This window comes from Sylvia atricapilla, chromosome 7, assembly GCF_009819655.1.
Source record: "Sylvia atricapilla isolate bSylAtr1 chromosome 7, bSylAtr1.pri, whole genome shotgun sequence".
Lineage (NCBI taxonomy): Eukaryota > Metazoa > Chordata > Aves > Passeriformes > Sylviidae > Sylvia > Sylvia atricapilla.
Genome location: NC_089146.1, coordinates 17,572,056 through 17,644,144, shown reverse-complemented (window position 1 = coordinate 17,644,144; position 72,089 = coordinate 17,572,056). Strand labels below are relative to the sequence as shown.

General features: G+C 39.1%; 1 long non-coding RNA gene across 1 annotated transcript; it reads right to left on the bottom strand.

Moving 5' to 3' along the window:
- Positions 1-40,261: 40,261 nt before the first annotated feature.
- LOC136363842 (uncharacterized) lies at positions 40,262-67,640 on the bottom strand. The gene is made up of 11 exons (XR_010744065.1): positions 67,426-67,640; positions 63,323-63,405; positions 61,551-61,755; positions 48,498-48,745; positions 48,266-48,388; positions 44,392-44,494; positions 43,512-43,647; positions 43,255-43,390; positions 41,743-41,894; positions 41,073-41,266; positions 40,262-40,439 (listed from the first exon to the last, which is right to left on the bottom strand). It is a non-coding gene; the product is annotated as an uncharacterized lncRNA (long non-coding RNA).
- Positions 67,641-72,089: the final 4,449 nt, after the last annotated feature.

Genomic DNA, 72,089 nt, shown 5'->3' with positions numbered 1-72,089 from the left:
AAATGATAGAGGGTTTTTTTTTCCCCAGTAAAAACACATAAGGTAGCTAAATCGTCAAGTGTAAAGAATATTTTGGCTCTTGCCACTGGGGTGAGTCATTTAGTTTTTAAAAAGGGGAAACAGTCAGAAAAACAAGAGTGTAGGTTCTGGGTTTTCACTCTAATTGCATTAAGTAATTATATGATATAGTAATTCATATACACACACATGGAAGCACCCACCTACGCATATGTACAGAGAGAAAATGATAAAGGGCCAAATTGCTAACTTGCTTTCTGATATCCCACAGAAAATTGTACATGCAATCAGGCTACCATTCTGCTGGCTTGCTTGCACTAATGGCTATTTGAGTGCCCATGTTTTGTTACTCTGAATTAAAGATTGAAAGGAAGGTAATTTTAGGTGGCAAAAAAGGAGGTCTCTTAAAAAAACCTAGCTCTTGTGAATTAGATTTTCTGTACCTACTTTTGGAGTGGTATGCATTAACTACAGCTCTGCATGGATTTACCACAATTGTCTGTGTAAATTGCTAGCAATGCCTAAGAAGCTACTTGGTTGCCCAGTTATGTGACTGAACGTGTATTACATGTTAGTGCAGCAGGTACATTGCTGTTTGAGATTGCTAGATATTATGAAAATTAGGCCTTCTATGATTAAGAACATTACATGTTGCTATTCAGCACTTTGTTGGTGCTGAGAGACATATTATTACCAAAAATTGACAAAAATGTGTGATGGAAAAGGACCTATGTCCTTTTCTCCTCGCTTCACTGCACTCATCAGATGCATGGTAAGACCAGGACTGAGGTGTTGCTGATGCTGCACCTTTACCTGCAGTTAATGGCCATCACCTAATGACAGTCAAATGCCACATCCTGATGGCCTTGAAGATGTTGATCATTTAACACAATCTGAACCATGTGCTGTTTCCAGCAGGGATGTATACAAAGTAGTGTTTGTTTTTGGCATCAGAAGGTCTCTTGAGGCATCCAACAGCTGCCTCCCTTCCTACACCTATGCATTGCCTAAAACACAAGTGAGCATATACCATAACTAGAAACCAGGTCTGTTTGCAGTTATAACAGAAGAGAGAAATTTCTACAATGGCAGAAGAGAAGAATGTACCAACCTTCTTGCCATGTCTGCACTGAAATGGGACTCAGACCATAATAACAGGCCTTGCATTTTGCTTCCTAGTATGCAGAGAGAGGATTTCAGTGTCCTGAGCAGTTTCATTATATTTTTTTCCACACAAAACAATTTGATATATATAACAAAAACATATATGAGTTACATGTTTGGAGTAGGCAGCTTGTGAAAGCACAGTTTTTAAATAAATAAAATGAGAAATAAGCTCCCCAAGTGTCACTTACATCTGCCTGTTACTGGCATTTACACTGGTGCTGCTTAAAGCCATACTTCCTCTTAGTAAAGCACAGCATACATATCTTCTGACCTAAGCAAAGTTCTTGAAGAGAATGCCTTATCTCATGTATGAGCATATCCAGTCTTTCATATTCTGGAAAACAAATCAATTTATGTGAGTATCATTCTACTGGTGTTTGAGTAAAATATCTGATCTTCCTTTCTTCTAAAAGATTTTTTCTTTATGTCATCTAGCGCTGCCTTCATCCTCAAGAGATACCACGTTGCATGAGGCAAGTATCTCTTGTATCCACAATTGCATAAATGTAAAGGAAATCATAAACTTTGTGTATCTTAACTTTATGCGGTGAAAGCATTTCTGTGCCTTCATCCCACAGTATGAAGGATATGGAGGATTTACCCTGTGAAATGGAGAGGACCTGTGCACATCCATGCTATTAGGAAGAAAAGAAATTTCTGCCTTATAGTTTGGAAAGAATGTCTCTTTTTGCAACCTGACAAAGGATTACACAATGGTATTAATATATTGTAACATTCCAGCAAGATCTTTTTTCTCTGTGGTGCAAAATAATGCATATAATGCATATATTTATGTCTCATGTATACTAGAGATCCCTCATTGCAAATTTCATATTGAATCCCTGTGAAAAAACAGGTAAGAAAATATTTAATTCAATTGAAATTGGTGTCTACAGGAGGAAAAAAAAAAACCCAAACATAAACCCATAGGCACAGGCAAAAACTATCTTGTGAAAAATTTGAAGCTTGCTCTATGTTTTGCCTGACCTTGTCTTCCACAGCTTAGGAGACTCTTTTCCTAGTCACTCCTTAGTGACTGAGTATTTGAATTGCAGCTCTAATAGCATATGGAGCATGTTGTCTGCAGTTATTACAAAAGCAATCTCCACATTGGGGTGCAGGCCATAACGTATGGCACTTTGGGGAGGTAGCATTTTATCCATATTTTTATGGTAGCCTTCATAACCCAGGTTTGAAGAGACTGGAAACCCTGAAGCAAGCACCGACTTCCTATCAAACTGTCAAAAAAATAATAAAAACCTTGTCACTAAGACACTCCTGGCAATCCTCACTAGAGAGAATAAGGAACCTGCTTAGGCATAAATGAAATAGTTCTATTATGGAGTCATTGTTGGGAACAAGACTTTTATATCACTATTATATCCGTGGAAATTAATCTAATTTGTTACCCATTTTAATTAGCCCCTTTATGTCACACTCAAGTACCAATGCTTGCAAGAAAAAAAGAGGAATTTTTTAATAATCAGATTATCCTTCTGAAAGAAAACAACAGAAAGATCATTTTAATTTAAAAACAAAGAGTCAGGAATATTTTTAAAAGAAAAATGTTATTTCTTCGAAATTATGAAGTGCTGCTCTCTGGTGTAACATTATTATTCTGTGTAGCAACTTATTAAATGAAGCAATTTATGGTAGCATCTCCGAAAAATGCCATCCTATATTGAAATGAAAGCAAGTAATAGCATAAGGACTGTAAAATAAAAAGGCAGAACATCTTCTTTTAGACCATTACAAAAATACATGTATTGTCCATTTGAAAATCAATACAGTACCATAAAATAAAATGGAGCTGTGGTATCATCATCATAATTTCTATTTCAAATGGTTTGCTGAGAGCCAAATTGTGTCTTTTATGGAAAAAGAATGACAAATGGTTTAATTCAATATCACACGCATGTGTATATATGAACTGAAATTCTGCTACAACTCAAAGCTGTTAGGCAAATATTTTAGTATCACCACAAGTTTAAAAACAACAGACATGTGGGAGTGCATCCATTTATTTACACTTGTACTGACTTAAAATTCAAAATGCTATTTGAAGCTTTTAAAGTACTGCTGTGGGATGTTAAATTACTGCTGAATTCTTACTGTTCTGAGATACCTTTCAACCTGCCAAGATGCATGATGATGATAATAATAATAATAACAGCAGTAGTGTGGGGATCTTTAAAATAATGCGGGGCTTATTTCTGTAAGATAAATACCATTTTCACTAACCCCTGTTTTATGATTCAGCATTTCTAATACAATAAAGTGAAATAATGAAAGTAAAACAACAACAGGTTTGTGTGGGTTGGGAAAGGGAAAACGAGCACGTGCATTGTCAGAATTTCTGCAGAAATTGTAGGGGGAAAAAAAAAAAGCTCATGTAAGTGGCGCTTCCCTCTCTCTTCCCCACGGGGAAAATTCCTCCTCTTGTTTTTAGTGTTCGCTACATTTCCTTCTTTTATTCCTTTTTCTGATCTCGTCCTTTTGTTCCCCTTGCCTCCTCGGATGCTCTCCTTCCTCCCGCAGCGGGAGCTCCCGGCAGCGGGGCCGGAGCGCGGGGCGCCGCAGGTGAGCGGGCGGCGGGGGCGGCGGGGGGAGCCCTCGGCTGGGGCCGCGTGTGCGCACGGCCTGTTGCACTCCTGCCTCGCTCCTCGCCCTGCCTCCCTCCCGGAGACGGCGTGGGTATGAAGCCCCCGCCTGTGGCGCTGGGAGCTTTCTACACCTGCCTTGCTCGGGGCTGCGGGGGAGTGAGATTGGCAAACGTGTTCGCAGGTGAGGATGGGGGCTATGAACCAGTCTCGGCCGCGCTTGGCTTGCATGGGCTGGGAAGGGGCTCGTTTGCTACCTGCTCCCATCACCATCTGACAAATGCCGGGTTCGCTGAGGAGCCCTCCGCCCGCCCGGCACGGCCACTGGCACAGACAGATAATCACCAAATGCCCCACAGATGGGGCAGAGGACTTTTCCGCCTCTCTCTTGGTGAAACAGTTTGTCGCACGCGGACCCTTGGTCATTATCGCCGCTCGGCCGCAGCAGTGCGGGCACGGCACTACAAGAAACTACAAGAAATCTTTGCATTGCTATGGGATCAGAGGTCACCGCTGCAGGGGACCAGAGCTGGTTTATTAAACAACCAAGTCTGTGTAAGGTGTAATTCCTCAGCAAGAGCAGCGTGCTTGTGGCCATTTAAACGAGTTAACAGTGCGTGGCCGTTCAAGCCCGTGTGTGCTTTTGCCCAGGCACAAACCCCGGCTCGACGGGCGGGCGCTCGGGGCTGCCGTCGGCCGAGTCGCCTCAGCCCCACGGGTCTGTGATCTCTGGCTCCCGCCCATGTCACGTCCACGTCCACCGCGCGGAAACCGCGGAAGAAAGTGCAGGATGCGCCTCGGTTTTGCTGACACCGCTCCAGCGCTGGCTCCCGCACTGGTAATGACCGGGCTCACACAGGCGCCCGGCGGGAAGCTCCGCGTCGGGGGGCGGGCCGCAGACTCTTCCCGCCGGCGCCCGGGTGTCGGCAGCGGGCGCTGGGAGTGCGGCCCTGCGGTGGGGAGTCCCGTACGGCCCCACTCCAGCGTTAACACCAGCGTCTGCGAGAGGGAAACCTCCCCTGGAGGCTGGGGCCGCCGTCCCGGCTCCGCAGCGCTGCCCGGGGTCAAACCCGCTCCCCGCGGCGCTCCCCCGCCGCGGCCGGGCCCGGCCGGGCCCCCCGAGCCCGCCCGCGCCTCGGCTCGGCCCGCGGGGCGGCGGCCGGCAGGGGGCGCTCTGGCTCCGGGAACGCGCTGCCGCCGCTCCGGCCCGGCGCAGGCCGCCCCCGGCGGGGCGCGGGTAGGGGCAGGGGCACGGCCCGGGGCAGGGGCACGGGCGGCTGCCCCGGTGCCTGGCTGCCACCGCGGGGCAGCGAACTGGCGACGCTCCCGGCGGCAGAGCCGCTGGCCTGCGGGGACGGCCCGGCGCCCCGAGCGCTCCGGGGCGGGCGCGGGGAAGGCGGCGCTGCGCGGGCGGAGGGGCCGGGCCCGGCCGGGGGCCCCGGCGGAGCCACCGCCGCCGGCAGAAGTTGGTGACACGCGCGTTGTGGCCGTGGCTGCAGCCGCGGGTTTCTTTGTGCGTCTGTCAGCACTTTGGGTGACATTCCCTCCGCCGCGCGGGTGGCTGGCGATTTTCCTTTTTTTTTTTTTTTTTTTTTTTTTAATTGCTGGAAGAGGTTCTAAAGGAGAGAAAAAGAAGAAAAGCCTTTGTAATTTTCACAGAGGTTTTTTAGAATATAGTGCCGAAAAAGCAATTTTTTTTTAATTGGTGAGTTTTTTACCATTCAGGTGGATGCTCTTTTCTTTATTACAGATTTATGATTTACAGATTTCTTTTATTTCTTTGACCATATCTTTGATCATAGCTTATAACTACTACCTGTACACACCTGTGTTTGTAAATATGTTTCAAGAGTCAGTAAGAAAAAAATGTTTTCATTAAAAGCCTTCCAAAACAAAAATTAGAAAGGACAGAGGAAAATATGATAACCTAGCAGCCATGCCACGCTTTCCTCTAATGTGTGATCCAAATGTTTTGGACCCAGCCTTTAGGAATATAAATTGACATAGAGAACCTCACTGATTCACCTCAGCTGAAGACCTAATTCTAGTGCACTGCATGCTCAGAGTATGTAAAATATATTCCAGAGACACAAAACCACATGGTTGTGCATCTCAAGATAAACCAAACTAAGCTAGATGAAACCAAAATAAATTCTTGTTCTGTGCTACAGTAATTAATTACCTGTAGTGACTGCAAATTCTTCATTTCCCGTGCACACAGACAGGTATTTAGCTAGAAACTGTATGTGATGCTTTAAAATCGAAAGAAGTAGTTTCTTGTTGGTTTTTTTTTTGTTGTTGTTGTTGTTGGTTTTTTGGTGTTTTTTTTTTTTTTTTTGTGATAGGTGTGCAGTCACTCTAGGATATGTGAACAAATCTTTAAGAAATGAAATTTAGTCTGCTTTACTATTGCATGTTCTGTAAAGGCTTTTAGTGACTGCACTGTTTCAAGTGGCTTTAAAAGGAGAAGTTTAATTACTCACATTTTTAAAGTTTTATTTCTGTGATGTTGTGCTTGCCTGGTCAAATTTATCTAGTGCAGCGTGGTGATCAGGCAGTATTACAGGTAGTGGCTTATCAGTTATTTTAATGGGAGGTTTCCTAAATCCACTCTGGAATGAGATGTGCTTTGGGGGAAGGAGCAGGTTCCCCACACTCAAAACCAATCACCCCGCTGACCTCCTTCCCTGGTTTTCTTCAGTAATTTCTCTAATGTGTCCAACCACTTTACTACAAAATAAATATTCAGAGATAAGGAGGGAGAAGGGGGAGAAGGGATGAAAAAATAGGCCTCCCAGTGAGCTATTGATTTGAAATTTGAAACATTTTATTGATACAAGAAAAACCCAGACATAAGGAAGCAGTTTGATACTGCACAATATTTGAAAAAAATTGTGTGCATCTGTTTAGCACAATACACTGCATAATGACAGCAATCTTCCCTGTTTGTATCTATTCATCTGATTATACAGCGTAACAATTCTTTTTGCTACACATTTATTTACTAAAGGATTTTTTTTAATGGATAATAAATTAGTAAATCAGATATCATGTGCTTGGGAAAATATGTTAGTTGACTCCCTACATGCGAGATAGTTGCAATTCATATTTTATGTGATATTCAGCGAAACTCACGTATACAGATGAAGTTATGTGCTTCCCTTGTGGCAAAGACAAAGGAAGTTTTAAATCACTATTTAGTACTCTTTCATCTAGGCACATGTTATTTTGAAACGCTTCAGTTTTTAGCACCGCAGTGCAGCACTGATGTAATGAAGAGCTTTGACTTACTTGAAGTATAACCCAGTGGCCTTCTTTTGATGCCTTTTCCATAGCTATTTCTGCTGCAGCTTCCTGTCCTTGACCCAGCGATACATTGTGAAGTTCTCCTGAGTCAATGGTAAATTCAAACTTGTTCCCTAAACAGAACAATATACTGTACTACTTAGAGCCAAATAATGAAGTGTTCAAACAAGCATGTGTTCTACACACTCCTAAAATGGCACCACATCACACGAGTCACCAAAGGAAAAACAGCCCTCAAAAATATAGTTTCAATAAATCAGCTGGGCTAGGATATTGTGCTGCTTTCTGGCTAGGTATTCTGTATTAGCGAAATGCTCCTGTCTCTGAAAAGCATCCCAGAGTGAAACAATTGATTCCTGCTGATGGCTTCCCTACATATTGTCTATATGAATATTTCAAGGCACACTGAAGTGGATATGTTGGAAATTTATCTAAAGAAAAAAAAAGAAATTTAGTTAATGTCTCACTGAAGGTGACATTACACACAGGCAATGAAAGGGCTTAGCAGAAGTCAAATCTGTTGCACAAGTATACTTGTGCAAGGTTGATGACTTGTGCAAATACAGAAAAGCAAGCAGCTCCCACCTCTGAATTCAGAAAGCAGCGAGTGCTCTCCAGGCAGGTGCCTGAGCCAAGCACTGAAACTTTGCTCAGACACTGAGTGTTGGAGGTGTAATGCTGTCGGTGTGTTAATGTGTGACGGCACTTGGCAGTCATGGAAAGGCCTGGTTTATTTCTCTGCTTGTGGTAGAATTTCTAGGACTAGTGGTATTGCTAACTAACTTGTAGAAAGTTCTTTATTTCCTGGTAAGTGTTGTATTTCCTCATGATTGTTAGTAATGGCATCTAGTCCAGATTGATCTAATAGTTCAGAATTGATAAGGGGACAAGTCCAGGAGATAAACACTACTGGGAAACAGCACTGCCTTCTTTGGAAGTTTTTGTGAACACTGGACACATTTAATTCCAAGTTACATTTAAGCTAAGTTCCCATAAATTAGGAATTGCAGTTGACAGAACCTCGTGAAAAACAACAATTGAGGTGTAAGACCTGTCTGTGGGACATAATATTTTATCATGACTTCTATTTGGTAGTGGTCCAAATGCAACACACCTAAGAGTCACTCACAGTAGAAAAACCTGTCCTTCAAGGGGCTGAGACTGGTAATGCAAACTGACAGCACAAGTCACCCTGGACATTCTGCTGCCTCACATAAATATTAGGTTGAGGAGAGAACTTTTCACTTTTCCTGCCTTTAGATGTTTCTGGATGTTTCAAATCCACTTCTTTTGCTTGTTCTATCCAGGATCCTTCAGTATCTCTCTTCAGGTAATGTAATTTATTTAGCATTGTCCACAACTGAAAAAATACTACGTAGAGCCAGTACATTTGAGCACAAGCATGTAGATTTTTAAAATCAATGTAGCTGGAGCTTTTAATTTAAAAAAAATAAAAATTGAAACATATAAAAATGTAGGGTCATTATTGTAGACACACTGTACCCTGATTTCTGTTCACAGTTAAAAAGAAAATCAAGTAAATGTTGAAACAGTGATCTATGTAAGTTCAGAATGTTCACAAAGCATGAATTTGTTTTTCGGTAACTGAAAGCTTTAGAACAGAACAGCTGTGAAAGTAATAGAAATTATTTGTGATATTTATCAATGTTTATTTTTTCAAAAGCTTTGGGGTTTATTTGTGGCAAATTTCCTCGTTTAAAACACTTTAAATTCTTTTAAAAGTCTGCAGTACAGCTTCTGGATATTGTAAGCTTAAATCATACACATATAGAAACATTCCTTAGAGTATATGAACATGTTCATGGATGATGATTAAGTGTGCCAGTTTGTAAGACCAGCTAAGCCTTCACCAAAGTATGGACAGAATTCTTAAACATAAATCTTTTCTAAAATTTCTGCCTTAACAAATTTAATGTGGACTTTTGTGTGTAAGCCTTTTAGTATGTTAACAAAGCCAGAAACACTGAATTGTTCTGAGAAACAATATTAATACAGCATTCCAAGGTCAGCTGAACTCAAATTTCTCTAGAAGAGAAACAGTTTTTATTAAAAAATTGCCAGATCAAAGTTATATGGTGAAATGCTTGAAATTTTTAAAGTCTATAAGAACCAGACCTAAATTTTCCACTGTTGTGAGAAACAACAGGAGAGCTCTACACCATTAGTTATTGTGCTGTACAGGGATGTGCTCGGTTCTGTTACTTCTTATTTAATCCAGAGGTGCATTCAGCTATGTGTTAGCGAGCACTGAGCCATTAGAGCAGCAAAAGATAGGACAGAAATAAACTGTTGGCTGCAATTTCCCCTTTGAAAAAGAACAGGAATTTTGAGAGGGGAGAGAAGGAGATTCCTTGGCCTCGGTGGAGTTTATTATTCTCTGGAAACAGGTAAACCAACCCTGGCTCAGAAAGATACTTTAGAATAGGAAATGTTTTGCCTTTGAAATGTACCAGATTACATGTCATTTCAAATAGTGTTCATGGCAAAGATACCCCTGGGACCACCTTACAAGAGCTTTATTTCTTGCCTGCAAATTAGTCAATTCAAAACACTTCTCCTCTCATCTCTGCCTTCAGCTCTTAATACCACACACGCCATTCGTAAAATAGTGGAGAAGAATGAAAAGACCCTGAATACAATGGTACAATTAAAAAAATAAAACAAAAGACTGTAAAAGCAAGAACAAGATGGGTTTCAGCAGACAAGGGGAAGAATGAAATTTTGGTGCATTTTTGGAGGCATTTCAATAAATCCTTTTTCTTCCGTTTCAGCAGGGGCTCATTGAAACAGCTACGTTTTCCAAGTGCAGGCAGCCAGCCAATAGCATCTAAATTATTTTTAAGAAAGCACTTATAGCACTAAGCGCTCACTACTACTAAATCCATCTTAGAGGAGAAGGGTGGAGTAAGAAGAAAGGTCAACAAATGTATCAAGTTCTTTGTGTAATGCCTCACTGACATTTTCCAACTCTCTCAGCTGGCTTTTATTTTTTTATTTTTTATTTCTCAGAATCCTGGTAAAATGCAGTAAAGGATTTAAGGTTATAATCTGTCTCTCTCTAACTTCTGACATCTCTTTATAACAAGAAAGAGTCACAGCCAACTGTAACAGGAGGGCAACACAATGAATCCTGGTAAGACAGGGAAGGGGGGAGGTTCAACTTTGCTGCCCCTTTGCCCCTGTTTCTTCCTCACAGAACAGAAGTGCCATCTGTTACTAGTCCTAACATGCGTGCATTTGATTTCCATTCAGTAATAACTATCACAGGAAAAAGATTATCAAGTGATCTAAAGCACTATCAGCATTAGCAGATCTTCTCATTCAGTGTTTTGTTTGCACCTCCAAAGATCTAGCAGATGAAATGGATATGGGCAAGTGTCTTAATTGCCTAGAATTATTTTGTTTCTGGTAGAGAACCATATGGTCAAGGTGTGGATTATGACCAGACTGAGGATATTTAGGTGCTTAGGTCAGAAATAGATTTAGGAAAATCAAACAAGAGGACTGATGTTTATATTCTCCAATTCGAATTCATTACAGTCTTTATTCCTTGGTGTTGTAATACATCATTGTAATAATGGAAAATCAAATCACAGCATGTTGTGTGAGGGTAGACAGTACTAAAGTATAAGCCTATTTTAAACAATCTGTGAAAATGTTTCTAAGGCTTCAGTCAAATTTGTCACATGCACAAGTAAAAATCCCAACACCACCAAACACCTTTCAGCTCAGCAAATTCAGTTTAAGATTGTTCTAGTTTTGACAAGGATAGATTTTCTGGGTTATTTTTCATCATAGCAGCTGGTTCTGGATTTGTGCAGGAAACAGTGTTGATAATTCAGAGATGTTTTAATTATTGCTGAGCAGTGCTCACACAGAGTCAAGGCCTTTTCTGCTCCTCACACCGTTCCACCAGTGATGAGGCTGAGAGTGCACAAAAAGTTGAGAGGACAGCAGCTGGGGCAGTTGACCCCAAGCGACCAAAGGGATATTCCCTGCCATATGGCATCATGCTCTCTGTATAAACTAGAGATGGAAGTTGGCCGGGGACTGCAGCTCAAGGACTGACTGGGCATTGGTTTGGTGGTGGTAAGTAATTATTTTTCATTGGCATCACTTTTTCTTGTGTATCATTTCTCTCTTTTTTGGTATTATTATGGATCTCTCAGCTATGCCTGGTTTTGCCTGATGTCTTATTATTGAAAGAAATGGGGTGCAGCAGCAGATGTCTGTGAAGGAAGGATGCCTGCCGTGTGCTGTTTGCAAAGCAGGGTAACAATTAAACAATTGGTGCAGTGGGATTTCTCTGTCAGAGCCCTTCAGGTGTTTTGGTGCTCTTTCCTCTTGCTGTCTATACCCAATTGTTTCAGCAGTCTTTCATTTCTTCAACTTCATATCTTTGCCCCCTTTGCTCTTGCTGCCTTGTTACTTAAAACACTTCTGTGACCAGAAATTGGCCACCCTGTCAGATGCCAGCTTTCTTCCCAAAGGCTGGGGAATGACCTCAAATATGGCAGATGCATGGCCAGTGCTGTTATAATGTAAACAAACTTATAAAATTGTTCAAGAGGAAAAAGCTAAGAAAATTACTAGCAAGTAGCTTGTGCTTTAGACTAGCTTAATTTGTTCAAGTCAAATCTGAAGCTGATCTGTCTGGCAAACCTACTGATGCCTACATTGTCAAAATACATGAGACAACATTTCATTTCTCCAAATTTCCATTAATTTCATTGCCTTCTTTTCTTTTTTTACCTCCTACACGAGAATGACATTTTTGAAGTGTACTTTTAAGAGCATAATTTGATCAAATGATCCAAGGGAACTCCCTATAGATATCCATGATTTAATGCTAGATTTGCTCTAAAGGTTAGCATGCTTGACAATGAAATTGGTTTAACTACGGTTAATTTTAAAATAATTGATAGAATGTGTTTTTTCTGACTGTATCTTGCTTACACAGCTCAATGAGAAGTGTATCAAACAAAGGCAGGGCCCTGCCATGTGTGGTGGTGGGCATTCTCAGCATCCCAACCTCGACCAGAGCAGCCTTTGTCACCTTGCTGAAGTCAGTCGCTGCACATGTCCTCATGTGAGATGCTTGTGGCTGACTTCCAGATAACCTTGAGGATACTGGGCAAGAATTCGCTAGCTGGCTGATTTATATTTCAGTACAGTAGATATTCTGTGCTCTGAAAACAAATAGGGTCAGCATCTGAATCTGAATTTGTCTTCCTTTTCTCTTCTCCATTTGAAATTTTATTTTCCAGCATAGAACACATGCAGTAGAAGCCAAAGAAATCTCTTTTATCAGATTAATATTTTCATCCTAGTCCTGGTTCACATCCATGTAGGCACTGGGTTCCTCTGCTCTGTACCCGTTTGTCACTCTTTTCAAAGGGAAGAAGGAAACTCTTGGTATGGGTGCAGAACTTAGAAGAGATCTGTGCCGGATAAGAGCGAGAACGCAGCTGCACAAGACTCAGCATACTTCTCACAGACAAAATGCGGTGAAGGAAAAGATGACACTTTAGGCTAAATGAGAGATCATTATACAACACTTTCCATTCTGCTCATTCTGGGGAGGAATATATACATGTGACAGCAGCACTCAGGACGTGAAGAGCTACTTTGAAAGTTGATGTGTTTCGCAGTGTTTGAGATGAAGATGGAAAGTAGAGAGTGAGAATCTTGTCTGTCCCTGCAGAGGTGCACCCCAGACACAATAATGTTTGTGAAGCTCTCTTGCTTTTCTGTCCTTAGCAAGAAAGCAGCCTGGACTGGTTCAGCACAAATGCAGTTTGTAAGGAAGCATTTCAAATTGATGTTCTTCCCTGAGGAGGGAGTTTTCCAGGGGCCTGGCAGAGCCAGCTGGGCAGCATCAACAGCTCAAGCTACAGCAAGGAGACTCAAGCAGAACTACACAAACCTGTCCATATTCCCTTGTACTGTGCTGAATTGGGAAGGCGTGCAAGGGAGACCTGAAAACCTTAAGGCAAAGGATTGCTCTGTGGGCTGCTTGGCCCCACACACAGGTGTATGTACACAGAGTGGTAAATGGGAGCTTGTGCAGGGTTCGTGCTGTACTGGGAGAGTGAACTGGGCTGTGAAAGTAAGCTTTACCCTTTCAAACAGCCCAAGGTAAATGACAGCTGAGGGAGTTACACAGGCAGTCAGATTCTTTACACTCAGCCTCGTGTTCTTAGAGGGTTTTGCTCACTGCACTGCCTTGTGAAATACAGCAGTAAAAGCCTGTAACCAGAGGGAAAGTGGTAAGCCAGTGGTAGCACTAGATTAAAACAGCAGCATGCAAACTCACTGACCTCTTCCTGAGTGGTAACCTCGAGTGAGAGCTAATTCGTTGGATTGATTTTATTCAGCTTGTCCATGAGAAAACAGAGCACAGCAGCATTGACTGCAACTGGCCAAAAGTGCTTCTGAACTTCAGTGATCTTTATAGTGCTTGTTTCAGCTTCCATGTTCTTAGAGATGTTATGATGTGCTATTACACTTAAAGGTCTTTTGTTTGGCAAAAGGCAAAAGAATATAAATTACTCTAAGAATTTATTATTAGTTCAATTAATGTTTTAAACAGTCTAATAGTCAAAATCACTTAATGAGTATAGGAAGACCTCATTAAAAATAGTCAAAATTGCTACACTAAAGATGCTCTCCTCTCTGGTGTTGTGCTTACTCCCACAGTTCTCCTTTGGGTCTTAAGATTGAAATTCCACAAAAGGAATGGGGGAGTGTTCTGATGAGTTAACACTAGGATTTGTGTGTTACTCATGGGAGAGGGATGTTTTTCTTCTCAGCCTAGTGTCTGCTTGGTTTTAGTTTTATATGTTTTCTTACCAGTATCATTTAACTATGATGAAATGGCTGATTTGTGTAAAATGTGTCTGTGCAGCTGACTCTAGAACTGTAGGCAGTTCAGTTCACAATGAATAACCATTTGTTATTACCCTAAACTAGAGTTAAACTAAAACAAATCTAGTCAAGAGTGCGTCACAGCTGGACAATTGCTATCACAGCTAAACCAAGTTAAAATCTATCTAGGCCCAGAAAAACCCAGAGAATTGCTGAGTCCCTACACTGTCACCTCAATACAAACCCTGTTGGTTTTTATTAATAATGACAAAATCATGTTTATTGGGCTATAAAGTCACTTTGAATAGTCTGTGAAATGTAGAGCAAGGATTTTCAAACCCTGCTATGACTGCAGAGTCATGACTGAGCAGCAGATCTTGGAAATATTCACACTTTCCTAACTTCTCTTGAATTACAATAATTCAAAGTCAGATTGACTTGTATTTCTTCATTGCCATCAGGAGGCCAGCTAACAAAAGTATTTGATTTTCATTGCTGATATAATTTGCCCAATCAGCAGGAATACTGTGACTCTTAAATTGAGAGCTATAGTTTGTAGCGCTAAGTTAAAAATTTTTGTAGCTGCGGGAGACCATAGTGTAAACTGATAAAGGTATAGGATAATTAATAAACATGCTTGAATCTAAGATACAGACACATGGACAGGCACTAGCAGGCAGGTTTTACACAAGGTAGTTCACAACCATTTATGAAGTTCAGTCTCTACGCAAACACAACTAGATCTCATATAAATGATATGAGATTGATTAGAAACAGAATGAGAGACGTCATAGTCACACCTGTTTAACTTTTGAGCTAGGTAATCATCTGAAGACTGGAAAGTAGTATCTTCACATCTCTATTAAATATTTCAGTGCTATTTGTCAGCATTCTTCTCAAATGACTCACTGAATATTCCATTTTCTTTGGCAGACTGTGTTCATAGATGCACATCTTTAATAACAGAAGCACTTGTTACACATTTCCAAAATTATCTGATCAGCTTCCTACAAACAAGAACTTTTCCATCAACTTGAAACATGACTATATATTTTACCTATATGCAGTTTTCACCATGTAAAAAATTCAAGATGCTTTAAAATACCTCCTGTACAATAGTACATAAATGGTCCATTTATTTCTAAAATGTGATTTTTCAATGGCAAAAAAAAATTATATATATACCCCGTTGATCCCTCTTTACTTTTGTTTTAAAAGCACTCATAAGTTCAACTGTACTTGTAAGTATATATATATATATATATAAGTATATATATATATGTACATACAACTATATATATACACATAAGTATGTATATATATATATATATATACACACAACTGTACTTGTAAGTATATATATATAAATGTTACAAGTGTAGATATTAATATCTAGGTGATCTGTTAAATCTGTTAAATGTGATTACCCTACAGAAGAGGGAGAAGAGGGCATACAGACCTTGTCATCCAGGGATCTTGTGCCAATGTTTCGCTACCTTCATGGTAAATGATTTTTTCTAATCTCTGGTCAAACTTTCTCTTGGTCATATTTCTGCAGGTGGCCTCTTTCCTGTCCTTGTGCACATCTTAGAAAAACCTGTCTCTGTCTTCTTTGTAGCCTCTTGTGAAGTATTTCCAGACAGCAGTAGATCCCCCTGCCCTCTTTGCCTTTTCAAGGCTGAAGAACCATGGTGCCCTCAGCCTCTCCTCACAGGCTTTCTGCTATAGCTTCCACTGCAGTAGGTTAATGTCTTTTTTGTATTGTAGGAAATGCAGTGATTAAATTTAAATTTTTCATTTATTACATCTATTTTTTGTTCATACACTTACTGACAGTGTAACACCCTTAACATCTTGTATAGCTGTACCTTCTTTTTTGAGTTTTGTCTTGTTTGGTTTAATTGAATGTGCTTCTACCTCAGCTTCCAGTTTTGTTCTCTGAAGTCCAAATTTATCCTTGCACTGCCAGTTTTCCAATTACCTCCCTTGCCACTAACCAGACAACCTGTGTTTCAACATCTGCCAGAATCTGGAACCCAAGGGTATGGTTCCCTCTGAAGAGCTGGTTAACACACTGCCCACAAACCAACAAAGTTTAGGACAGAGAATACCTAGAGGAGAGGATCCAGGATTTTAGAATGACAAGAGTAGGAAAGCTTCTCTGAATTGGACTCTGTAAAATTTCTGACAGCACTTGGCTCTGCTGTGCTGCTGTATGAAGTGCTTCTGAGTTTCATCTTCAAGTCACTGAGAACAGAAGATACTCAGGACTTAGCAGAAATTATTCTCCCTTTTGAAGGATCAAGCTCTTGAAGAACCCCCCACTGTTAGGAATATGACCTCTTCAGGTACTTAAAATTACTTAATTAGCATTATAAACATTAGAAAGAGCAAGATCATTCTAGCAAAGGTAATAGAGCTGTAATTGCAGGTGTTACAGAATTTAGTACAAAAGATTTGTACTAAATATTTGTTTTAAAGTGTTTTAAAATGCTATATAAAGAAGGAAGCAAGCAAGCTATCCAGGTAGTGGGGTTTTTCCTCTCCGTGTTTTTTGTGAACTAAGATTAGAGGGAACACAGAGCAAGCGTCTTCCTATTAAATTTGCCCATGACAGATAGTGCAGCTGCATGTAGTGTGGAAGAACATCTGTAGAATCATGACACATGCAGAATTCCCCCACACTGAGAGCGTGACACTATACTGAAAAAATTCAGTTGTGGAAGCAATATAAATACATTTTATATAATTTTTCTCCACCTTCTCCTCCCCCTTATCTTTTAAATTATGTTAACTACAGGATTCTGTCAGTTCTTCCCAGCATCAGTAAAAAAGTACAAAAGTGACTAAGCATTTCAGAATTATGCTCTTCTTTCATTAGCAGCTAGGATGCAAACATTTGTTATCTGAAGAAACAAAAGAAGGAAAGAATAACCAGTGTCAGAAATGCACTAGACAGACACCAGAGCTTACTCCAAATGGAACTTGACATGGTTTGCAGATGCAATTTAACTCTTGAGAAATCAAAGGATGATTTTCTGTGTCAGCACGTCGTGTGATTTTTCAGCTCAAACTGAGCAGTTGCATTGCTGCCAGTCTTTACTTCACCCATGTAAATAACAGCACAAAGTATTGTGATATGTGATATCACAAAGTGCGATGGAAAAATATGTCTAAAATCTATAGATTTCCAAAGTAAGGGGAATCTTGTCTGGGATTTTGTGAGTCCTCATAGTTTATCATTCAAATGCAGCTACAGTAGACCTTGGTAGATGACCCTTTAAGCTCCACATGATCGTAAAGGACTCTGCCTTTTTCAAAATCCTTGAAGGCTTTTCCCAAAAATTATTTTAACAAAATATTGCTTCCTTCTTCTAAATATCCTATCGTTTGCTCTCTGAAATAGTTTCTCTGCATTCTTTAGATTTTAGAAGTAAGAAATTTTATCATTTCAGTGCAAATACTGATTTTTGTAATGTCTGAAGTTGTCTAAATTTAGACTACATGATGATAATACCATGACAGGGCAAACAGATACATGTTGTGAACACCTGGATCATCATCAACTTGTTTCTTTGAAACATCTTGCTTCCAATCACTAGGGCGGCTCAGGACTGTGTGAAGCTCCAAGATAATTTCCAAATTTTTTATGCAGACTGCACGGCAAGCATGAAGCTACAAGAGCTACCCATCTTGGTCATAATTTTCAGCTCCTTGCCCATTAAATTCCTGCAACCCAACTGCAAAAGCACTACCCTTATGACATATTCCCATGAGGATTGTATTGATAGGATACATTTTTTGTTTACTTGCTGATCTCTTCGGTCAAGTCCTTTGAACTCTTGCTTCACGCATCACCTGAAAAAACTTTGTTTTCCTATTTCAGAGAAACATACTGTCCATGAATGAGAAGGTTTTTAAAGCACCCTGATGACTGGAAAGATGAAAATACAACTGATATCCCCTGATGACATTTGCTTACTTGTAAGGGTATATTTATCTCTTAATTAAATTAGATATGGTTCCTCATTTAATAATACAATGACTTTCAACGTCCACTTCCTGGTATGTGTGTCCAGTAACTGCTTGCACAAGATACACAGGCATGTGCGTCAGCGTGGCAGAAGGGAACAGCACACATCCTGTGGAGCTGGAAAATGCCTTCATTAACTTTTCAGTACCCACAACTTTCACATGGAGGGGTGCACATCCGGTGGGCAGATGTAACTGCAGTCAGCTGTGGCCACTCCAGGCTGGAAATGAGTGTCTGAGCATCCTGCTCACTAATCCTTCCGCTGCAGTGCCTCTGTTCTGGCTGGTCTCTTGGGTAGGTGCTACAACAGCTCCTTGTAGTCCTGGGCTCCAGTTAATAATATGGAAGTGGCACAATTGTTAACAAGTTAGCACCAAAAGAAGTTGTGGAAAATGTACCAGGAAAAGCTTCATTTATATGGTATGTAAAATGGAGCACTAGAATTGCCCTCTTGCAGACTTGAGTCTAAATAAATTAAAGAGTTTTGTGGTAATTTAAAAAGTTTTATTTTATTTTCCTCATGATGGCGGTGCAGTGATTCTTGGAGGGAAAACACATACACATGGCTATATTTACCATGGGAAAGTGAATTGAAAATAAAAGTTATGAAATAAATACACTTAGTTTGGTTTAGACCCAAAGGAGCCAAATTCAACATCAAAATGATTAATACTATAGCTGATGTAATTATTTTGGTTGTTTTTCTTTGCTTGTATTTTTGCTGCTGTGTCTTGTTTACAGCTTCTCAGCCAGAAGAATATCCTGAAGCAAATACTGTCAGAAGCCAGAAAAAGTATCCATAATTCATCCTAAAGCATTGTCAACTTAATTTTAAAGTAATTTTTCTGCTTTTTGAGTTCGAGTTGAAGTGGTAAGTTTGCAAATCAAGCCATATGAAATAAAGAAAAGACATACCTCTGTTTAAAATATTCTGTTTTCCTATTTCATTGTAAGCATTTATTAATTAAATTTTATTAATTAAATTTTATTAATTAAATTTTATTAATTAAAACTTCAGTTACTAGGAAGAGATGAAAGAATCAAAATTATGAACTGTATTCTGTACAACTGTACACATCCAGAGCCATCTCCTGGGCTACAGAGAAGTTTGTCAAGACTTCTTATAATAGCAGAAATGTATTTAGATTGTGTATTCCTCTGAGCACTTTGAGGAGCTCAGAGGAACTCACAAACTATCCCATGTTTGTGAGTTAGGCTGGGCCTGTCAAGGCCTGTAAAAGGCACACTGTGCTGTGAGGTCTCCTGCATTTGCAAATGCTGGTGTGGGGTCCTGTGCAGGTGTGCAGACACTGGTGAAATGTCCTCAATTTCCAAATGTTTCCAAACTGGCCTCACACATCTCGAGTAACAGTGAAGCTGATACAAGTTCTTTAGCTATAAGAGACACACTAGAGAGCAGGTGTGGAAGCCTTCTGTGGAGAACCACTGGTGAAAAAAATCTGGTGAAACCTGTGTTCCTGAATGCAGGAACAGCAGCCTGGCAGCAAAGTGTGAGCATGGCCTTGTTTGTGCTCTTCTGCACACTGGGGGAACTGTGCAGAATTCCTTGTCCCAGGACTCAGTTTATTGCACAGAAGTAGCGGAGCCCCAGAGTGTGTTCTGGCTCAGAACTGCCACCAGCAGCTACTGAATAGCAGCCACGTTCTGAATCTCAACACACCATGAAAATCCTCCTTTAATCAAATACTCCCAGGGGAGCAAGAAATTCAAGATGCACTTCCAGCCTGGGCTGGTGCACACCACTAGGCCAATACTTGGCATAAAGAGCTTTCTGCTTGTCGGTGCAGTGTGGGGGTCGGGGGACACTCGTAGCAAGCAAAACCAACAGGCAGCACATGAGGTAACATGACAACACAAGGGCAGCAAGAAAGAAGAGGCAAAGGTACAGGACTGAGTGGGGCACTGTGGTGGCTGGATTAGAAAGCATTTTACTTCTCAGCTTGAACTGTTTAATTAAGGAATTTCATAGTAATTTTGACTAAGCTTAATGAATAACAAATTCAGTGCTCTGGCACACTGAATTCTTTCTTGCAGTCTAAATAAGCTGCAGAGCTCAGAGCTGGAGGAATTCAGTGCCTTAACAGCAATTTCTCTCCAGCCTGCACTGTGGGTAAGTGCTGTCCTGTGACAACCTTTTTTGGGTCCAGTGATTCAGAGAACTTAGACAAGGCTGGGGTTCAGGATCCCTATGTTCAGGCACAATCCTGAGTAGCAGAGGCTGTGAGGAAATATTTTCTGACATTTGCTAGGGGAGGGAAGGGAGTACTCAACTCTGGGAGAGATAGTAGGTGCAGCTAAACTAGAAGGAGGGGAAGGGCTCAGGAATATAATGAGGAGGTGGGGGAAATGACACTGGAATAAAAGGGTGAGTATATGAGATACACACTCATCCTGGCCTTCCTCTGTTCAAAGCACTCCCTCCAAGGGTGGGTATAAGACTTGAATAGAGGGGATGGATGTCAAAATATTTCCATAAGGAATATAGTGCAATAAATCAGAGGAAAAGGGCAGAATAGAGGCAAGGAGCAAACGGTAGGAGAATTATTTTAGTTCTAAGTGAATGATTATGTCTCCTGAGTGATTACACATCAGGATGGTGGTGTGTTGAGGAAGATTGTTCAGCTAGATAGGAAGGAGTGCTCAAATTGCAGTCATTGAACTGTAGTTCATGCAAGGGTGCAAATAAGATAAGAAAAATAGACAAGTAAAAATCCAGCTAGAGTCAACATGTCTTGGGCACTGAAACCCTTTGAGTGAAATCCTTGAGTGAGATAATGTGACTATCATACCGGTGTAGACAGAGCTTTCAGAGGAAGCTACTTTGAATACTTGTAGAACATAATCAGAGAGAAAGCTGAAGAAGAAAATAACAGACTATTAAAAATACTTTGAACACATCTTGCATGTACTGGATTAAGTACAAGATCAATAATTTCAACCAAGTTTCTGCCAGAATAGGACCACCAGCAAGAAGTACCTTCAGTATGACACACACCTCTAGAGTCATCCCAGTATGGGGCTGGTGAAAGACAAGAGATGCAGTGCCAGCCAGCATAGAGTATCCCATTCATTATACTGCAATGAATGGAAAGTAGGAAGGGCTTGAGCAGAGTTGTTATAGTTGCTGGGGCATTAGCACCTTGGGCAGTATCAGGCATTCAGAAGAAAGAGATTTGCCATGTTTCCTTCATAGCTCTGCATCAGTTTTACTCTCACTGGCACTTGTCCCTTTTTGATTCAAATAGATAATTTTATATGTTGAAACAGATGTGACTTTTATCCAGTTTTCCCCAGTGCTGAGGTTTGATCTTAGGCCAATGATGACTGTAAACATAAGACCAGGGACTTTTTATGTGGCCATATTATTGCCAGACACTGCTGTCACTTTTCTATTTAGCAAATGTTGTAGCATCTATCCACTCAGTGACTCGATCAAGACCTTTTGTTCCTGGAATAGGGACCTAGAATAATAATGGTTAAGTTTTAAATTTCTACTTACAGAAGCTAATATGTCTCAGAATTTACTCACTTGTTTTTATTTTGTAAAGTAAGCAGCATCACTGGGAAAAATCTGTTTGTCCTCACTTCACCCAGAATTCAAGGGATAAAAAAAGATGAGGTTTCCTGCACTGAATCCAACAGTCCTTCTTTGGTCTCCAAGAGGTTACTGGGAACTTAATACTGGAGAAGTTTTGAACTCATCTTTGCTCCATGTGGAGCAAACTCAGCAATTACTATGCAAACCATTGCCAGTTATTCTTTCAGATGTTTAAAATTACAGTTATATTGCTTTCTTTATATGCTTGTATTTTATCTCCAGGTGTTTTATGAAAATGTGGAGCTGCATGTCACAGTACCTTTTTGCCATGGGTTAAGGGAGACTCTTCTAAAACTTAGAGCTTCTGCTGCCCAGGTACCTTCTGCTGAAGAAATACTTTTTTACCGTGGAGGGTCAGTCACACAGGGCTGGTCAGATTATGTGCTGCCTGTTCTGTCCACAAGTATGTGGGAATATAGCAAGGAAAATAGCAGAACAAAGCTTTAGTGGTTTGCTCTCCCTGACAGTGTACCAAAGTTGGAAGAAACTGCAAAACCGCTGAGTTATTTTGCTCAGCAGTCCAGAGTTTGGGGAGACCCAGAGCATAGGGACAGTTGCTGCCTGTGCACGCCATTCCCTCCTTCCCCAGCCTGGCTTTCTGGCCAAAGTTAATGATTCATAAGATTCTGCAGTGATTTCACTGTGAGCTTCCACATTTGCATAAGTAAAAGCTTCTGCAGCTTCTGTAGGGAGATTCTTAGTGAAATTGCAGCACAAAACATTGATATTATGTAATTATGGTAGTTCATCTTAACTTAAATGAAATTGTTACTTTAAACTTGCTCTAAGTGGCTCACAATGTAACTTTTGTATGACACACCTACAAAACAAATGAGTTAATCACAATGTGTGTCATTTTTAATTTTTCTCTTTCATTTTTCTTTCAGTCATTCTCTCTTTGTAATTAGCATGAAGACTACCCTTCAGTCAAAACTAGCCACCTGGAAAGTTTCAGCTTGTAATATGCAGCTTTTTTTGTGAATTATGAATGTGCAAAAAAGAGACCTTTCTCCTTACACCCACTTCCTTGCATAATTCAAATATGAATGAATGAATTTTATTCAGGCTTGCAAAAAAAAAAAATCATATTTCAGCTGATAACAAGCATGAAAAATTTCACATGAAAGGGATTGTTTTTTAAAAGAAGAATATTTTGAGCATGGGAGAACTGTAGGTTAAGACAGAAGTCTCAGTGCAGCCTTAACTGTAACAATTGCTATCAAGCAAATGCTATATCCAAGCACTAAATCTTGCTTTGTGCTGCCCTGATACACAGTAGCAGGGACAGAGTAGAATAATAAGAGCTGGTCCCCTTATGCAAACAGCAGGGCACAACACTTGACAGAATACAAGAAGAAGGTGAGCTTGCCTACTGTTCTGGCTTGCTAACCATATTCTCAAGGACTGTGGGTTAGTTGTCACCTCTAGCTCCAGTCAGATAACAAAATGTACTTCAAACACTAGCAAAGGGAATGTTTTGGTCCTTCTCAGAAGAATATTTTACCAATTCCTTGACTCCAAATGTACTGTTCTATTGCATAAAATATTTGAAGGAATTAGTATAAACAACATCACGGTTTAACGGGTCAAAAAGGGAATGGAATCAGTGCCAGGCATTTTTCTGATTAACTGTGTATTTTAAAAATATGTATCTGTGAAGAAGGTATTATCTGCTCAAAGCAGAATGAGATTTGGGCTCGTGCCAGTACCACTTTGAAAATAAACTATCACAGTGAAGAGAAGTTACCATCTGGAACATTTCTGCATCGTATTTTCTCTTGTTCCTAATAATGCTTTGGTTGTAAGTCCAGCTCTCCTTTTCTACTCAAAAAACAGGATTAAAACTTCCATTCAAAACACTTAAAAAAATGCCCATTACTGTGGCTAAACAGTAGTGAATACTGAAGTATTAGCTCTCAGACTCACAGATCCACATTGATTAGAGGATCAACAGACAGGATTTGCAAGTGGCAAGCCTGGACATAAAAATCCCCTTCCAGTCTGACGTGAGTTGGCTGTTGCAAGTTGAGCTTGGCAGCAAGTGACCAAAATTGAGTTGTCAGCATCCTCCTGCATAGTCGGAGAAGTTGTTGCTTTCTCGTGCAGATGCAGGAGTTTCTGTGGGAAAACAGAACATAATCATGGTTCTGAAATGTCTCTGTGGATTGGTAATGTCTCTAATACATAGATCACTTGTGCAAATTCAGTCCCAGCTGGATGGGAAATTATTGAAAATGGTTGTTGTTTGATTGATATAAAATGAGTTGTCAGCTTGATGCAATGCCTTCAGGGCAGATGTCCACAGCATAATTGGCACCTGTCAGAAGCAAAGAATTCCTTGGTATAGAGTAACAACTACTCATGCAACCACCCAAAACAGTTCTTTGCATGCCAGGGCTCACATAAGAAGGCAGAAAAAAACCAACTTCTGGGCAGGATCTTTTATGTCTTAAAGTCAATGAGAGACTTGACATGACACTTGGTGCAAACTTTTCCCTGGGATCCTGGCTAGACATGATCAGCTTTTCTGCTGTTTGGTCAACACTTTCCCTAGGAATTAGAAAAAGCCCTCACATATTTGGTTACTTATTATTATTGTCATGGTAAAGATGTGTTTATAAAGACCAGTTAACAAAGAAAAATTTACATGTTTGCTTATTATAAAAAATGCTGTGAACAATTTTATTTTTGTATTTCTTGAGAGATTCTCCTCACAACAACATAACTAGAGAAATAAGAGAGTGTATTCTCAGCAAAAAATAAGGCAAAGAAACAACCAGGACTGACAGTACAGCAGTGTCAGTATTACACTGTTTGCTAATAGTAAACAGTGACCTATTGTTTACCACAGAGTAGATTAAAATGGATTTTTTCATGTAAATAAGTAAATAGCTGTCATATGGTTATTACTGCCTTTGACCAAGTGTGGTACAGCTAACAACAGGAATGAATTCTATTTCCCATCACAAATCTGTCGAGCTGGCCACTTTCTTCATGGGGCTGGTGTTTTGGGAGGTACTAGCTGAAGGACTTTCCATTAAAACTCATTTTACTGTCTTCATCTAGTGCATGGCTCAACTTTCCTTCTTTCCTTTCATCTCTGTTTCCTCCTTTAGATTATTTTTCATTATGCCTCCCCCCCCAGCATACGCACACTTTGCCTTTCATCTCTCTACGTATGCTATTCCAGCACTTGTCAGGCCCAGCAGGAGGCACATGGGAGAACCAAACAATATGATATGTTAGGTGGAAGAAAATATTAGAACGATCATTTATTGTCACACTTTAAAGAGGTCTGCTATGTTATTTATTTTATTATTCTCTATTAGGTACATGGTTTAGTTTTACAGGCATTATTAATCACTAAAATACATTACACTTTCAGCCAGGACGTTAACATTTTAAATACATTCATCTTGCTTCTTTAAACAGAAACAATGGGTCTTCTGCACTGCCCTCCCTCCCCTTTAGTCAATAAATCCTTTCTATTGATTCAGGAAATAACTCTTAAACCCTGTTTTATATTTTAAGTTCCACTAGCTACACTCAGCCATATAATTTTGCTCAATAACAAATGGATCTCCTATTTTTGCTGTTTGCTATGTGTTTGGTTATCGAACTCAGCTTGAAAGTATTGGGTAGGAGAGGACAAAACCTATAATGGCAGTGAGCCACCATGAGAGATTCCCTAAATGAGTGTTGCAATAAAATAAAATACCTGTATAAAATGTGTGTGCGTGTCTGTATAAAAAGTAGTCTCATCAGTAGATGAATGAGAAATGAAAAAATCCATCAGTGAGTATGGATTCCCTTGAGCCAGCCTGGATCAACAGACTGTATGGATTTTTGATAATTCATGGCTTTGCCATTATTTATTCTCTTCTGAAATACTCATTGCAAATCTCAGAAAGATAATTAGAGAATTATCATATTGCTTAACTAAGTCGTGCAAATTGTATTAGATTCTATGTCTCCCAATCCTGGGCAGAATCATTAGTGTTGTTTAATTGTTACAAATATAGTCATCGCATTTTAATAAATTGCCTTCGTTGTCAATATCCACAATCGACTACTTCCCCTAATGTTCATGGATAGGTTAGTTACCAGATAATCTTACAGTTAAGATATACCACAATGAAGGAAAAATGTAAGAAAATGCAAAGGTCAAAACCATGTTTCTATTATGAAAAAAATGAATGATAATGACATAATTTTTTCAGCTCATCAGGTTCTTTGCTAAGTGCCTCTGTTATTGCCAGATCAGTAGTGTATAACAAAGAAGTGCTTTCTGTAGGCTGCTTCATTAGCCTGCCCTGTAGGACCTCACCTCAGACCTTTCACTAATCTGTTGGCCAGCTCAATAGCCTTGTTAGTTCTATTCACTTCTTCCTGGCAGCGGATTTTCTCAGCTGTGCTCTCTCAAAGGCAGTGGTTAAGGCAGCCAGGATTGTGTCTAGTTCCTTCAAACAAAAACAGTAACAAACAACTTTGGACATTGTAAGAACACATAAAAATATTTCTGCTATCCCATTTTATATTGCTGAAAGTTAAATTACACAGTGCAAGAAAGGTGTAAACATTAACTGTGCTCAGAATTTTGTTTAGGTTGTTGTCCAAAGGTTGATTCAGGAAAACCTAGGGAAAAGGGGGACTGGTCTTCTGATTTCCCCCAGTGTTCAGAACAGGCTGCGAAATGAAATTACAAACTTGATCTTATATCAGGAAAAAAGGAATATCCCCTTCTCCCCGAGGATTCGGAAATGAAATTAAATATATTTCTTATTACAACTGTGTATCTTCTATAAGAGATCCCAAACTTGAAAAGACAGGTGTTTTGAAACTAAAGAAAACAGAAGGGTTTAAAGATGATGGAAAAAATACTTGAAAATGCACAAGTCAGTGCCCTTTGGTGACTTTTTCAGTTATATTTTGCTTCCAAGTATGCACACTGTTTCTGAAAACAGCCTGAAATCCCCAGCCACCTTAGATTTGGGAGCAAGCAGCTCAGTCTGGTACATCAAAACATTTGAGCACGCAAACAGTCCCACTAGGTCAAAGCCTTGGTTATTCCCAGAGGGAGGAGTGGAAGATAATTCAGCATGGATGACTGAGCATGAAGACGAGGCAAGAATGACGTGCAACTCCAGAGAGTCACAGGCAGAGCACCCAAATGACTCTGAGTGCAGAGGATGAACTGCCTGGGGAGCTGATAAAGGGAAAGGTCAGGAGGGTGCTGTAAGGCCCCAGCATAGCAAGACACTCCAGGACAGGTGTCACTGGGTGCCCGTGTACAGAGCCAGTGGCTAGGGCTGGGGCCATCTGTGCAGCCAGAGAAATGATTCTCTCCAGCACAAATATGTATTCTCTTCAGCTTGGCAAATATATGTCCATGCAGCTCTACTGAACTCAGGAGTGTTCCCCAGTGGAAGTCAGAGCTGAGCCAAGCTCCTGGGAGAGGGCTGTGACTTTACCCAGCCATGCTGCTGATAAGCTTCACCTTTGGGAAGGCCAAAGGTTGCCCTGGGAATCTCCCTAGAGAAAAGCTGAATGGGTGCCTCAAGTCTTCCTGCCTTTGAGGACACCATGAGGAACCTGTGTGTATAATAGGACATTAAAAGGAACTGTGTGATGGGACAGATGGCTATTTCATTGGGAAGTTGTGGAGAAATTTGGAGTAAATTACAGCACAAGCATTTCTAAACCCAAAGATACCCTTTAAAGAAGGGCACAGCAGTTTTGCAGCATTCACAAAGCCTGAGGGGTCTCAGGAGTGGGCAGAGTGGGGACAAGTTACCCCTGCTGCTGCCTGCCCCCATGTGAGGGGAGGTGGCACCTGTGTTGGAAACGTGTCCTGTTTCCCAGGCCGAGGCACGCTGACTGAATCCTCCCTCTCCTTCCTGCACAGGGAAGTTCCAGGCACTGACTGAAAACTCGCCATACATGAAGAAAAGCACCTGCTGTGGTTCCAAGGCACATTATGTGGCTGGGCATGTGATCCCTTTCATTTACCTGAAACTGAAAAACGTTAGTGAGTAATGAATTATACTGACGGATACCTTTGCCAATATTACAATGAATCATGTGGGAAATACGTATGACAGAGGAAGGTATTACCAATAATTTAATTTTAGAGGCTTCTAAAATGACAAAAAAATCTTTCTTGATACATTTAGTTGATCTGACTCTAAAGTTCATGCCTCTGAGCCATTCAGGATTTGAGCTTTCCCCAAGATTCCTGTCTTCCACTGCAATGCACTCCTACAAATCTTGTTGCTTGATATGTATATACATTGCCTTCACAGAAATTAAGGTTGTCAGATGGATAGCAATAAGTCTATCTTCAGGTGAGATCAAGGACCAGCACTTAGGTACTGAAGCTAAGGGAATGCAGAGAGAAAAAAAGTGGAAAGCTACCTGCTGTTCTGAGCATGGATGCTGCAATGCTCATGCTGGGGAGCAGAACCTGCTTGAAGATTTTTAGAGGTCGTTCAGGAATTAGGAAGGATTTTTTTACTGCAGTTTTGGCTCTACTGGAGCCAGGCTGAAGCACATTGTGTGCCTCCCTGCTTTCAGACCATTTAGTGTTTGGCAAACCTTCCTCTAAAACAAAAAAATTAAAAGGAAGTGTTGGAAGCAAAAATTTAAGTGGAAGACAGAGACGTAAAAGAACACATTTGTGTATATATCTATATCTATATCTGTGTGTGTGACTATGAATGTATATTTGACATACATACATATGCATACATGAAAGGTGTATGTTTATGGTTGAACAATAGACGAACAATTGCAGTTCATGAAGGTCAAACTCAGAAGTTGTGAAAGGTGCCAGAGGCAATGAAAGTGCTGGCAAGAGCCATATGGGGAACTGGAAGTTGCCAGCTCCTCCATCTATTTCTTTAGGGTTTTATCATATGAAACACTGTGTGTCAGGAAAAGTATGTAGTAGCTTACTGTTGGGTACCACTTCTTCCCTCTCATCCTTTTCTACCTCATTTGCAATACAAGCCCGCTTTCTCAGTGCCTTTACTCAGCTGGCAAGTTATCTGTGATGTGGAACTGATTCGGGCAAGGACAGAGGCCAAGCTGCAGGTGAATAGCAGAGCCACACAGAGTAACTTCCTATTCAAATGGAAGCCCAGAACGATCAGGCCCTTAATGTGCTACAATTCATTTGACTATCCACATTTTTGACTTTCTCTAAATAATGTAGTAAATGGATAAAAAGAGTATACCATTTTTCCTTCTTTCCTCTGAGTTACTGATAACAAGACAAGTTCCTTCCCTTACAGTTTGTGCATATAAATGTGATTAATGTAAAAAAAAAAAAAAAGTGCCAAAATCTCTTTATCTTTCTCTCTCTTTTTTAAAGCATTGCCCTTTTCAAAACAAGGGGAAATTCAGTATAGTTTCAGTGCCACAGTGATCAAACAGTGTCACATCACTATGGCAATTGCTGCCCAGGCCAGGAATACAGATCAGCTTTAATTGTGCAACGCCTTATTGCTGGTGCATGTCAATCAGAACCTATGAATTGAGAAAAATTTGCTCTGTTCATTCTGTTAAATGATGTATCCAATTAAACCTGTTAGAATTCATGATCTTCAGTCAAGGTTAAATGAAAGTAGTTACTCCTGTCAGCTAGGTGATTAAATGCTGCCTACATCAGGCACATTTATGTGCAAAATTAAAATTTTGGTATAAAGCATGAATCTTTATGCATGCCAGTTAATTATCTTGCGGCTCCTCCATTTATTAAATGCCCACTGCATTTCTTCTTAATCATCAGCTTCCTTTCAAAACTTATTTCATACACTACATTATACCAAATTTCAATGTTGAAAATGAAATGCTTTCTCAATGAAAACTTCCTCTTTTCAAGGGTTTGGCTGTTGCTATGTTACTAAAGATGGCCATTAACAGTTTTTGAGTCATTATGCCGAAGGTCTATTCGTGTTGTTTTGCTCGATTCTGAGCGAGCGTTATAGGAATCCCTCGAGTTGCTGCTGTGGGGCAGTTCCTCCTGCCCAGAACGATCTGAGTTCTGCTGCACACGGGCCAGCTTCAGCACCGGGCGAGGCGGCAGCAGCGCTGCCAGGGCCGCAGTGTGTGCCGGCTGGTCCCGGCCGGGCGGGGCAGCCCCCGGGCCGATCCCGCCGGGCTCCCGCCGGCTCCGCGCTCTGCAGCGGCCGCTCCTGCGGCACCGTGAACACCGCTGTGCCCTGCGCCCGGGGCTCCGCGGGTTGGCCCCTTCCCCCGCCAGCCTTCACAGCTGCCTCAGAATTCCCTTTGGCTCGGCAATCGGATGCGTCCTGTTTGCCCCAGGCAGCTCCCATATTGCAATATCATATTTTAATTAGAAGAAAAATTATGTGTTGCGTGCTTGAATTAAATTAAATTGCATATTTATATTTATAAGACACAGTATTGGCAGGATTTAAATGCTATACGAATTGAAGAACCAGAATACAGGTGTATTATAGTGATTTGTAGCTGAAACATTTGCTAGAAAAGCACACAAAGCAGAGCAGTACCAAATGCTAATTTAATACCCTAAGACAACACGGTGCTCTTGCAAGCACAATTTCCCATGTTCCATGTTAGCATTTATCCCCTTTCATTATGAAAAGGTATTAAGAACCTTTGTTACAAACAAGCAACATAAAAAATATGTCATACCACTTCACAACTACTAATGAATAATATCATTTAAAACAGACTGGGAAATAAACTAGTATAACACATTCTACTCTACTAGTACTATAAATATTCGCAAGGTTGTTATTAAAGATAAATGCACACAGTAATTTTCTACTTGTAGGTTTTACAGGTATAATTTTGAATCATACAATATTTTTAAAAACACATCACAAGGATGGAAACCAACAAAAAGACTGACTGGCAGCAATTCCTTGTGATCAATAGCTGATGTCTCCATCTATCTTTGAGGGCCCACATAAATTATATCGTGGCAGTATGAACCTTGAAGAGGAGTGATGTGATTTACTTGTTCAGGGTCACAATGGGGAGCGCCTGATCATAGGGATTTTACACCTGTGGCATTGCCGTTCTGGGGCCACATCTGCGGGATACACGCTGCAGGTGCCCTGAGGTGGTGCCAGGGGGAAGGAGGGCTGTGGACAGGCCAGCCTCAGCTCCGTGTTCCTGAGGGGCAGCTCATTTTCTTTTCACTGACATCCGAAGCTGAGAACTCTGTTTCACAGCAGGTGAAGTAGGAATGTCACACACGGATCCATGCCCAGCCTGAGCCTTCCTGGGAAACGCTGGTGCAGTTGCAGCCGTGGCTGCCCCAGCCTGCCCTTCCCAGACCACAGCAGCCTCCACCCCAGACCTTGGAAAGCAGACGAAAACACCCCTCCTCTGCTGCCCCCCTACAGCTACAAATAATGGACCTCTCTTTCCTGGCAGCCGCATAGAAAACCACAGGTATTTTTTCCTGTTTTGTTCAGCAAATATAAGCTGTAAGTTAAAGCCCAATATCTTTAGATACCTCAACAAAAGAGGAAAAAAGGGAATCCACATTTAATAGTTCCTCGGGGGCTCCTACAAGAGATGGCGACACGCCAGGGATGGTAGCTGGAGAATAAGCCTCTTTGCAGGATTCTGGGATGTCTATTGCTGAACTGCTTCAACTCACTTGAACTATCTAGAACTCATATTTAATTCTTCTTCTTTCTCTACATGTTCTTACTTTCACCCCAGTCCTCCAAAACCAGATATCATAAGCTATGAACCCCAGGCCCAATGTGCCTTAATGTTACCCCACGAAACAATACTGGCAGGACGATTTATTTCTGCTCAAAACAATTTCTCTGTCCTAAAATTGTGATTGTTAGGTTAGCATCCCATTGAGATGAGAAAAGGAAAGAGCTGCACTTTTAGGTTGTGCCTAAAATTTTAAGGAAGGCAAGCTGCACCGATTTATCCTTGGCATACTGTTTTATACCCATAAGAACAAAAACCTTCTCTTTAGTGGCAGATTAAATTGTGCAGAAATGGACTGACACTGAGAAGACAAACACTGCAGTCTGCTTAAACAGGCTGAGTCGCACATCAAAGGTTGCTTGGCCACAATATAATATAAGTGTGTACACACACAGTCTTGGTTTATTTGGTTTCATAAGCAACTGTACATTTAAAACACATATAAAGATCTAAAAAAAACAAAGGCATGGAGTTTTATCTTTTTCATAGACAGATTTGCAAAGGATCTGTGATTTAGAATACATTAATTTTCAAGAAACTTGCTTAGAAAGTAATTAAATGTATTTTATCCATTAATTCTCTCTTTTTTGTTGCTTTGCATTATGCTACAGAAACAGAACTGAAAACTGTGGAATGGAAGGAGTTTTTAAACTGAATATTATAAATGAATAGAGCAAGGGATGTAAATGTTTGTCATTTTCCTTATCTGTACACATGAATATGTTATATGCTCATTTCCATTGCAAATGGAACAACAGAATGATCATTGCAAACTGAAATATACTGTACATTTCATTTCTTCATTTCTTTGAAAGTACCACTGACAAAAATAATCAATTGCTAGTATTCTTGTTCTAAAGCTCTGCATCTCATTGAAGGAATTAATGGTGTCCATCTGGAATAAAGCATGTAGTGTGTTCTGGAGGGTCATTATTATTCACTGCTGAAACAAAGTCAGCCTATGGAGCCCTGAACCATGACTGGGCAATTGTGCAAGGCACTGTACAAACACATAGTTATCCTGTTTCTTGCACACCTCTCCTGCACCTTGCTCACAGTTAATGAAACAAAAAATGTATCACAGCCACATTTATGAGGAAATACTGAAGAAGGGAAAGAATTTTTGAGGTAAAAGACAAACTTGTCACAAGAACAAACCTGAATAAAATGTTGGTGATATAGTTACAGTCATGACTAAGAGGTTTCTATCCTTATGAGCAGTGAGGTTCTGGAGTACCATTCCTGTAGGAGCCATGGGGCACAAGAAACCTCCCAAGTGTTAAGAAAAAAATCACTCTCTTCGACTTTTTAGCTTTTTAATACTCTGTGTTTACTTTGCAAAGTACAGTAATGTCGTCTTCTCATTTGGATTCAGAGATTAAAAAAATACAGTAAGAGGTAGTGCCTAGCCCAAAGTATTTTTTTATCATCATAGACAACAGAACCAAAGGAAGAAAGATCCGTAAGTGCAAGCATCAACTCTGAGCTAAAAATGACATTTGAAGATACTGTGAAAACAATCACTAAGGCAGGCAGGAGAACTCGAACTTCTCAGATTATGATGAGGCTCTCTGGGACAGAAAACAAAAAATATGTAGAATAAATAGACAGGAATAAAACTGTAGGATGAATGTAGGACAGGAAAGTAAACTGCATCCAGCTGAACGGAGTGGGACTGACATCCATGTATGCTTGGTCTTACAGCTAATGGGACAGTGGGTACATCCTGAACCCTCACTTATGCAAGAAATCCCACTAAAATCAATGGGAACCACGACTGTAATGACTGCTTCCATGTCTCCACTAGGGATTGCAAGGTCAGGTCCATTTTCTGTGCAATATTGGATGAATGCTAGAAAATCAATATCTCTATTGAGACGACTTCTTTTGGAGTAAAAATAAACCTGGACCATTTTGAGTTCAAATGTTCATTGTTCCTGGATGTTTTTATAAATTCTTTTTGAAAGCAAAATGGTCAAATCAAAATGGAGTGAAATGCTCATTTTTGTGTGTGTGTGTGTTTTACAGCTTATTGTTATACCTAGCTTAGTAATGCCATGAAGATTAAAGGCAATTTCATAGTTTCTTTTTATTTAATATTAATCTGTTAAAAAGAGACATTTTAGTTTTAGCGATTCCCTCTATTCAAATGAGTCAGGGCTGAGGGATAAGTGTGGAGAAAGAGAATGTCAGAGTCTATTATTTTAGGAATTTTGTTATTAGGTGGAAAACTTTCTGGTCTTTGCCATAGAAAATTCAAACGAAAGGGCTTTTTTTAGTAAAAATATTTTGGTGCAGTCATGGAAATATAAGTAATTGTTATAAACCATTGCTTTGGTAACATGGAAAAAAACCCCACTCAATTCTGTTCCCATTACAGGATATTATCATACTTCCATCACTGTGGAGGACATTCAACGATCATTTTGTTTAAAATGCCTAACCCTAGCTTGGGGTATTTATTCTTAATTTGCTACTAAACTACAATTAAACCTACTTTTAATTGTATCCAAATTGAATTCTCATACTGAAATATGTTAAATTCCTGTGTTTGATTTCCTTATACTTCAATTGTGCTGAGTCAAAAGGAAATTATGATTAATTCAAAGGATTATTATGAATTATTTTAAGGATTTTCTAACTGATTTATGTTTTTCTGCAAGCCCTTGATGGTTTGAATGAAATTTTAAGATGGATTCATTACGTTGGAGATGTGATCAGCTTCATGTCTGGCATGAACAGTAGTTTAATAAATAAGTAATTTCACAGAAAAACCCAGCTAATTCCTAATATATTAGAGGCGTAATATCCACCAATTGACACAAATACAAATTGGTGTATTTTCTCTGAGACAGTTTCTTGAATTTTTGAGAAAATACATCCCAAATCTATTCTGCACCTCATGCATTCAGTTGACCCAGCTCAAATATTTTTCCCAAGAAATTTCATTCAACAACACTTAATGGAAGGATCAGTTCTCTTTCAATCTAGATTAATGGGAATTATGGAATATCAAGAAATAAAAATGCTTTGCTGCCCAAGTTTCAGCTAAGGTGATTGTATTTTTTCTGGACCAATGCAAAAGTACAGACTTATCCCAGAATTCCAGTTCAGCTGGATTTACTGGTGTGCTGGGGAGCAAGAATGTGTTCAGTGCTCAGTGCCTTTTACCCACCTCTGCAGGGCTTGTTTCCACCTGCTGTGTGACACATTAGCCATAACTTCTTCCCCTCTTGCACCACTGCACACGGGACTGTGGTTTGGCTCTGTACTGCTAACAACGTTATTGACAAAGCAATGCTCCTGAAGTATAACACAACGAGCTGCTGTAGCACTTATTTACTGAATAACGTGCACTTTTCAGATACTCCATGCTTCTATTGGTTTTGGAGCTGTATTACTCACACAACATAATTTAACTAGCACTAGCAGCCTTAGAGTAGAAAAAATACGCAATTGAAAATTCAGAAGAACAATTAGCACCACTACAACCCCGCACAAGCACAGCATAATACTACAGCAAGTAGTACCTGTGTCTTCATGATGTGCCCTGCTTTTCTTCATTATCTGATTTTTATGTTATTATTGCAAATGGAGTCAAGCCAAACCCCAAAGCAATGGACAATAGTTTACATTGTGATTTTTAGCCAACTGCGCTGCCTACAGGATGAGTTTAAAAATATTCCAATTCTTGGAAAAGTATAAAAATTAGGCATCAAAACAGGTCAGATACTTACATATATCTTTTTGATGTGCTCTTGTGATAGGAGAGCAGATTGATAAAGGACAGAAGAAATGCTAAATATGCACCATGACAAACAGTGAAAAATTAAGTATTGTAACTAACATTAATTACACTCTAGTAAGATGAATAGGCTGCTCATCATTAATGAGAATGTACACCTTTGTCTAAGTTTCACATCTACCTGTGATAAATGTGCTAACAGCGATAGAATACATCATAGTAACATTTGAATTAACAGCACACTAATAGATTGACATACAAGTAGGAATAAAGCATTTAATCATAAATATTGTACCACACCCAACAGCAAATTTTCTTTTTTGCATATATGTCAAATAAAATGTATAAACATTACAATTTTATTTCAGTTTATGCTGAGATTATCTAATGATATTATCTCATACTATCCTATTATTAGTAATCCAGACTATTAGATACTTACTTGGTGGTTTTGGGAGACATTCAGGCAGTTTAATTAAACAAGTAAGGGGGATTTCTAAATAGAAAGGGTGGGGCTTGATCTCAGGACAAACTACCCAATGACTCTTGCCCACGTGGCAGGGATGGAATACTCAAACAATCTTTATGATGGGGTGACTCCAATGCTTATGAAAGGATTACTTGAATTTTAATGAAAATTAAAGCAGGGCTACTAGCCTACAGTTCTTATCTATATCTTTAGTAGCCTCCTCTCCTCTGTTTCCATTGCCTTTTACCTGGTGGGGAGGCAGAGAGGTGATTGAGCCAGGCACACAGCAGGAATGGCCAACACTGCCTCCTGTGCCTGCAGAGCCCAGAGCTGCAGCCACACGGGCCTTCCCCATTTGGAGCAGCTGGGATGTGCAGCTGCCATGCTGTGCTGTGCCAAACCATGCCATACCATTCCATACCATGCCATACCATACCATGCCATACCATACATTACAATGCCATACAATACCATGCCATAGCATAGCATAGCATACCATACCTTACCATGCCATGCCATACCATACATTACCATACCATGCCATACCATGCCATGCCATGCCATACAATACCATGTCATACCATACATTACCATGCCATACCATACCGTACTGTACCGTACCGTATCGTACCATACCATACATTACCATACCATACATTACCATACCATGCCATACCATACATTATGATACATTACCATGCCATGCCATGCCATACCATACATTACCATACCATACCATGCCATACGATACCATACATTACCATGCCATCCCATGCCATCCCATGCCATGCCATACCATACCATAGATTACCATGCCATACCATGCCATGCCATGCCATACCATACATTACCATGCCATGCCATGCCATACCGTACCGTACCGTACCGTGCCGTGCCATGCTCCACAGCAGCCCTAAGGGGAAGGTCCCCCAGGTGACAACGCCAGACGCTGTCCGTTCACCCACCGCCCTCTGGACAGCTCCTGAGGCACCTGGGCCTGGAAGCGGCTCCTGTTTCTCTGGGAGGGGCCGCCTTGCGGCATGGCTGCGTTACCTACTGCCGCCGGCTGAGAGCACAGGGAAATGCCCTTGCTCTGCTCCAGGGACTCAGCCCGGGCCGAGCAGACACTGCGGCTGAGGAGCTGCCCAAGGAAGCTGGAAGTGCAGCTCGGTTACTCAGCTCCAGCATCTCCCTGTTCTCCCCGGCAGAGGAGACTGAGGTGCCCCGAGTGAGAGGTGAGGGATGTTTGGCACAGAGGCAGAGTGCACAGGCAGCAGCTGGCACAAGGATTCTTCCTCCCTCAGGGTCAAGGCTCCTAGCACGGCTGGGAAGGGAGAGGGCTGGATTTCACAGCCCCAGCTTCTCTCATGCGCTGCTCCCAAAGTCTCCACTTTAACGAAGAGCTTGACAGGCAGAGACAAGAAAGAGGGGAAAGAGGACAGGAGGAATCTTTTGGCTCAGTAGCAGCAAGTGGGGCTCTGCTACAAGACTAACAAATGGTGTAAAGACCAACTGTAATTCACAGAACAAACACTGTGAGTTATTTAAACATTGTTAAGAGGGAATTGCTTTAGCCTAATAGTTTTCTGAGGATCATTCAAACAGTGCAAGCTCATCAGTGTATTTTTTATGCAATTAAGCAGATGGTTTAAAATCCTTTAATTACTGCCAGGCCTCACCTAGGCTGCACAGTAGATGACACAAGATGGACTTGTGTAGTGCCTGATATAAAATACTGAGAGATATTATATAAGCAATGTATGAATACTCAAGCTCAATGAATCCATCTGCACGGACCACAAAAGGGCTCCGCAGGTCAACACTCCTATGAGCACAAGTGAAAACAGTGCTTGCTCTCATTCTTGTAAAGCATACTGTGCCAAGACAGCTTGTGCTGGTCATCTGCTGGGGGAAAGCAAAGCAGCATTCCAGGGGGAAGGAAGCCCCCACATGCAGAGCATGGCACACACATGTGGTCAGAACATTTAAGTCTAACCTTCCCCTCCTGTCTAAACTGACAGATCTCTCCCGGAGAACTGGAAGTCTTGAAAACTAGCGTAGGGATTTCAAACTGTTTGTATGTTTTATACTGTTGTACTGCCACACCAGCATGCAAGCCAGCAAGATAATACGGTATGACTGCACTGGTAGCTGCCATACTCACATTGAAAGCATATTTTTTCTTCTTTGTTACACTAAATGGTACATTACTTTGCTTTCCTTTGCATTCCAGCTGGCAACTTATTGATTAGGGGAACACTTCTGGGCTTTGCCCTCCTATGTAATAATTTTTATAATTTCACATTTCTAAATGCTAAAAGCACACTAATGCAAGTGGGAAGAGTTTCCTCTGCTATTTCACATACTTAAGGAGAAGATGTTATCGATTCATATGCTTTACTCTAGAAGTGCTTTGCAAAGGCAATAAGTATTATTATTTTCATTTTAGCAAGAAGGAAAATGGCAAGGAAAATGGCAAGGACAGATTGTCCAAGGTCACCCTGCAGATCAGTGAGAGAACTAGGATTAAATTCAGATCTTTTGGGTCCCTGTGCAGAGACTCTTCTGCTGAGCTATTTTTGGAAGCATCCAAATGAAGCATAACCATGACACACAACCCCTTCTCACAGTCTAAAAGTAATTTATGGCATTCAAAATATTTTTTCATGGCTGATACTATGAAGTGAGTTCTTTGTAATAGCAGAAGAAGAGCTGAAAGAAGCAAAATCTTAAAATTTTGAGCTGAAGAAATTTACACTGGTTTAACTCCTACCTCCTGGACACTAATGATGTTAACTCAAGCACTCTGTGCAGCAGCCACTGAAATTTTCTTGCACAAATTTTGAGTTGAACTGTGGGTCATAGATGCAATCTTCTTTTACAGTTTTAATAATAACTGCAGAAAGGTATTCCTTATCAAAATTAATACAGTTTTGCAGAAATTCATCTACCTAAAGAAAAAAAAGGAAATGGTGTGCGGAGATAGTAATCAGGTAACAAAATTTGAAGCTTGTGGAAATTTCAATATGATCCAAAAAATACCAGCTGGATAAATCATGAGTCAGTACCTGAAATGGTAAAAAATTATTCAGAAGTGTTTTTCATATAAATTTTGATTATCAGTTTGGATATTGCTCTTGACACTGAATCTGCTTTTCTTTACTGAAGCTTATTGTTACCTGCAAATACAAGTCTTTCTTTACTAATAAATTACCTCCCACATTTTTTCCTTATTGCCATTACATAGATTCAGTATCTAGGGGTTTAACTAGAAAAAGCTAAGAATTATATTAGTGGGGGGAAAATTAAATAAGTGACCTTACACACAAAAAAGCAAAATTTAGTCACGTGTTTCATTATTTTTAATCTTTGTTACAAAATAAAAAAAAATGCAGGCTTGTTCTGTGATCTCAGCAAGTCTTCTGAGTAGTCTAGCAATTTTCTAACAACAGCCTCAACACAGAAAAGATACTTTTTTTTAAAAAAAAAATTTCACTCTACATGCAAACTATGCAAATTTGTACATTTCAATAATGTATTTTACAAACACTTTTAAATGTCTGTGATCCTGGAGATATTCTGGTTTTTCCAGGATATGGGAAAAAATTAATCTCTGGACACCAACAGTAATTAATTGGACTAATGACTGGTTTACTAACATGAACTCCACTTAAAACTTGCAGTAATTAATTTTTGTTATTCACCAGGGACTGTTGCTTTTCAGAAATCGTTCAGTAAGAAACCAAAAAGACAAAATTATTTTTAATACATTACTTTGCAGAAGGATAACTTTTCAATGTTTAATCTAAATAAGGTATTAACTCCAGTGGGTCAATCATTAACTGAACTTTAAGCAACAACTTGATTCATCTTATTTTCTTCATTGATCAATAGATAAAACAGTCTTTCAAGTAGTGGCATGAATAACCCCTAGGATAGAACTGATGGCTAAAATATTTATGAGCAATAACCTGGGATAAACTAGAACTCCACCTATGCAATTGTCAAGTTATGATCCACATATATATAGGGTTTTCTGACTTCCTTTTTGTTCCTCCATGGGACTTCTGCAGAAAGTATGTGTGCAACACTGCACTGACACTACCTTAAAGCCTATGGGAAAATAGACAGCTGAAACCCCAAACTCTTTTGGGGCATTCAGCAGTTTTATGGTCAGCTATGACAGTCAATTATTTTACTTTTTAATTTGTTACTTTGTGTGGCTATCAACAACTTTCCAGTCACTCCTTTTAATTGAAGACTGAGGTTATATTCTCAAAGATCCAGATAGTGACATCTGAACATGTTGAAAACCTAAACATGTTGCCCCACACCCCTGTCTCCAACACTTCTAGAGCAGTAAGGGCCAATATCACAAGCCTTTGATTTTCCATTGCCCCAAGGAAGACAGAGAAGTTTGTCAAGTGTGTATTAGTATGCACCTCAGAGCTCTCTAAAACATTTTTGTAATTTCTGTCCTTTACACCACCATCAAATTAAAGAGGCAGAATTGGTATGTTTACATCCTAAATCAGAACAGAATCAGAAATGTTGCCGTCCAATATGATGGGAAGTATGTCTTTTTCCTGATGTGTTTGGAACTCTTTCTTATTTATTCTTTTCAATCATTTAAGTTTCGATAACCTGGGCCAGGCAGTGCAGAGCTGGAGAAAAGAGCAGAGAAGGGAGGCTGGAACACAGCCCTGACACTGAAAGTCTGCTATGCTGTGATTGCAGTATTGCTACTGGGAACTGTCACAACACCACTCATGGAAACTGTAACTTCACCCACCTGAAGGCATCCCGTGCGTCATCCTGCCTTCTTCTCAGCCAAACCCATGGGCAGGGCTTGTACAGTTACACTGCTCCTGGCAATTAGAAAAGAAACCCACAATGCTTTATCTCCCATGAAAGCTTTTGAAAATGTTTGCATGTTCCCTTTCAGGTTTTGGGCCACAAAGTAAATGCTTTATCTTCTAGGAAATATAGTAGCTATATGTTAAGGATCTATTTAGCACTAATAAAAAAATTGTCTCCATAACTAGCAGCTATTGATATACAGCAGCTGAAAGGCTTTGAAACTTTATTCTGTGTCTCATTAGAGCTAATAAAGAAAGACTGAGAATTGGAACCTTATGCTGGATAGGTAGGATTCAATCTACCCATGCCACCTCACCAGGCAAGGCTTCAACTTCAAAATGTGCTTAACTGAGCCTCAGAACTTGCAAAAGCTGCAAGGAAGGCTGTGTTGAAACCGAATCTTTGGTGCCTGACACTATCAGGTACATGAAATTCATCAGCATGATAAGTGTTCCTGCATGCAGTATCAATAGCCATCTTTCTTACATGATACAAAATTAATCTTTCACTTGAAGCAACTTTCTCTTGGTCACTATATCTTATTTCTTGGTGACGAATGGACAGGATGTGCTACAGAGGAATTCAGCACAAAGGAGATGAGGCAACGTAAACAGGCACACTGTAAACCTCTCACTGCTTACCTCTTCAGCACTTCAGCAGTGCTGTCACCAGCTGCTCAGATGAATGATAAAAGTTAGTATTTCCAGAGCCTCAAACAAAATAAACAGGAGCTTTTCCCCCTTTCCACTTACGGGCATTATTTGGAATTGCAGGCCTCCACGTATGGCAAGAACAGGGTACACCGTTGGGTTGGCACTGGCTCCTCTATGAATGCCTGCTTGGAGTACATTAGAGCAAGTAAGGCTGAGCACTGAGTTCCCAGACTGTGGTTGCCCGACACAGTCCAGTCCAAACAAGCCTGATAATGACAGGTCTCTTAAGAGCTGTCACAGCATCACATTAATAGTACACATTAGACTAAAATTTCTGAAGCTTCTTTGGAGAAAGATTTTCTCTGGCACCCATCTGAGGAATCTGATTTTTTTGACATACATCTTGGAGCCTTTATACTTCCTGAAAACATACTGACATTTAAGAAGTGTATTCTTTGGCAATATTTAAATATGTCACATTTTTCAGAAATAAGATGGTAAAGGTGCTTGCAATTTACTTGGAAAAAAATTTTGAATTTGACAAAATCCTGCTATTTCTGTGATCTTTGATATTTTCTTGAAATAGCACTAGAAAACCCATATCTAGCAATAAAACCTCATTTAGTTGGACTGTTCAAATCACATTTTTTTCAATTACCTTCTCCCCACATATATTTAAGATTTTCCAGCCTCAGTCCTCTGGACTTTCCCCCATGGAGAGAGACACAAGGCTCCACAGTGCTGCATCACACTGGTTATAGCTTGAGTGGGTTGAGGAAAGTTCACAAGTCCATCAGGTCTGTGTAAAAGCTGATGATATTACAAAGCTCTGTTGTAAGAAGGATAAAACCAGAATTTCCAAATGGGGCAAAAAAAATCTGATAATTCTACCACAGAGCAAGAAATAGACACACATTACTATATTTAAAATAGTTAAAGCAGCATTTTCTGCATTAAGAACATAGTCAGATTTAGCAAGGTCATCTTCAGACTCTTGTTGCTGTTTCTAACTTTTGTCTGACTAGCAACAACTTGGAAAATATCACACTTCCATTTTCACACCCATTGCAGTCCTGCTGCATGGCAAAAAAATCATTAGAAAGAAATGGATTCAGAGCCCAATGAAACCAACCTATTTACAACCTAGTCCAGCTCAGGAAACTCCTCAGTTTCAAACTCACAGAGGTGCAAATGACAGCCTGTTTAACACTTGATTTAAATGTCTTATTAAGTGTTATTTATTACAGCTTATTTAATATACTATACTTCTGGCTCTGAAGGATATACCTTTTTATATTAAAGATTTTTGAGTAGTATATGCAGTTAAATAAAAAAGTAAATTTGACATCTTAAAATGTAAGCATCATCATTCCAGGAAAAACTGAGGCATACAGAGTGTCCATCACAAATAGGATGAATTTATGTATATCTGTAAATGAACAGGTTATTTGTTAATGCAATAATGCAAGTATGTGAAATCTGTCTTGCTTGCATTAACACCCAATGAATATGCAGCCTGAAAGGACAGAGCAGTGCTGTGAGGATGCCTGTCAATACTGGCACCAGGACTGCTAACAAATGCCTGGAATTTCAATAGAAGGCAAGGCATGCACTGGACAGAATGAACCAATGGGAATTGATTCCCAGTCAGATGCTGTGCCAAATCACTTGAATTTCTGCCCAGTGGCAATTGTGCAATAGCTGGAAGTTTGGATGCACATCCCTCATTGTGACTATGGTCATAGTAAAAAGGGTGAATTAAATCAATACAAAGCTGCTTTCAGTTGGATGTGAGGGCTAACAGGAATGTGTTCCAGTTCAAAGCAGGGGAGCAGACAGTGACACTTGTTACTAAACAGTGGCTGGCAAACACGGCACAAAGAATAGACCTGAGGCAGCAGCCTCCGTGTGGATGGAATATCTATCACTGACGGAGGAAATCAAAAATGTACCATTTTCAAGATTCCTCATCTTTTTTTGGCAGCAAAGGTAGAACTGGGGGAAGGGAGTGAGGGAACACAGCACCACAGTGAATCAGAGAAAGCTGTATGCTCTATTCTCTGCTTTACCTTTAGTGTAAAGAAAGTAGACCTTGAGGGTAGAGACCCTTCTGTAATTCAGTCCAAAGAAACAGGGTTTGTCTGTACAATGTTACTTTAAAATTGCTTACCAGGAGCTTTTTTGGGGGTACAAAGCTGAGGCCCTGTCCCTGACTTCATGACTCTGAAACAGAGGTAGACTTGCATTGTGACCTCTTCTATCAGTCATGGAGGAAGAGAGTAGATTATCTTGTTCCAAAGTTCAGCCTTAGAAAATAAACATATATCCACAGATATTCATACAGCAGAAATTCCTCATAAAGGGTGCCTACTCCAAATATCACCTAAAGCCTGTAGCCATGTTGGCTTTGAATTTGGAGTTACTCACTTTTACATCTTTTTGAGCAGCCATCATCTCCCAGAAAACTGCCATGGAACAAAGAGGATGAAAGCACTTGTCCTGCAACTTCCCTCCCAGGTGGATACAGCTTGAGCTATTCCAGCATTAATGAATAAATCACCACCTATATATAAATATGTATGTGTAGATGTAAATACTATTATGCAGTTTTATATATACTCCAGTCTATTTATAGTTCTGTCACACAAGGCATCAGCTCAGTTCCATTTTATGTGGATGTTTGCCCTGGGTTTGGCTGGGACAGAGTTAATTTTCTTACTAACAGCTGGTACAGCAGTGTGTTCTGGATTTACTATAGAATTCTTGTTGACAGCACACTGGTGTTCTGGTTGCTAAGTAATGTTCACCAAAGTCAAGGACTTTTTGGTGTCTTGTGCTCTGCCAGAGAGGAGCTGCCAAAGGAGCTGGGGGGGCATGGCCAGGGCAGGTGACCTGAACTGGTCAAAGGTATATTCCATGGCACAGAATGTCATGGACAGTGGATAAACAGGGGGAAATGGATGTGAGGAGTTGGTCTCTGCTGGAGATGGGCTGGGTCTCAGCAGGTGGGGAGCCAATGTATTGGGCATCACTGGCATTTCTTGGGGCTTTTCCTCTGTCCTTTTCCCTTTCATTATTATATTTTAAAGTATTTAAATTATTAAACTATTCTTATTGGAACCCACAGGTTTTACCTTTTTTTATGATTCCCCTCCCCATTCTGCCATGGGGAGGCAGGAGGGGAGGGAAGGGGATGAGTGAGTGGCTGCACAGAACTTAATTGTGGACCTGAGTTAAACTATGGAAATGTTAATAGATAGATATTAGTTCTGTTCTTCATTGTTATCTGTGATGACTTTTCCTTTACCAGGCTTTTCTGTGTACTGTCTTGTTTTGTCAGTCTTGGTGTCTTTGTTTCTCAGATGAAGTTCTCTCCCTCAAACAGCATGCTTAGATCTCAGCTCTTCCACCTAAATTACGGAAGAGAATTGGTAATTAAGTTTTAACAAGATTTAAATGATATTAAAACCAAACAGTTAAAAGGAGACACTGCCTTGGGCTTTGTTGTAAATTTGTATAATTATTTTTAGTTCTCTGGAGGATGTGTGATTATGTTTCTGTATTTATAAAAATACTGCCCTGGAGGGATGAAAATGAATTTTATAGTCCACTGATTTGCATATTAATGTCAGTCTTATGGTGTCAAATGTATTTTTTAGCAAATAAATGTCCATGACAATTATCAAAATTTCCAAAGAATTTTATAATATATTTGACCTGGATTAATTTTCTTTTCTTTTCTTTTCTTCTTTTTTTTTTTTTTTTTTTGTAAAGTAAAGACAAGATAAGAAAGTCAGTACAGCACAATGATAAAGATATAGGAGAGGAACGAACCAGATGAACTAAGCAAAACAAGTATGGATTTTTAGCTATGAATTACAATAGTTTTGGTAAATAAGCGTTAAGTGCTGACTCAGGTTCTGATCCAAATCTCTTTAAAGACTTTTGGTCTGTAGATTTTTTGACAATACAGTTCTGAATGTTTACCTTCCTACAGAAACATAATCACCAGGAAAATCTAGATTGAGTGTCCTTATACAATATTCAGACTGAGAATAAGAAACAGGGACAAAAGATATTAGTTGCTATGGTCCAAAATCATAACAAGGAGCTGGAACTGTAATGTTCAAAGCTTGTATCACCAGTAGAGCAAAAGCTATGGCTTTATGGTGGAAGGTCATGGAAATAAAGCCATCTCTTCCATGCTGCTACATACAGGAAATTGTAGTTAGGTTAAGGTTTGTTGTTCTCATCTATAAATCTGCCCTGCAAAATCCTAATAATTTCACTGTTGCTCTAATCCCTCATTTGTCTTGCATTTCATAACTTTTAGGTGGTATTTTGAAAGACAGAAATCCTGTGCCTGAAGTGCCAAGTAGAGCTATAGGCTTTTGGAGCCTGTCCAGACAATACAGAGCAATAGTAACAATAGTGCACTAGTCCAGAATCCAGTCTTTTAACATATATGTAGACAAAATTTTTACCAGCATTCAGGCAAAAGACAATGAACTCAATGGGAGATTTCTTTGTGCGTGGATGGAAAAATTAGCATCATAGTTAATAGTAATCCATTTTGTTATCAAGATAAATCCATTGGCCTTGCAGTTTATCTCCCCATGGAACTAATATATTGTCAGCTAAAATAATGTGTTATTATCACTACAATAATTATCATTGTAATAATCTTAAACAATTATTTGGATTAGAAACCTGTCATATTGTCGAAGTTTATGAGGAGAGCTAAATACAAGTTTTGTGATTTTTTCTTACAGAGAGTAGAGATGCTTGTTGTGTGCCAAAAACCATATGAGAAGGTGCCATCTTAGTGTCTAATAGTAGCAGATGAGGTGTATTTTACAAAAATGATCAAATGCCAATCAACTGCTGGCTCAGGGAAACATTTTTTAGGCCATAAATCAGCTGATTGCTTGTTCAGAACTACAATTTCCATAAAGTCTCTTTCAAGGAGATATTAATAATCATTGCTTAAATGTGACAAAATGTTGTCACAGAGGGAACATACACCTGACATTCTTACCAGGTCCTTGCAAACATAACTCCTGCTATACAACTTTTCCCCCATGTACGTTAGCCAGAATATTTACCTTTAGGTAAAGCAAAAATACTTTAAAATAAAAATAAAATAAAATAAAAGTAGTCAAGACTGAGCAAAACGTTTTTATGATGTTCTGATGTGGATGGCAAATCATGTGTATAATCCTGGGGATGAAAGAAGTAGTCAGAAGAAGCAAGCACAGAAAATTCTTGTGCTTCTGTACTTGTTTGTTTGCTTATTTGGTTGTTTTGGTTTTTTTAACCAAGGAATCTTTGATAGATTATTGAGATCTTTTGCACTTGGAATTTTGTGCCCATAATCAGTTTTGTACCCACAACTGCAGGAATTACAGATGTGATTTTACAGAACTTGTCCTTGTAAACGGCTAAGCATTGGCTTCGAGATGAATGGCAGGCAGGGGTGGAAAACCCCCAGCTCCTTGGAGTATTAAAGATGGAGAGAACAATTGATGTAGTGGCAATGGATCTGGCATGAGCACACAATCTCCACCCAATCCTGTATGGGGTCTGCCAGGCAAGGGTCCTCTTCAAAAATCCCTGATCAAATCTGAGCTTGCTATGAGTATGGACCTCTCTATATATGAGACTGGGATATTTTTGACTCAGAATCCCATGCCACAAAACCATATTTAATGGCTTGTAGTCATGATTTATATTATTTGACTACAGACAGAAAAGTGTTCTTATTGTTAGTAAAATACAATTACTTTTTATTTGCAGTACAAACCACCCATAAATGAAAAAGTAAAGTTTGAGGGTAAGACCTATGTATCTTCAAGGGTTTGCCAAAGATACAATGATGCTTATAGATGAAAAATTACAAACAGTACTGCATTTAACAAACAAGATACAATCAGCTTCATCAACAAGATAAAGTTTTGTAGGCAAATGTTCAGAATTGCAATCTTCCAATAGTTTTCTTTTTAATTGATGTTGACAGTTAGGGATCAATTACTGTTTGGCTTGACTTTTTGTGTGTGTGGCAGGTGAAAGATAAACAAAGAAGGGATAAAGAGATGGCCAAAAGAGCCTTCCTTGCCTTCAGTCAATCTCAGCTGCAGTGCTCTGAGCCAGCCCATTCTGTCCCTCTAGGATGCAATAATCCCAAAAAAGGGGCAAAGGGTTCTTGTCTGTGCCATTGCCATGGATGAGTTTAGTTCACTAAAAGAGTAACATCCAAGTGGTTCTGACAGTACCCCAAGATGACGAGGAATCCCAAATATTTGAATTTATTGAGCTAATATAATTCTGCCCTATGTCCTGTTCTAGGTTGCTTGGATTGCGAACTGTTGAGTTGTAAGAAGAGTGAAGGTAAAACTGCTGCTAGGGTTATCTTTGGTCTGCACAAAACCAGCATCAAGAGAGGCACTGGAAATCAGACGACTGTGTGTACCTGTGTAGCCACCTACATAATGGAATACTATAGAAAGCTGATTTATTACCAACATCTTGTTCCAGGAGTTTGCAGCCCTGTTTCATACTTTGAATGCCTCATTATACAGAATCTACACCTCTGGACTCTTCCTTTTCTGGGCGGTGTCATTTTGAAGTAATACATTATCAGTTTCCCTCAGCTGTGATGCATTATGAGAACACATCAGAAAAACAGCTGGCTCAGTCTCTCGATCCTCAGCGTCCAGCAACTGCTGACTGTCATGATATATTACATGAACTCTTCAGTCTATCATTGTAATACATCAAAACAAGGCACTGGTCTGAAGGTGTATTACTCAAAGAAAGGCAAAGCTGAGTGAACCTGTCCAGGAGAGGGGTTCTGATTTAATTATGGAACAGAAGGTACAGTACACTGCTCGGAGAAGGTTTGTTAGCTTCAAATTTTTGGTGCATTGGTTAAACACATTTTTCATTTGTATAATTTGTTCTATAGGAGAAGGTCACGTTGCTACTCAGTTTGGAGACAATCTCAACAAACAGAATTCTGTCAAAACACTGCAGTGTGCCCTGTACAAGAGAAGCTGCACATATAAGGGAGTCATACAGGACTTGAGTTCAACTGTAAGCTCAAATTCTTATTATTTTCATTACTTGATGGAAATCCCAGAGAAGAACCTGATATTTGAAAGTGGTAACTGAAAGCATCTCACCAGTGGGTTCTCACTCCTCCTTTTTTGGTGGCATTCTCAGCAGATTTCAGGTGATGCTGTGAATCTGCAGAAAAGCAGCAGCAGAGAATAGGGTCTGAGGCACTGTCAGGGAAAGAGCTGGAGCTGAAAAAATTAAAAATAAACCAAAGTGAGACACTGATCTGCAAATAAATATAAAAAATTATTTAAGTCAAGGCTTTTCATAAGAGTTTAATTGACTGTGGCTACCTACATCAGACTTCACCTTGATGGATGAGAAAGAATCTCTCATTGATCAGGGCTGAAAACTTGACATAGGGATATCATGGGCTGTTAAACCAAAGATAAACCTGTTTCATCCTCTTGGGTCAGAAGGGGTGGCTACATTTCTCTCTTCATTTAACCAGGGCTTCTATTCTGTCCAAAACACAGGAAATGGTCCCAAAATGTTCCCTCTGGATTGGGTTCACACAGAGTTGGAGTATGAATTGCATTTTTCACCTGCAAACCCATGGATGGCAGACAGGATATGATATGAAGTACAACCAGTTAGAACTAAGGCAATGAAAAGTTCACTTGCCTGTAATGCAAAAGTATTATTTCCCAGTGATTTTTCAAAGACTCAGTTGCCTAACCATTTTTCTACCTATCTCAAGGTCCAGCTTCTTTATAATGGAGCTCAGGATATCTCCTTCAATGTATGCTACTGATTTCACATTGCAGTTTTATCGGTGTTGCTCTAATATTAACCTCCATGGTCCCTTCCTTCTCCTGCCTGTCATGCTGCTATATGCTCAGTAATACCCCGAGAATGTCATACTTTCCTGATGAAAATTCCTGCAACCTTACTGAAGTCCCTTTCTATCCAGTGTCTCTAGCTCAAAGTAAACTTTGGTGGGTTTGAAGTAATACCATCTTATACTCTGGTTTTAGTATGTTTATTGGAATCAATCTGTGTCTTTTTTTTCTTTCCCTGGTACACTTCATTGCTCTAGCATAGCATATTTTGGTTGGAGAAGACTTAAAACAACCATCTAGTAGATCTAAATACAGAAAAAGCTTTTTTGAGTGACAGTTGCTGCACCTGAATGTACATTACTAGCAGAATGAAACCCCCAGAATTTAACTTCATAGTGAATTAGGAAACTGGGGGCCATACATTTTTCTGCTCATGCTTCTATTCAGTAGAAGCAGCAAATAACTAATGTTCTTAGGAGGTAATTTAGAACATAAGGTGATCTGAGATGGGGACAACGGGCAGCTGCTTGTTTAGGTAGCATAGTACATTATAAGAATAATGAATCAAAGAAATACCTGAGAATGAACATTTCACCAGTATGTTACATTCATCAGAACAATCTTAGCTCCTTGTTAATGTTTACATGAAGATCTAAACCGTCCTCTATTTATAAAAGCGATGATTCACTGATATATGTGACAAGGGCCCCTGAAGAAAACATGCAGCAAGAAATGTGATCTGTAATGAGAATACATAGGGCTGTCACACACATTCTGTAAACCTTGAAAAGGATTCAGTGTGTCATAGGTTTAGTTGTGAATGTGCCTGATGTGTCCTGCAGTATCTTGCTGTATTGCTGTTGTGGGAGGGTATGAGAACAATAAGGACAATAGAGACACAGAATGACACGTAAACACCGGTAACAAAATAGCAGGAAGGAGAGGAATTGATTTATGGATGATATCCCATAAGGATGTCTTGATGAGGCGACAGGTGAGACAGCTGCTGAGATAAAGAGTGCCTTAGTAAAAAGATCTTCTTTCACCAGCTTTCTGGTTTTTAAAATATCTAAGTCCTGCAGAATTCACCTTTTCAGTAAAATGTGAAAGAGCAGATCCATAGCAACATGGCTGTCTGAGGCATGTGCCCTCTTTGTCCCATGATGTGAGAACTACCGCGACCTCCCAAGTTTTCCTTACTGACACTGTAAATCCATCTGTCCCAGATAAGAACATGGATATTGTCACAGGAACATTGCAAAATAAGTACACTATAAGAATCAGAAATGCTGTGTTATCAGCCACTTTCCAGGGTAATTTTCCTGGTACTGAAAGAGTAAACAGAAAATAAGAATAAAATACTGTTTAAACACATCTTTGAAGGAAAATCAGCAGATTAAGGATTTATCCTCTGGTAGCATGTGGAGCATGTATCTTTCTTCAGTGTGTATATACTCTGTAACTGAGCTGGAATACACTGAGCTGTGTAACTACTTGTGATTTGTTTTCTGGAAGGGCTGGATTTGGCACTAGTAAAGTAGTCCATGATGGCCTGATCTAGTTTAAGACATTCCTGTTCATTGCAGGGGAGCTGGACTAGATGATCTTTAAAGTTCTCTTCCAGCCCAAACCATTCTGAGATGTTCTGACTCAGGCCCACTGACACCAGGCCACGCATTGCCTGGTGGAAGCCTCACATGGAACATCCAGCAAAGCTGGATGGAAACAGCCTCTGGTCACTAATCCTGTCCCAGTCCTAGCGTTTTACGCTACAAATTCTGAAGGGAATGATAGGTGAAAAAACACAGCTGCTGAAAAATGTATGACACAGACAGGAAAGGCAAAGTATCTATGTTAAGTCACTTCATCTTTCCTTAGACAAGACACAAATGGACAAGAGAGCTTTTGGAAGAATAAATTCATTGCTGTACTTCTCTCTCCAGTGGATACTACCAAAGTAAGACCTGGGTGGGTGTTCATTGGGATCTATGGAAAAAAATAATGTTTCAAAACACTCTTATGCTAGCACTCAGTAGCATGTTGAACCTGGAAAAGGTGTACCAGCCAGTCAGTGAACGCTATGGAAGACTTAACATGCACCCATGAATTATCCAAGAAGCTCCTGTATCCTGTTACTATTGCCAAAGCTGGGTGGCAAGTTAATGACCTCAAGAGATTTGACAACTTTTTTTTCTTGCCTGTTTATTCCAATTGTTTTATGTGACTTCAGGGCACATGTGGTTACTTTCCCAAACTGGTATCTAATACTGCAAGTTTTCTAGAACATAGCAATTTTCTGCTTCCAAGCACCATGTCCCTACCAACACAGGTATAAAAATGGTGGTTATTCTATGCACCTGTACACATAAAATGTATAAATAAATCCATTTCAGTAAGCTGAATTAACCCATTTGTCAGCCCAGGACACACCCACACTGTAGGTAATTTTTAAGATGGAGATGCTCAAGGAGATCAAAGAATCAAACCCCCAAAATGCTCATGCAACTGAATTTTGTTCTTTTACTAGCCAGTGAATTCAAGACAAAATGAACAAATAAAGACTAACTACCTTTTGTATCTTCCTTCTTCAAGGAACTCAGAGCAAGAAACCCTACAGAGAAGATCACTATTTTAAAATCTCATCTAGGAATCTACTTCAAGTTAGTGTAGCACTTGATTCTGGCACTCTTTGCAATATCAGTGCTTCATTGTCAATTAGTATTTGGACAGCAGAGTTGCTAAGCTGTTCTGCTTCTATGAAAATTTCCTCTTAATTTCAATGTTATAAATCATCTTAAGCTTGTCAGGGGTATTATTAATCACTTATTGTTACTTTTTTCAATATAACTTGAAGACCAACATTCCCCAGCCACAAGTGTCAACATATTAAGTGCTGTTCAGACATTTGAACATAATATACTGTTTCTAAGTCTTCCGTTGTATTACTAGTAGGATAATTATTACAGCAAATGATAAAATACTGCAAAATTGTTTTCTCCCCCCCTTAATAACATAAATAAAAGAAGCAATTAATTTCCTACAATAAAAACAGGCAATACAATAACGTACAAATGTGGAGTTTCTTCATTATTGCATCAAATTGCAAAACGGAAACATATAATTTCAAAAGGCTCATAAGCAAAAATGGAAACACAGCTGATGTTGCGTCAGCATGTAGCACAAAACTGTGAAGCTTGCACAGCTCACAGCTAGTCTCCTCAAATGAAGCAGTTAACATTTCTAAATGAAAATACATAATGCGAAGAAGATGTCCTCTTTTTTTTTTCTTTTTTTCTTTTTTTTTTTGAGGCTATACTTCCAGAATTTAAGGCAATTTTGCAGTATGTTACTCTCCATCCAACACTATAACCTTATAGCATCACCAGTGATTTTAAAACCTGTCTATCACACAGACCTACATCTATAGCTTTATTGACACATCTTGTGACAGATGGCAATAATGTTTTCAAATGGAATCAATGTACTTCTAAACTACTACACCTTCCTCTACATCCCATATATTTATCAGATGTGTTTTATACCTCTTTCTGCAGTGGTATTTTAGTTTGTTTGGTTTTAGGTGGCTGAGAAAAGGTAATACATTCCTTTGACATCTTGTGCAATTTTACAAGTATTCAGTGCACATTCCCTGCTTTGCATGGAAAATGTATTTGCACAGTTGTCAGAATGATGGACAAGGGGAGAATGATAGGAAGGAGCACTGATCTTTGCTTGTTATTACATACAATAGCCCAGTAGGAATCATGATGTGTTGGTGAGACAAACTGTGTCCCATTCTGGAACATATTAAGTTTGTCTCCAGGACACACATGACTTCACTAGGGTGTCTAACCTCATTCATAATAGATGCTAATCTTTTCAGGGCTGACTGATGACAGCACTTCCTGCCCTTCACGGAATTAGAGCTGGGTTTTATCAAAGGACTCAAACTGCCTGCTAATTAGACTAATTCCCTTCATCATGAATTATTTATTTCCATTGGTAACCGACCACTGTGACATTAATGGGTTCTGCTCAACTTAGTTTCATACTAATATACACTATAAGTTAAATGTTTAAAAACTCCTGATACTTCACTCCAGGTCAAGTGTATCTTCATGTAACTCTTGATGTTTTCAATAAAGTTTTGGTAATTAAAGACAGAATAAAGTGCTCATTACTAAGAAAAAAAAAAAAAAGAAAAAGAAAATAAAGCATAATTTTAAAATTCTGAAATCAAGTTGCTGGTTTGTTGGTTTTTTTCCCCCCAGATGTGTGGCAATATACACATATTTAAGACTGATAATAGGAGTCCTCCACTGCACTAAGAAGGTTTCAAGGCTATTCACCAAACTAGATCCATATCCTCAGACAGAACATGTAGTGCCTCTGTATTCAAAATTTTCACTCAGTTCAAGGAGTTTTTTGTGTTTCATATCAAAAACATGTTCTTTGCTTAAGGTAGCAAGTATTAAATATACAAGCACAAAGAAGAATAGCTGGCAGACAGCAGCACTGCAGGGTGGAGAAGGCCAAAGACAGAGTGTGGCCAACACTGAGATGAAACTGGGAAGAAACATAAAGCACCATTCTGGGATGCCTTAGCAGCACGATGTGAGTAGTGAAACAGAGGTCATCTGTGCAGCTTGTACAAGGTCTCAGCAAGAGAACTGATGGCTGGTTTTGGCATCACTGTTCTCAAGTTACACTGATGACAGAGAAAATCCAAGAGCAACAAAAAATTAGAGCAATTTAGAAAACATGACCAATGGGGAAAGATTGGTAATAATGCTTAGAAAAGAATATGATGATACCTTCACTTTTCCAGAAAGATGTTATGGGTAGGCTGGTAGTCATTTTCCTATATGTCTACAACAAGCAGAACAAGAGAGAACCATTTCAGTCTGAAGCCACTAAGAAAAATTGGGAAAGGTTTTCCTAGCAGTAAGGACAGAAAAGAACATGCCCAACTTGGATAAGAAGGTTGTAGAAGTCTCAGCACTAAAGGGATTTTAGCTTAGGCTAGATGGGCAGATAGTTGTAACAGAAGGCTTAGGTATGTGTGAACTGATAAAATTATTTTGTAAGGCACAAAAAATTTTCAGTTTGATTACTGGAATATAAACTTACCTTATAAAATTCTTCAGGATTTTGTAATTTCTAAATAAATGACATAACTTAAAAGTTGTGATTATTTCTCAATGATAAGAATGTCTATTTTAGGAGTATTAAATGCAGAATAACATTTCAGTTTTCTAGAACTTAACTGTTAGTCTTTTCCACTGGCAACACAGACAGTACACTTATTAAATTCCAATTAATTAATGAAATTTTTGTGACCCATGCACAGGATAGAATAGTTCAGGCTGTATGTTTTACAATATTTACAAGATTTGTTTCCTATTGTGGTAGGTTGACCCTGGCTGGATGTCAGGCACCCACCAAGCTGGTCTGTCTTTCCCCTCCTCAGCATGACAGGCAGAGACAAAATAAAATGGGAGGGAGCTCAAGGGTTAGGATAAAAGTAGTTTACTAAAGCAAAAGTAAAGCAAATGGGGAAGTAAATTAAAATGAAAGGTTTATTCACTACTTCCTGTCAGCAGGCAGAGTCCATCCATTTCCCAGGAAAAAGGGCAATATCTGTAGAAATTGTCCTGGAAGAAAAACCTCACAATAACAAATGCTCACCTGATCCCTACCCTAACTCCCTCCTCAGCTGTTATATCTGGGCAGATATCACACCCTATGGAATATCCCTTTGGTCAGTTGGGGTCAGCTGTCCTGGCTAAAGCCCCTCCCAAGGTCCTGCCCACGCCCAGCTTCCCGAGGGAGGGGGGAAGCTCTGGAGAGACAGCTTTGATGCTGTGTGAGCACTGCTCAGCAGTAGCCAAAACACCTGTGTGTTACCAACACCTCTCCAGACACAAAGCACAGCGCTGTGGGAAAATGAACTCCATCTCAGCCCGACCCAACACACCTCTTTCCCTGAACTCTCCGGAAATCAAGAGACAACATACTACTTGCTCAGGGATGCCACCTTTGAATTGCTTCTCTTTCAGCAAAATTGAAAGACTTTTCACATATTACAGAGCTGGGCTCAAAGCTCCAACACTTTTTACACAAACTCATTACTAACTGGTGCCTATTCTCACTCCGCTGAAAAAATAGGTTTTATTCCAGTTTGATTATCCTGTCTGTGAAAAATGAGAAAGATGTATACAGCACATCAGAAGAATCAATAAGAGGATTGTTTGGGGTAATATTTGTAATGACAAGGTGAGTTTAAAATAATAAACAGCAGAAGACAGCTGGACACTTTATATCCCTTAGCCTAATAAAGACTTGGACTATGGCATATCTGATGAATAATCTTTCACTTGACAGCCATAAAAGAACATATATCTCTCTAACCCATGGTGATAACACTACCTAGGTGTTGGAAGCTAGATAGAAATGAACAGAGATGAGATTCAATAAGCTCATGTACATTTCTATCACAGTGTGAGATACTTTGGCTGTGAAAATAAAGGTGTTATTTTTCCACTGTCGAAATAATACAGAATCAATAAGAGGCAACTGTGAGCCTCAATAGCATCAAGGGGTTTCTGTTGACATTCACAAACCAAATGAGCAGAGCTCTGCTGGATTGAGATGTCACCAGAAACCCCAAGATGGCATTACAGCCTTGGTTTTGTAACTTGTAATTTTTTGCAATAAACATCCAACTGCCTTTTCATTTTAATTGAAAAGTCACTTTTTACAACTTTTCCTGCTTTTCCTGTTCATCTATTTTTTTTTCAGGTTATTTGCTCTGCTCTACCTGCCTTCCTCCTTTCGTCACACGTCACTCTCCTATCTCCTGCCTTAACCAACCTCTTGTCTTTCTTATCTAATTTACTTTCTTTCTTCCCTGGTTCTTTGAATTCCCAAATCAAAATACATCTGGAATGAGTGACTACGCTCAGTGTTCTACCAGCACACCCTAACGTCCCTGGGCTAGCACACATCCTTCCTTCTGCACTGTGGACAGACTATCCTATTCTACTAAGTCAAACAAAATCTCACTCAGGTACTGCTCATTATTTGAACATGGAACAAGAGTGTCCAAGTAGTTTCTGATGCAGCAATATAAAACAGATTTTGTTTGAGAGCTAATAATACCTGACACTCAAACAGAGACTTCTATCCAGTGATCTCAAACCATTTCACAGGCATTAACGAATTACATCTCACAACTGTGCTCTGACAAACAGGCTATTCCCATCTCACAAGTGGAGATAAACTGAGGAGGAAAGAGAGAGGTAATTTGTTACTACAACATCTCTCAGGGCCCAATTCTTCACTGTTGTGTTTAAAAGGTTTCTGCTATTGGCTTCAAGCCAACACTGAGTAAATAACATTAAAGAACTCTCAGGTGTTCCAAGCATTAGTCCCTTAACATGAGATCCCTTCATATAGCACAGTATGTTCTCCTTGCAAACTAGGATATAGAAACCTTTGGGGACATTTTATTTTATAATGTCAATTCATAAGTTGCTAGAGAGAAGGACATTGTGTACTAAATGGCTCTACTATCATAAATTAAACCCAGTAACCCACCTTCTGATTCTTTATAAGCCTCTTTAAAGAAGGAAGATTCTTGAGAGGGAGCTTTTTAAAATGGGACATGAAAAGTAAATTCTTTTGTAAAAAATTAAGGTGTGACCAGAAACATATCTTTCAGCATTATGAAAACCAGCTCAGATCACAAAATAAGAGGAGAGTGAGCAGAGAGCCCTCACAAAATGTAAGTCGAAGAACTTGGATAGACTGATAACTACAATTTGTTTGTTAGGAAAACTTCTCTCCTCTTTGGAGTAGGTGAAGGATTTATAGACACTGGCCTAACTACAACATCCAGCTGCTGCTTTTGAAATAAAAGAACAGGTCTGTGATTTGTTACAAGCCACCCACATGCACAAAAGGCACCCCTGCAAATTCTGTCAGTGATGAGTTCTTTGCAGAATATTGGTTTGAAATCAGTCTCTGTGCTAAAATGAACAATCAGACAGCTGCTAGAAGGCCGACATCATTTTGGCTCCACATCTGCACATCACTCATCAGAATAGAGCCCATGTTTCACTGGACTTTTGGATGCCATCTAAACAAACCTGTTGTAGAACAGTATGAAACACCTGGGATTGCAAAGGACTCAGGACTGTACAGAACACTGTCAGTAACAGCAAGGCATCAGCAAGTATTTCCAGAGTGGTCCTTCACGTGTGGTCATATGAGGAAAAGAATCAAATGACAGAAAACTTCACAGAGAACTTTCAATTGTTATAGTGGTCATTTATTAGAACAGCATTTAAGCTCACCAGAAGTCCAGTGCCCATTACACTTATTACTTTATCTTGATAATTTACAAGGGCTATAACTTTGACTTTTTTTTTTTTTTTTTTTTTTTTTTTTTTTTTTTTTTTTTTTTTTTTTTTTTTTTTAATGACAAGAGATTTGTGTTCAGCTAAAGTTATGTCCTTGATAGTCCCAGAGGAAAGGTGAATGTTAGGCACGTAACGAGCACTTTTGTCCATGGGTAAATTCAGCCAATAGAAATGGAACCACTTTTTTCAGTTCCTGTAACTTTCCAATTCCAGGAAGCTAAAGCTAAGAGGTATCAGCTTTGTTTCATAACATCCAATTATATAACTACCACTATTTCTAGAGATACTGGCCTGTGAAAATTACTCTTTCAGTATATGAAGGAACCAAATAACAAAACCCAAACAGTAAAACTTTGCTGTTTATGCATGAGAAGATTTTGAACCACTCAGTGAGTCATTTTATGAAGCAATTAACTTTCCTTTTTATGCAGATATTTTTTCTTCGTCTGCCACCTTTTTAATCGTCCTTTGCATAAATTGTAAAATAATTTCTCATTCCCTCAGAAACAACAGCTGCATTGTGAACTCCTGAATTGGCATGTCTTTGGAATATATTATAATAATTCAGAAACTGCTGCCACTTCTGTCAAGCTTTCATTCATATGAAGGTTGCTTCAAACGTCCCATCCTCCCTCCCCCTCTACTGCTGATTGTCCAGTCACTTCCCTTGCTCTCCCAACTGCCTCTCCCGCCTCTAGGCTCAGCCCTTTCTCTCTAAAGCTCGACACAAATCTCCTTCCCTTGCCACTCCCTAGAACTAGCTCTCTGTAGCCTTCTCAGTCGAATTAGACACAAATGACTTGTCTTGACTTCCAAAGCCCTCTATGGCCTATCTGCTCACCACTGACCCTCTCATGTTCAATATCAAAGGTCAGTGCTCGCTTCCAATTAGTCTATGAGCCAAGGTACCTTCCTCTGACTGCAAGGCTTTCAAAACAAGCCCAGTCATGCTCTTTCCTCTGTTGCCCCTCACACATGGGGAAGGAATTGTCTATCAGTATCTGCAAAGCCTTCATGTTCTGCCTTTTTAAATCCCCCCTCAGATCTTGACTTTGCCTTCAAAAACTGCAGCAAGGGCCTGGCTGTTCATGTGTCAGGGCAACGCTCAGCAACACAACAGGAGCTTCCTCACTGGTGTCACTATTCTACAGGGAAATGCAGTTTTTGTGGGTCCTGTTTTGCAGCTCAGTGGAGGACCTGTCGCTGATAACTTGAGCTTTGTGGGTCCTAAAAAATGCAAAAAAATAATGAACAAGAGAAAGCATAATAGGGAATAGATTATTGGTTTCTAGGGCCCAGATGCAGGCATTGCAAAGCTCACATCAACTGAAAGTTGTTACTGATTGAAAAGTCCTGGTCCATCACCTACAACTTCAGGGTGAACCTTTCTCAATTCAGACAGTCGCAAAATCTGACCCAATTACACATAACTTTTGGTTCCAACCTTTGTAAAGTTTGTAGAATTGATAACAGATTTGATAAAAAAGTTTGTTTTCTTGATCAATTCAGACTCTTGCCCAAATACTAAAGATTTTTACGAGCTCAAAAAAAGTCACCAATGTATATTATCTTGAGCAAATTCACTCACCTTGCCTCAGCATTTCTGTTGTAAATGCTGTTTTGGCTGCAATTTTCCCAAAAGTTTAGACTGAATATGCACACAGGAAAAAAATCATTCTGCTAAAGGTTATAAGTAACTGAAATTCTATTAGGTATCTGAAATTCATTCATATGAATAACTGAAAACATGGCCATACAATGGTAAGTTTGTCTTAAACTGATAGATGATGCTCCCAGCTCCATTATTACAAACACAGTGGTTTATTATGGAGATAATTGTGGGTTGTTCAAGTGGAGGATGGAGATGTGTGTGTGGGAAGTAACAGAATGGAAGTAACTAAGTGAGTGGAGTGTAGGTGAATAGCTGAATGGCTTAACTGTTAATTTCCTTTGGGTTTTTTTACAGTTTACATTAGTATGCAGAGAAGTGGGATCTAGCTCAAAGAACTTTTCTGAGCAAGGAAAAAAAATCATACACAATGTGTACATAACCATGTGAAATACAGAAACTGGGTATTGCATTATGTAATTTCCTTGAAAGTTGTAGCTTGATGTCAGAAAGGCCCTGCTGGGTTTCATAACTTGGAAAAGTAGCTTTCATGAAGTATGTTATTCTTTAAGAAAGGAGCAACATTGCCATTTTGCTTCATACCACTGACACAATATTTAGCTCTGTCATTTAAATATAATTGCTCTATTTTTACATTAGTGTTACTAATAAATGCAGATTGCAAGGGATTGCAAGTAAGTTCTCTTATAGTGATAAAGCAATAGTTCATTTTAAAAACTAAGCTGACACTTACTGCATTGTCTAGATTTTTTAAAAATTTACCATTTTAATGGTAGCTTAGTTGTGGCAATGGTTCAAGGTTTTTGTGGGTTAGTATTTTTAATACTCCAGTGTAATCTACTCCAGTCATCCTTGACAGAGAATAAAGATGGGTTTTCAAGGATCACAGCTTTCAAGCTTTGTGGAAATGCCCATTTTCCATCCTGAAAGTAATCACATATACAGATAAAGACAATGATACTTTGACTGGTATTTATAAACTGAATCTAGGAAGACGTGCATATTTCTGCTAAAATCCCCCTTTTTTATTCTGTGGCTAAATTCACCGTACCAGGAATCCCATAGTGTTATTAAAATAGCCATCTTCAATGGGCATTTTGTCCCTCTGGCAATCATAGCTGCAGCCTTTAGCACTGACATGAAGCCATCACTTAAAAACAGCTTGTCATTTTCCAGTGAATATAAAATTTATACTACAAAGTCAGAGGACAAAAAATATCCCAAACCCTCTAGCACCTTTTTTATTAACATGTGTCAATGCATGTATATATATTTTTAAAGAGATATAAAATATGAAGATTTTTTGCTCCAGAATTTACATCCTCTTCTCCATGGTGAAATTCAATCCATGCCTGCCTGAATGCTGGTCAGTCAAATTTGGTCAGTCAAATTTAATCAGTCTTCATACTGGCAACACAGCCTTGACCTCTGAGTTCCAACAACCATTCCTGGTGGCCTGGAAGCAAGAATTTGTTCTCATGACATCTCAGCCAACTGCACTCTCCAGATCAGTTAAATCTGGTGCTCATTTTGGTGCAGAGGGTAGAGATCTAATGAGATCAAGCTGAAGAACATTCTACAGCAGCAGCCAGAGGCCCCAAACATCTTTTTCCCCTTGTCATGCAGTGCTCTCCGGAATACTCCTTTCTCTGCTTCTCCCTGAGCTCATGAGGACCCAGTGACAACTGAGGAGGGTGGCTGGTACTGGTATTGAGACAAATTATTTGCTACAGAAGAAGAAACAGAAAATGCTGCTAATATATAGATATGTTCTATGTCCCACCAAAAAACTGAATTGGCTTTAAAGTAATGAAGGAAGAGACACCTTTTTCTATTTTTTAAAAACTTATTTAGGATATGTTTTGAAGCTTTTCTCTTTTTTGAAGCCATGGAAGCAGAAAAATTATTAGATAGGAAAAAACAAGCTGGAAAAACAAAAAGGTAGAAAGAAAGTAAATAAACAAAGGAAGAAAAAGAAAAAACAAGAGAAAATTAGAAAAAGCCAAATTTTCCATGCAATTCCTAGATTTTAAGAATTAAGGCTTTAAGAAGAGCCTAAATGACAACTATCACAAATGTCAGTATCACAAAATCCAATAAAGGTGTAAGAATTCCCAGTCTGGGTTCATCTGGGTGTGTTCAAACGGGAGCATGAGGATCGCTTTGTTCCTACACTGTGCATAAAGTGCAATTTTTGCCTTACTCTCTATTCTTAGTTTGGCATCTTTTGGAAGGACTAAACAAAAATAAAATCCAACAAATCTAAGAGAAATCCTCTTAACGTGGAAATACATTTCACAAATAGTTTTTCATTGCTGATCTGCATTGTATGAAGTAGCATTCTATACAATTATTCATAGTAGCAAACTATGCAGCTTTTGGTTGAAGCTCTTACTAAGAGACAGCCTGAAATAACACAAAATAATGTTGTTGTTCCAAATAACACAACACTGGAAAATGGAAGATCCTATCAACGTCTAAAAGAAGTAACATAAGTTGAATCATGCAACTCTACCTTCTCAAGACAGCATTCAAGGCTCTGAAATACCACAGGGGTCAGTCAATAATTGTGCAGTTCACCAGGACTGGAAGTTTTTCTACTTTAAAACTCACACAATCACAGGAATCACAGGAGATTCTTTTGGCAGTGTTGTGGGTTTCTTCCTCACCAATATCAGATAGGCCTTTGGGAAGATTATCTTGATTTCACATAATTTTATCTGAAGGAAAAATGCATTTTTTTAGTTAATGCAATTTAGAAATGGAACTGTTAGGGTCTCTATTTAAAACAAAAATTAAATCAAGTTGAGATGTATTAAAAAAGTTCAGCTTAAAAAGCTGAAATATCAGCATCGTGTTTTGCTCAACAAAACATTTCCTTCAGCCTGAAAATTTAATAAAATACATGGGAAATCACAGGTGTAAAAGTATGTGTGTGCATGTGTAAGTATCTATCTGGCTTATAGAATCAGTTACTGCCTTGTCAAAAAGTCCTTCAAAGTAAGTCCTTCCTAAATGCTACCAGAGAACAGAGGAACCCATACGTTAAAAAAGTGAACATTGGAAGGAAATTAGGAAAGGACAATGTGCTAAAAATTAGAAATTTGCTTTTTGGATTTTTTTTTTCTGCTTTCTGATATAACTGTTCAGAAGTTATGCTGGCAAAGCCCTTTTAAAATCAAAATCATTTCAGCAGATCTTACTGAGTCTGGTACTGTTGTATACTGTCGGTTCAATTATTTGAAGTCAAAATTCAGTCATATTTATGACATGTTGTCAGTCTGTTTTGTGTTCATCATGAGATATTGGTGCAATTTTATCCATCTAAGATCTAGTCATAAATACTTCATGACCCTGATATACAGACCAATCCATGATGCACCCAAGCATGTGCACAGCTGGATACAAATATACATAATGCACAGAGTATGGAGAAACAATAGAAAGGGACAGTTCTAGAAATTAATGCATGTTACATAGATCTGAAATGGGAAAAAAAAACCCCAAAAACAAACCCACAAGACATTTTAAAAGGCAATTCAAAATGATATTATAGAGAGTGTTCTCAAAGTTATTGTGGAGGTTTGGTGCTCATTTGAAATCATTCACTTTTTTCAGGTTTGTCAGTTCCTCCTGGTTACCACCTTGTGCCTAGGCAATTCCAGCTCCCTCTCTGCTGGAAGCTGGATACCATTGCATTCAGATTCAGAATCTTCTGGTCAGTGCCCACTTTCTCACAAAATAGGAATTGCTCATTATTTCTCTTTCCTTCAGTTCAAAATAGTGCTCTGTTGGTCCTAGCCTTAAGCACAAGTAGGTGTATTCTGTCCTCCATGTTAGTCATGATTCTGCCTTACTGTGTGCCGAGAACAGATCTACTTTTCTTCTTAAATCTTCAGACTAAAAGGGGGAGGCTTTCTGCAGGATTATGAAAAATTCCTCTGAAATTTTTTTTCCTCTCTAGCCCTGTGTGAGTCACTTCAGAGAACCAGAAAGCAGTTTCAACACCAGACGTATATTCTCTGAGGAGTAAATACCTTATTTTCTCCCTTAGGCATTGCCCTGTAAATACTTAAACACTCAGTCACGTGAAAAAAACCTGTTGGAAAGTGCTGCATCACAGTTAGAACTGGGTCAAGTACAGATTACAGAAACAGAGAAAGGGATCAAATGATGCTCAGCTGGTAAAGCTTTATGGAATCCTACGGGAGATTAGAAATCAAATGTTTCACTTCCGTTTTGCTTCCTCTATTTCAGGAAATCTAAATAAATAATAAGAGAACTCACTGGATTTTCTTTACATTTGGAAAGAGGCATGGCTCCTGAATGCCACTGAAGAATTCTTGTATGAAGGTCAGTGCTTGGAGAATCTGATGGTGAACAGGAGAGAAAAGATTACAGAGTTATCCAAAACTATCCATCATCTGAATAAAGGAAAAGCAGCAGGTATTGATCAGTTCTCTGGAGAAATGTTGAAAGGGGGTGGAAGGTCAAAACATGGAAGTTAGACTATCTTGGAAAGGACTGAAATCAAGATCAAATGACAAAAGGCAGGACAATAGATTTTCACTGTACAATGTACACAGCATGCATATTGTAGCACAGCTGAACTGAAATTTCACAAAGCACACAAACACACAAATGCACCATTGAAATATACTGTATATCAAAAAGATGAGGCATATAAATGCCAAAATATGAAGTAGAACAAGGCAGAGGAAAAATAGGGAAAACCTTACACATCCCTAAGTGTAGATACCTGGCACGTTTGCTGCAGATCTGCAATTTCTATCAGTAATTGAACAGAATTTGTCAGACAGCAAAACCTGAATATACAGAATATATTTGAAGCAGATGAGAATGTAAAAAGAATGGCTGAATGACAAACACAGTCCTTAAGGCACACATGCTTCTCCTTTTACTTTGCAAAAGCTTTCCCCCTGTTTGTGAACTGTTGCCAAATAACTTTTCCTTGGTACCTGAGCTGAAGCTGCTGAGGCTGGGAAGGTTTGGTTCCTGCTACGTCTGTTCATCCCAGCACAGCAGAGGGAAGTGTACCAGACATTGGCTGTTAGTCAAGTGTGCTCTACCCTGAATGCTACTGCCATAAATTCTGCACTACCTGGTTCAAGTGGGAACTTGACACTGTGACATCTCACAAATCAAGGAATTAATCTGAAAGGAAAAAAAAAGTCCAACTGCAGAGCAGAGATAATAACAAAAAAAAAAAACAAAAAAAAAAAACCAACCTTGAAAAATGGCTTGAAGCAGGCCATTCATGGAAAAATTGAGGAAGTATTTTGGAAAACTCGAAGCAGGGGGTTATGGTTAAAACCACATGAATCATGCTATGCTTATTTTCTTTTCTAATTAATCAGGATCTTAAAGACCACATGTTATTCAATCAGGATCTTAAAGATCACATGTTATTCAAAAGCCTGAAAATTTTTATAAGAAATTATTTCTAGAAACATACAAGAAATTCTATGCCTCCATATTAACTCATCTGGACTTTATTTCCTTGTCTTTTTAAAGGAAAACAAACCATGAAGAATCCCATTTATTCCCATGACTAATGACATTACAAACATCAAGTTTGGTCCAGTCATCTGTATTTTCATTTAAGTCAACATCACAGGTGAATAAGCATCTGGCAGAGATTCTAGATTACTCTATATGTTAAATTACTGTTTTACAACTAAACACCTGCTGGGAGAATTGAAACAAATAGGTGAAGCGTTTTTCACTGAACACTCTCTTCAGCATCATCTCATAGTGGCTCTCACCATGATTCTAATTGGCAAAAAAAATCTGGTGGGTGAAAACAGAGCCACCTCAAACCAAGCTAACATTTTTTCCCTTGGTTCGAGTCTCCAGAGCAGGAAAAAAAAAAAAAAAAAAAAAAAAAAAAAAAAAAAAAAAAAAAAAAAAAAAAAAAAAAAAAAAAAGCAGCCTGAAAAGCCTGTGTATTTTTGCTCCATGCTAAAGTTCCTTTGAGCAGCACAGTAGCATAAATGAGATTTCATGTGCTTTCAAAATACTCTGGATTGTTTTTTCTCCTTTATGCTGCCTTTACACTTGCATAACTCCATCTGATTCTGTGCATTCACTCAAAGAAAGTAGAACTAGTTCCATGTATCTGCTCACTTCAAAGAAGTGTATTTTTATTACTGGCCAAAAGAGAGAGTTAGAGGGGATTGTGTTCAATCCTCTCTAGTTCATCCCAAATGTTAAATTTGTCATTTTTAATTTTGCCAAATTACATCCTACAGCTTTTAGAAGTATGCTAGGAGTGTGCTTGAGCCTGTTATTTTGGAAACAATATTGGAGGTATGTTGGAACTTCGAGATGAAAATTAAGATAATTAAAATATTTCCTAGTATCTTTGGAAAGCTTATAAAAGATACAGAGAACAGCATTCAGCTCAGGTAGCTTTTGGCATCACTTACATAAAGTTTAATTAAAGCTTCCAAAAACATCTAACCTCTTCCTTTGCCCTGCAGAAAGGTGCCTTTCTCAGGTCTACAGAGCTTTTGCCATTAGCTTAGTCTACTCCTGTGAGTTACTGCAGAAAGTCAGTGGCTAAATTCACTTACACAAACACACACCTTTTCCTTTTACCTCAACTTGAAGCTAAAGGAGTCACTCTTAAGTATCCTTCAAAATCAGTAAGAATGTGATTTTACCATTCTGCCCTTCAAACTTACTCTACAGAAGCAAAAAGAGATTGAAACACTGTGATCTGAAGTGGAATTTCTCTACCTTACTCTTACATAAGGACTAAAAGGATGATTTTTATGAGGCATTCTATAACTAGTTTCTGCACATAAAAAAAAAATAAATCAATACATTGATTTTTCCTCACTAACAAAGATAATTTACCAAAACACTGTGTTTATTACAATTCATTCTGCTGTGTTTCTGCCTGGTGAAGCTCTTTGTTGATTTTAAAATGGAAAAAAGAAAAAAAGCTTTCATCATTGCCACTTACTGACCTTTCTCATCTTTAACTGTTGACAAGTTCTATCAATGAAATAATTGCCAGCCATTCTCTGTCAAATCTGCCTTGCTAAACCACTGTAATTCTATGCCAGTAGAAAGAATGATACTCTCCACTTTGCTTTGAGTAAACAATGCAAATATCACTGGAAAGTACAAATATTCTCATCTACAATATAAGATCATTACATAGAACTGTCAGCCTACTCTACAAATTCCCATCTGATCACTGGGGTGTTAATTAGTGGGGAAGAAAACCTTGCAAAGGTTTTAGCACTTCTGACTTTGGAATCTCAGAGCACTCTACCAAATTAAGTAAATTCTGCCTCATAAGAGCCTTCCAAATTAAATTCTTAGGTGAACGAAAAAAAATCACATTTAGGGCAGAGCCCCCACCCCTGCCTCAACCCAACCCCAAAACTAAGGGCCATTTTATGAATCTGTTCTTGCTTATGGTAGAAATTATTTGCACATTTAAATTAATTTGACTATTTCAGAAAACAGCCACATTACAAATGCAACGAGAGGCAAATTTTCACCCTATTTTCCCTAAAAAGTCAGTGAGAAAGATAGTGGGTAGCCTGGAATCAGAAGGCCAGCACTATTCCCCCCCCAGTCAAAAAATGTTCTGCTAGAAGCGACCTAAAAGACAATGTGGTCCTGTCACTTCACAAAACCAGGTATTATGGAAGACACATTGATTAGCTTTCCAGTAAGGTTTTTCTAATGTCTTCAGATAGCCTGAGATATTGTCAAGCTGCTTTTAGAATCGTATTTTTAAATAATTTCTAGAATAAACTTCTGCTGGAAAGTATACTAGCTTCCTTTTTGGCTCAATCTATATCCTTTTACCTGCATTTTTGAACTGCAAGCTTTCTAAAGCAGCAACTGCTTCTAAATATGATTGCATATTAATTTACAGAACCTTCCCTCTTGGAGTTTTCAGATGGTATTAAAAAGCAAATAATCCCAGAGAGCTTTATTTGTAGTTTTCTGCTCTAGTCGAACTTTCAGGTTTTAATCATATTGAAAACAATCAGCTCTAGTCTCAGTTTTCATTGTAGCAATATTCTAACCATTAAATATTACTGATTTCTTGCCATATTTCAACATTATTGCAATCTCTCTCACAAGATACTCTCAAATGATACTGCAAGACTTGGTTTTATCTGACCAAAACATTCAAGAAAATGAAGAAGGATTCCTCTTCTTCAGTTTTATTTATTTATTTATTGTTAACAGGTGCTTTTGATTCACTAAAAGCTTTCCATCCTCTCATCTTCTAACCATTTTCCTCATCTTTAGGCTTGTTCTCACCCAGAACAAGCTCTTTCAACGTTCTTTCACTACTTCAATCAGAGTGATGGTGGTACTGACTTGGAGATACTCACCTTCTTTGGCTTGGATGACAGTTAATTTTGTGCTTTTACCCAGAATTTCACCACAGGCACCTCATTTTCTCAATTCATCTTCTGTGAATTTCTTTTTCCAGTGATCATCTCTAGCGGATTTTACCTCAAATGTGAATGTAAACAATGACCCCTGAAATAGTGAAAGCACAAAAGGGGGTGAGCACGTACAGTGGTGAAAAAACATTAATTCTGTTTCTTTTATGACATCTTTAACACTTACAACTGGAATGTAAAAGGTCTGGTTATCAACCACAGGCCACAGCTGGAGAGAAAATGTATCCCTCTGCAACGATAGCCTGACACTTGCTTTAGGGTAAGAAAGGGATCCAAAGGCTGCTTTTGTTTTAACATATCCTTTCAATATTTTCTTTCTCACTGAGAAATATGAGAAACACAAACTAGAAAATGTCTTTGCTTCCCAATGAAGTTTTCCTGGACATGTCACTTCTATTTTTCCATCAGAAAATACTATGGCATTTGTTTTAGTCTGTATTTTTTATTCTTTTGTGTGACCTTTTCCAAAAGCAGTTCCTTTCTTCTTGTCAAGTGCAGTTGTGAGATGTTTTTCTTAATTTCTGACATTTTTAGACTGTCAAAATTCCTCTGGAATACACTTCTTTTTTGAAGATGCTGCAGATTTGAATTAGAATGAGGGAAAAGAAAAAGGGAGGAAGTAGTACAAAGAGAGAAAGTCAAGAAACCCTGCATGTAAATTTTGAAATCAGGACCGTTTTCTAAAAGAAAAATGTATACTAAAATTTCCATATGTGTTTTACTAGAAATTACTCATTTTAAAAGTCCTATAAAAATTCAGATTTTCACTAGCATGGAAATATTCTTCTGTCAGAAATGGCATTGCAGAGAAATAGTTATAACAAATTACGGGAATTCACTTGCAAAATGTCACATTTTCAGCCTCTTTTTCCAGGTTTCCTCTTGCCCTTTCCTATGACTTCTTTTCATGCACTCACTCCTTTCTTTTTAGAAATAACCTTATGTTTCTCATCTCTGTAAGCTTTTAGTAAATGTCTTCCTATATAACATATCTCCATACCTTGGCTCCTTCACCTCTAGTATTTCCTTCTTCTTTATGTTTTGTTCCTTCTTCTGTCTCTTCTGTTTATTCCCTAGTTCTCTCAACTCCACACCCATTCTTCACTCGAGTCTTCTCTAACTGTGTTCTCAATAAAAAGTGCTGGTATCTGCTCCTATTGGGATTGCCTTTCTTCTGCAATCTGAAATCCACCACCGAATACTTATACCTTGGGGGAGGAGGGGAAAGGGAAAAGAAGTCTTTTCCTCTGTACATGCACCTCAGTGATATCTGCCTGCCCTTTTTTGAATTTGAACTTGCCTAACGTGGCAGGCAGTGAGCAAAACGTGAGACTGTGTGGCACAAACGCTGCTGGCCAACCCCGGTGTCATGCACTGGCTGCATGTGGGGTCCCAGGGGCACAAACTACTCACACAGTTGCATCCTCCTGCTCAGAAATCAGGTCAGAGCCTCCAATAGCCATGAGCCTAACTGGGATGATGTGATCAGTGTTGTTTCGGACAGAGACACTTTGTAAAACCCTGTGGTTCATCCACGTCCAGGTGACAAGATCGACCTTCGCCGCTTCTCAGATAGGGTTCCCCTCCAGAAAATCTGAGGTTATACCAACTGATTAGCTAAAAAGTTAATTTCCAAGACCAGGAACAGACTATTCTGAATTACTAAAGGGAACAAAATGAAGCTTTTCATTTCCATGTTCAGGATGAATGGGAAAGAAGAATAAAATAAGATGTGAGTCTTCATTTTTCATGGTTTTCCTCCCTGTGGAGAATTTTCATTTTATATTTTATTTCAAGCAGTAAGAGAGTCAATCTTGATATCAATGATATCAGGGTGGTAACATGGGACCCATCTCAGTCAATGTCTCTAGGTACAGTACAAATAATAAGTAATAATCTTGGCAATATCCAAATTTCTAAGAGAATTTTTGGAAATAGTATCACGGAAATTAAATGCTACTTCTAATTTTTTAATCAGTTTCTCACAGACAGCAATGCACAGGTGCCTTGACCTTAAACTTAGGTAATTATTATAATTAAAGAGCTAATACTCCATTCACAAATGTCTGCTGCACTATCTCTATTGTCTAAACCCCATTATTGTGCATGTAGTTTCTTTTCTGTTCCCGATTTCTTTGGAACTCTTCCAAGATTTACTCAGTTATTGTTCAAAGCCTCTCTCAGTATGTTAGTCTGTTGGTGTTTTGTGCTCTTCATCCTATGATTTATGGATCATTCCAGTTTTGGACAGATATGTTCTATATCCATTCAAAAACATTACCCATCCCATATTCAGTAAATATACTACTCCTCTAATCAATAATTTCTGCTAACTCCCCAAATAAATTGATCCTTTCTTTATTATGTTGAGTAAATTAGAGAAATGAATTAGACAAATGAATGTTTTGTAAAACTTGCAGCTTTTTCTGTTCTCTTGGCTCCCAGTCTGTCTCATTCCTTGTCTTTTTTATTTCCTTTTTCAGTGAGCACTACCCATATACCTCAGCAGTATTTACAGAATTATTTGGTCTAATTCTGTCACCAGTCTATGCAAATGAAAGGCTTTCTCTGTGTGCCTGTCAAACCATATTCTTTCCCAACAAACTTCTGCTCAAATTATTTTTAAATAGTTTTTGCTGTGGGATGGGAAAGAGGTAGACACACTGAAGAAGAATACTTAATTTCAATTTCAGACATTTTAAAGAAGACTGATGTATTGGTTAAAAGAAAGCAATATGTCTCCCCTGCTTTACCCTACAGCCCATCTTGAATAGGAGAAAGGTTGGCTCAATTCTTTTTTTTTTTTTTTTTTTTGCCTGAGGGGTTTTGAGCCATATCTCCTGGAAAAATATTTAACTGACTACCATGTTACAGAGTTTTCATATTCTAGGATAAAGACTATCTCAATCTCTCCTGCTGGTGCTATTCTACTTGGTTTAATACACTTAAATATTCTGAGGCATAGTGAAAATGAGTCAGTAACATGGAGTTTGTGGTACTCCTGTGGAAAATGGGGCCTCAGGGTTCAAAAAAAAAATCTAAATATTTTTAAACAAAGCAGAATTTTAACAGGAAAAAATGAAGGAATTTAAACCAAAACGTGATACACCACAATCTCCAAGACATTCTCCTGGATAGTGACAACTCTTGAGGAGGAGAGAGTATGGAGCCCAGGCCTTCAACAGATAAAATACAAAACAAAAAATGGGGATTCACTGATTTTCTGAAACTTGTTTGGACAACTGTTTTTCTCAGTAAAGACATGTTCAGCTACTGTGATTTTGCTGACAGTTCTGGCACAATAGAAGATGCATTTTAGTTAAAAAAAACCAACTTTCAAAAATGCTAATCAAACCCTATACTTAATTTCTGGTAATCATAACAATAGTAAAATATATGACCTTACAAAAGATGCTTGGGTAAAGGAAGGAAGTATTTCTGCCAAACTACTTCCTCAGAGGGTAGAATTTGATAGTTTTCACTATCATGGAAAAGAGTTACCAGTGTGGTGATGGCAGGTAGGACAAGGAGTAAACAGAAAAGGGGTTGAGTTATAAATGTACAACCACCAAATGATGTTTTTGAAAAATAAGTATTACTGCTCAACAAATGTGTTGCTGTTCTGTACAACAGGTGAAGGATAGATACCTACTTTGGACATACAACCTGAAGTTCCATTTCCTGTGAAGTATAGACCTTAAGGTGGAAACACACTGTGATATTTTTAGATAACCCATATATCAACAATTTGAAAAATGACATTTTATATAACTTTTATGGAAAGAAGAAAACATGCAGGGGTCTGCTTTTGCTTCACGGAGGCTTAAGAACTTACTTCAGTCAGGCCATTCACAATGTACCTAATTTGAAACAAAAACCCAGTTCAAAAAGACACACATTTATAAAGCTCCCAAGGAACACTTAAATTACATATACTACTCCATGAGAGAAATAGTGTAAGCAACATCAAGTTTATCTGTTAAAAATTTTAGTTTCATGTTCCTGACCCTTCCTCCTGCAAAACTTGGTCTCCTTTCTTCAAAAGAAATCCTGCATATTTTCTGAAATTATGTGTTCTTTTATTCATAAAGTGTTCATTAATTAAAGCAAGGCAATATTGTCAGCAGAGATGCATCTGTTACTCTTAGGAGTCTCCAGGACAAATTCTGTTTTGGTGACGTCTGTTTTACTATTGTCCTAACAGAGCAAATGGCTAAAGACCGAGTTCTTTCTGATGTACACATGTTATATATGCAATTAAGTCTTGCTATAGTAAAGAATCTCTGTCAGCAGAGATTATTTTAATGGATGTACAGTATTACTTTAAACTAAGTCCTCACCATCTGTTCATCTTAATTACAAATGCAAAACCAACATATCTTACATTAGCATCAGAAAATGGGGAAATATCAGTGACTGAAATGTCCATATATATTCTTTGTGCAATACTGCATGCATCTGTGCCATTTTTCGTCTCCTCTTCCAAGCAACACAAATTGGGAAGAGGGGGAGGAAAGAAGGGGCTAGAATTACTCCTCACAGATAATTTTCTGGCATGGTTGAATATTTTTCTGGCAAACAAGGATTCA